Here is a 65,939-nt window from a genome sequence, read left to right on the forward strand (position 1 = left end):
TTGGTCCAATTGGATGTGTACTGAAAAGGAAAAGAAAAGAAACGTGGTCGTTAAAAGAGAGACGGAAAGAAATGAAACATGTGTATTGTGAAATGATGAAGGAAATCAAGAGAAAGAAAAAAGTTAATATCTTCCAATCTATAAACACAAGTCTTTTTCAACTATATCAGTGATTATTCATCCTACTAAACGAGTCTTAATCTCAAATTAAAAAAGTGGGGTTTACTGTGTGTTTCTGGTGTTTTAGTAGGTGTAGAGATTGGGGGTTTTGTAATTGGTGAATTTTGAGAAGAAATGACGATAAAAGAGGCTCATGCTTTGGATTAGGATGAATGATTTTCTAAGAGGTATATATACTCTAATCCTAAAATATTTCATTATTATTATTACTATCATTATCATTATTTATTATTATTATTTATTATTATTATTATTGTTGTTGTTGTTGTTGTTGTTGTGATAATAAAATGGGAATTTGGGGGTTTATATGATTTTAATGATATTTAAAATTATCTTATGTTGTTATTTAAGTATGAATGTATGAAAATAAGTGGTTTTCAAGTGAGAACATTCTCACGCTTTTTCATTTTAAGGGTCTTCTCACTAGATATATAGGGGTGAAACTAAATGAGTCAACCTAAAAAAAGTCCAAAGATAGTCCAAAAAAAGTCCATTCATTTTCTTGCCTCTCTTCAAATCTCCAATTCCATTTTCTAAATTTCGGCGACTGCAACATCTCCGGCGACGGCGACGACATCTCCGACAACTTTTCCGGCGAGAATCAGTTTCGTTTTCGGGTGGATACGGTACGGGTCAGAGGCCCTCATCCATTCTAATCTGACTGTCAAAGGATGCATATGGGAATCATATGGATTTGATGGGCGACGATCCAAGAGATGGTGGCGGTTTGATATGGTACGGGCTCCGCCCTTGCTGCCGGCGCCGGCGCCGTGGCTGGATGGTCCGAGATGATGGTGGCGACAATGGTTCGCCGGAGATGATGGTGGTGGCCAGAGATGAAGGAGGAGGGAGAAGAAAATCAATGGCCAGAGATTGCTGAATTCATTTTAAGTTCCTAATTTCCTATAGTAATTCGGGCTTAGCCTCCACTAGGCAATAGCTAGTTAACTAACTAGATACTATCCTTTCCAGAAGAAAAAAAATAAAATTAAAAGAAAGTCTGAAAAATCCAACAAGATTTTGAGTAACAACCTTTTAAACTTGTTTAAATTTGTTAACTAACTAGATATGTTCGAGCATGTTTTGTGGCTGGGTAGAAGCCTAATAGAAGTTAAACTTGAAGACTTTAAATTTGAGATGTTACCAATTATTTTTACTTAAACTCTTAAATAACTATACTATTCTATTTTATATCAATTAATTTTGCATAATCCGACTATTACTGTCACCACTACCACCATCTCTGACAATGTAGTCATTTAAAATTGATGAAAAATAAATAAAATAAAGAATAAATCATCGATATCCACAATCTAAAGTACACTAACCTAAAGTCACCCACTCTTTTTCTTTTGTTGCACAATTTTGATTCATTTTCACTCTTACCTTTCCATTTGTATAGTACTCTATTTTCCATCATATTTATTTTAATAAAAAAGTAGTTTAGGTAGGGTTATGAATGTGTATAAAAGATTGAGATAAGTTAGGTTGTTTAGGTAGAAAAAGAAAAGAAACTAACTTTTATTAAATGTTGAGTTGATGCAAGTTGTGAGTGTTGATAGTATAGGGGATTAATGAAAAGTTTTATTTTTTATTTTTAAGAAAAGTTGATGCAAGTTGTAAAGGTTGATATCATTAAGTTGAAGACCACATATATAGTTTTTTTAATAAGTTTAAACAAATGAGTTGATATTAAAAAAAAAAAAATTTAAGTTTTTTTTCCCTTGTAAAGATGTTAGGTTTTTAACAAGTTAAAGTTAGTACTTTAATGAAATGACGAAATAAAAACCTACCAAGTATTTTTATCTATTGAAGATGCTTTTATATGTGAATTTGAATGTAATGTAAGTAGTATTGGCATATTCGGGTGACCAAGAAATAGTCTATGTCGTCAAATATTCCGCAATAATGGTCCTTATCAGCTAACAGTCATTTATGTTCTATTAAGGTGTTTAACGGAAGTTACAAAAGATGCTCACATATTAAACTTTAATATTTCTAACTTTTGCCACGAAAGTTTCATTCTCTCAACTTTTTACCACTAACTTTCGTGTTTTTTTTGCTTTTCCTTTTCTAACTTTCCACACGCAAGTTTTATTTTCCTTACTTCTCACCATATAACTTTTTAATTTTTGTCAACAAAGTTTCACATTCTTAATTTTTGGCACATAGTTCAATTTCTTTTACTTTTGGCACGAAAGTTCTATTTTGTTTACTTTTTTTAACTTTTGTCACGAAACATTTTATTTACTTTTTATCACATAACTTTAATAAAGTTTTCACCCTTTTACTTTTTGCTACATCACTTTCATTTCTTTTACTTTTGCACGACAATTTTCTTTTATTTACTTTTTATATTTTTTTAAAAAAAATTTTGCACTAAAGTTTTGTTTTTGTTACTTTATATACTTTTAGAATTTTAACTTTTGTTAACAGAGTTTTATATTCTTAACTTTTTACCACATAATTTTAACTTTCTCAACTTTAGCCATAAAAGTTTCATTTTCTTTCCTTTGTATGTTTTCTGTAGCGTTATCTGTTCCGGGGCAACGACCGAGTTAAAATACTAGTTTAAAAGTGTTAAAAGAAGATTTTAGAAAAAAATTTAAAAAATTTAATCATTTTCTTTATTTTAAATATATAATAAGAATTGGATACGGTTTTGTATTCGCGTACTGAAAAGGAAAAGAAAATAAACGTGGCCGTTAAAAGAGAGACAGAAACAAATGAAACTTGTGTGTATGATGAAGGAAATCAAGAGAAAGAAAAAGATGAAGATCTTCCAATCTATAAACGCAAGTGTTTCTCAACTATATCAGTGATGAATCATTCTACTAAACGAGTCTTAATCTCAAATTAAAAAAGAGGGTTTTACTGTGCGTTTTAGTAGGCGTAGAGATTGGGGGTTTTGTAATTGGCGAATTTTTAGAAGAAATTACGATGGAAGAGGCTCATGCTTTGGATTAGGATGAATGATTTTCTAAGTGGTATATACTCTAATCCTAAAATATTTCATTATTATTATTATCATTATCATTATTATTATATTATTTTTTATTATTACAGTATTATTATTACTATTATTTATTATTATTATACTATTATTGTGATAATAAATGGGAATTTGGGGGTTTATATGATTTTAATGATATTTAAAATTATCTAATGCTGTTATTGAAGTATGAATGTGTGAAAATAAGTGGTTTTCTAGTGAGAACACTTTTATAATGCGAAACTTAAAAACTTCATTTTGATACATTATAAGTCCATAAAACTAAAAAAGATAAAATAAATCGGCGGTCCCATCTACCAAATTTGATACCTACACTACCACCACATGGAATCGTTTTTTTTGGACCAAATAAGTCCATAAAACTAAGAAAGTGTATAACTAAAAAAATGATCAAAATCACCTTTTTAAATTTATGCATCCATTTTATTGAATATGCATCCAAGATGGATGCACAAAACAAAAAACGTGATTTGTTTTTGTTTTGACGAATCAACGTGTTGTTAAACTTAAATAATGATAATTAGTTATGCACTATGTTAGTTTTATGAACTTATAATGGATCAAAATGAAGTTTTTTAGCGTTCTCATGCTTTTCATTTTAAGGGTTTTCTCACTGGATTGGAACACTATATATATATATATATATAGGGACAATCAAATAAGAACATTTATGGGAAAAGATTCATTTAAGAACCATCTGGTTTGGATAACCAGGAAAAGCTTTAAATTATAACTTGATGCTCATATTTGAACGATATATGTGAATAAATTCGTTCACATATGAACATACCAAATTATACTTTAATATTACCTATGTTTATTTGTGAATAGTTTTCACACGAACCTTATGTGAATACTTTAATACTTCAATTATGTTGGATAAAATGATCTGTTATGATGAAAACCAATATTCAGAATTTTATTAATCATAGAAAGTCATTACATCAGGTTGTCGGGCAACAAGCTGTGCCGCTACCCCTATGTTGGATAAAAATGATCTGTTATGATAAATGGACATATTAAAGAGTATATGAGACAATTAAAATAAATGGGCCTTAAATTTTAGGGTGTTACATAGAGGTTAATAGTGTTATACTCAAGTAGAATGATTTAATTTTAACAAATGGTAAAAATACCCGAGATAAATTTAGAGCTTGATAATCAACAAATTTATAAATTTTGCAGTTTTACATCCTAAATATGTATTGATGTATTCATACGTCTATGCAAAATTTCACACACACACCTGTGTGTATGTGTGGCTTTTTGACGATATTGCTTTATACTAATTGAGTGCATGACATATGAATGGTATCAGGGGTGTTTTAATTCCATATGCAAATGATATGATTATGTGGTATTTAACCGTCAATATTAGATTAATCTCCATATATTAGTTTCTGACTATTTGGTTTATTTTGTAGATGTATCTATTAGGTTCCGTTTATCTTAGATTAAGTTTTGTACTTTTTTTTTGGCAGCATTATATAGTTTTCGTAGATGAGCAGAAGATGAGCAACAGCACCCTTCCTTCGGCCTTAATCGAAAAGATTCTATGGGATTTACCGACTAAAGAGTTAGTACGGACGAGTATCCTCTCTAAGGAATGGAGGTATTTTTGGACCGAAATTCCTAAAGTTGCCTTTAGGGAGGAAGTATTTGATGATGAAGTAAAAGACCAAAATCAGTGGCCTATCGTCGAGCAGCAACCGCCAAGAAAAAGGATGAAAAAGATGAGGGGGAGATTCAAACTTTTCAATGCTATATATCAATTCCTGTTACTACATCAGGGACCAATAGTCGATTTCACCCTTTCCGTGAATTCAATCACAAGTACTCATTGTATTCAAAGTTGTCAAGAAAGAATACTGTCATGAAACTTTGCTTGAGATCTCGGTGTGACCTGCCCTTATCCATTTTCAACTTTCATCAGTTAAGAGACCTGCATCTTTCCAAATGCACGATTAACAACCCACCAACAACATTCAATGGATTTGGTAGTCTTACAACTTTATGCTTAGAGCATGTAGACATCTATAGAAAAACACTTATTCATATCTTATCCTATAATCCACTACTTAAAAGCTTCTCGATGGTAAGGTTGTTACCAGAGCACAATTAATCCTCATCGTTTTTCATTATTTATCTTATTTCTCAAAGTTGTTGCAGCTCACTACTAGTGATGAAATTTTAATGGATAATGTAGATGAAGACGAAGATGCCACCAACATTGACCTATTTAAGTACTTACCTTTGATTGAACATCTTACTCTTTGTGTAAATTTACCATGATAATATATAAATGAGTTAACTTGGAAAATTTCTTTCTTAATATTTGATACGCCTGTGGTTACAGTATTTTGGTGGAGGGGCACTCCGACAAGCGCTTGCAGCTTCATTAGTCCACCTCAAATCCGTGTATCTAGAAAGTAGGTGTTTATTGGAGGAAGATTGGTTGCGTTCTCTTGTACTTATTATTAGGAGCTCCCCGAACTTGGAGAAACTTAAGCTACAGGTACACTACATAAATCTACTTTGTATTCCATTCATATTTTGGTGATGTTCAATATCTTGTTTCTTTAAACGTATCATATATACCCGTTGTCCCATACTAAGGATTGAAAGTCTCATATTACCCAATTCACTAAAAAGCTATTAACACCAGTTCTATATTACTGGAAGTTCCCAATTGACTCGTATATATAATGCATTTTCCTTTTTATCATCTGAGGTTTAGTATTTATAAAGTCATCCAGTAACCAGTGATGGCTTAGAATTGGTGTAAAAAATAAAGAATGTATTGTTTATGTAGTGTATATATGAGTGGGAAAATACAAGTAGCATTTATTGCTGTAAATTCTGTTTTCATACATTCTTTAAAACTGAAAGCAGCAGATATGATCCTTTTAGCAGATAGTTGAATTGTTGGGTTGATATCATATTCTGAAATCTAAGGGAGGGTATGTATTATTAAATTCTCATACTAATGCCAAAATCCCCTGACACAAAAATATATCAATAGATTTTATGCAATGATGACCATGAACCCGACACTTTGACAATGCAAGAGTATTCTGATATTCGGTTGGAACATTTCATTGAATAGGAGGGTGTAAATTTTTGCGACACACAGCCTGAGTTTGAGTTTGTGAAGTTTATAATGGCCAATTCACCTGTTCTCAAGACACTCAGATTAAAGGTTTACGGTATAGATGAAGAGTTAAAGCTGCTGAGTCTGGAGCACGCCCCACATGCATCACCAATGGTTGAAATTATTGGTGATTGTTGGAGGTGGTCAATGACATAGTTGTACACTTGAACGTCATGTTGAAGTGTGTTTAAGATGCACTGGCTCAAACAATATTACATCGCTCAATTCAGTGGGTGGAAGCTGTTGAGATTCATGGTCTTTCAAGCTGCAGTGGCTCAAACCATATTCAGTCTTTTTCTTCTCTGTTGATAGCTTCCATGCAATTACTGTACTTGAAACTTCTGGGATGTTAAAGATTTAAGAAAGTCGGCTTTCTACATCTTCTTTACTTCTATGTGCTGGAGTAGATACTGTTTTGATGTGTTCAAGGTAACTGGAAACACAAGGAAAAAGGTAACTAGTCCCACAAATCCGTCTTATCAGGGTTCAGATTTCTTAATCTAGACCTTACAGCTTTCATCTTTTTATGTATTTCTTGGACCGTCATACCTCAGAGACTGCAATGTAAAATGCGTAAAAAAAGAGATTAATTTGCATAACATTAACCAACATGCAAATAAGTAAAACAATATCTGAATAAGATATTGCATCATACAATTTTAGAAAAATAACTATATATACACGTCATATAAAAGTTGCATATGTATAACTAAACTATAGCTTTGACTCATATACCATACGTCCATACTTTTAATTCATTGCTACATCTATTTGATGATATTTATTAATGAAAGTTGCCCATTTAAAAAAAAAAAAACACAACATAAGTTTTCACAACATGACTGGTATACGAATAGAAGGTGATTTATGGAACGGATATTTAACAAATGTTTTATGTAAAAACTTGAAAGTTGCATTACTTGAAAATGGGAAATACATGAAAGGAAATCGAAGATAACTATCCACTAAGAAAGTACTCTACTATCCTACACTTAAGCAAAACATGGAAGAAACAACTAAAAGCAAATAACCAAATAAAAACTTGCAGCTTAATTCCCACGTTGGTATGACCAATTCTTGACTCTTGAGCAGCATCATTGACTTGTACACCAACATATAACAATAAGCAGCAGCAGTAGATGTTGACTTTTATCAAAGCTTATATATCTCTAATTTTATTCCATAAACAACTCTCATGATCAAAAACTAAGCATGGTATTGTCGTCCAACAATATCTCCATCTCTTTGACAAAATGCTCGTTCTCACTGCATCATTGATTGGCATAAGAGTAAGAATATTTACAATTATTTTTGGTGGAAGGGTGCTAATTCTATCCAAATTCAAGCATTGATTTTCAGCTTTCATCTTTGTATGTATTTCTTATACCGTCTACTTCAGACTGCAATGTAAAATCCATTAAGATTTATTTACATATCATTAACCAACATGCAAATAAGTGGGGAATTTTTTTTTTGAAAACTAACTATTTATACACGTTACATAAAAATTGCATATGTAAAACTTTAAACTTTAGCTTTTACTCTATATCATACTTCTAATTCATTGCTACATCTATTTGATGATACTTATTAATCGTAGTTGCCATTATAAAAAAAAAAATAAAAAAAAACAAGTATTTGATGACCTCTTCATGAGATAACAGGTTTTACAAGTTGCTTTTACCTAGCTAAATACCTGTAGAATGCTAGATCTATCGCCGAAAAAAAAAAAAAGAATACCAAACACTACATTCGTAGAAGTTAGAATAGCCCAAATAAAATAAAATAAAAAAACACTTAGAAAAGTTTACTTAAATTTTTCTTTTCTCAAGTGACAGCCTATATAATTACTTGTATTATATACCTTGGATAAACTGCGTGATTATAACAAGACTCTTAATTAAGTTGTTTTTGACACCAGCCGACTAATCAAATACGAAAAGAACAGAGATCGAACACATACCTTTAAATAATAATAAATGAAAAAGAGGCGGAATTATTGAACAAGTATAATTCGACCTTTTTTTGGGATAGCGAATAAATGACACCACCTCCTCTATGTATACATATTGGAAACCCCTAACAATTATAATTACACCCGACTATTTATCAATCGACTCGTACATTATAGGAAACTTTAATAACGATTAACTCCTATAACAGAGATTCTCTTAGTACACATTGTGTAATCATTAATCCAAATGTATATTTTTATCTATTTAATTATTAGAATATATATTTTTATTTCAAAATCTAAACTTGACTAGTCAAGTTGGAAAATGTTTGACAATCAAATGTTAAGATTTAAAGATAAGTTTTAAATTTTGACCCTTGATTTTTATTCAAGGGTCAAGATCTTTCCAACTTGATAAATTGAGATAATTTAGGGAATTCCCTATTTGAATACATATTTTGTATTGCTTGAATATATTCATTTTGAGAAATGCTTAAGTAACAAACAAATATTTACTAATAAGGTTTACAAATATACGTTTACCAATGAATTAATGAGAAAGAGTGAATAAAGAAAAAGAAAAATAACTTCATTGGTGGTTATGAATGCCACCTATATTTGTAAACTTTATTAATAAATATTTGTTTGTCACTCTAACAGTCACATACTCACTTTTCTCTTATTTAAAAATCATTATCTACCATTATGACGAATGTTTTTAATGACACATATCCTACTCCTGCGAAGTGTTATTCAAAATTTTTCTAATCGACATAACATGTTGGTGGGTTAACTCGACATGAGTATAGTAGCTTTGAGCTTCGTAAGGTCTCGACCTTGGAATAAGTCCAGACAGGATGATATGTTCACATTTAAACATAACAACGATATAAAAAAGTTGAAGAATCATTTTGATTATAGTAAAAAACTACCCAAACAACCCTTAGCAGGTCACCCATTTTATTACTTTTCGAAAAAAAAAAGGTCACCCATATTATTGATTTGAGAGAATGAGTACTTAATTACAAACATAATCTCAAGTAGATCACGACATAAACACCCAACAAATCATTACCGATCGAGTATATACAAACATTTATAGTTCATTATCCTTAAACCCTAATCCCTTATTTTATAAGGTTAAAGTTAATTGTGAGAATTGAGTTTCATCATTTGGAAAAAGAAAGGTCTATTTACATTAATGTTTTAATGACCGGTACGAACCAACCGTAACTATATGTAATACCAGACACCGGTTGATCGTCCGGTATAACTAATCGAATTTTGGTGTAGTATTTTTATTAAGAAAGGTTGGAGGGTCTTTTCTACCATTTAGGTAGAAACTGGAAGCAGTCTCTCTACTTAGGTAGAGGTAAGGTCTGTCTATATCTTAACCTCCCCCATACACCGTCGAGGTATTGGGGCTCAAAACCCGCAGAAGGCGGCACTGAGCAGTTACTTACTTACTTACTTACTAGCGTCAGTTTCCGGTAATGTATGGTTTTTTAGTAGTATAGCACGGTAAAACCAATTTTTTCATCTTCTTTTAACATTTTGAATTCATTTTTATAATTATTTAATGTTATTTTTAAATTTTAAAACTTATATTTTGTTACAAAATACTTATTTAATATTTTTTTTGAGTGGATTGTAATTATATTGTGACTATTTTCAATCATTGTAACAAGTTTAATAATAATTTTATAAAACTAAAAATAAAAGTTAAAATAAAACTACCAGTACTACTAGCCAGTAAGAATTATATCGAGTATAATTTAGATTCGACTAAAATACCGGTTTTTGAAGTAGTTTTTATTTTTTTAAGGAAGACCCGGGGATGAGTTTTGTAAGAACTTAACCCACCCCCTTTATTCGTTTGGGTTTAAGAAATATAAACCCTAAACGGAGTTTCAGCAAAAAGAAGAAAAATTGAAGAAGAAGGTACTTTATGCATACTAGACCTTGCTAGAAAGTTTGGCCTGTGGATTTCAAAGGTATAAATTAATCCGCCTATCCGTTCTTTTTCAATAATTGATAGAAAAGATCTTCTGGGATTTACCGATCGACTGAAGAGATAGTACGTACGGACCAGCATCCTCTCTAAGGAATGGAGGTATTTTTGGACCAAATTCCCTAAAGTTGCATTTAGGGAGGAACTATCTGATGATGAATCAACCGATGAGTGGGAGATTTAAACTTTTCAATGCTATATACCAATTCTTGCTACTACACCAAGGACCCATAGTCGATTTCACCCTTTCCATAAAATCGGAGACATCATCCGACACACAAGTATTGATTGTATTGAAATTGATCAGATTTTACTTCATTTGTCGCGAAAGAAAAACTTCACTTGACTTCTACGTGTGAACTGCCCTTATCGATTTTCTCCTTTCATCAGTTAACAGACCGGCCTATATCTCTCCGAATGTAGCATTAAGAACCTTCCAACATTCAAGGGATTTGGTAGCCTTACAACCTTAAGCTTAGAGTATGTATTCATATATAACAAAGCACTTATGCATATCTTATCCCATAATACGCTACTTAAAAGCTTCTCGATGGTGAGTAAGTTATACGTTTAATTACCAAACTATATATTAATCCTCATTGGTTTTCATTACTAATGTTAATCATCTGACTTGTTGCAGCTCACTGGAAATGGTGATATCCTGATCATTGATGAAGAAGAAGATGAAGATGATGCCACGACCACCATCATGGACCAATTTAAGTACTTACCTTTGATTGAACATCTTACTTTTTGTGTTTGGGACATTGAGGTAATTAAATTTACCCACTTGATACGGTACAGTAATTGATTGATTCTAACTTGGAAATTTTGTTTGTTAATATATTTGTTTGGCCTATATATGGTTGAAGTGTTTTGGTAGAGGGGCAATTCCACGAGCGCCTGCAACTTCATTTGTCCACCTCAAATTCTTTTGTTTAGAAAGGATGTGTTTCCTTGACAAAGATTGGTTGCGTTTTCTTGTTCTTATGATTAGAAGCTCCCCGAATTTGGAGAAACTTAAGCTGCAGGTACACGACATGAATCTACTTTGTATTAGTTTCATATATCGACTCTTGCAGCCATTCTAAGGATGTAAAAGTATCGTATTACAACCCAATTCATCACCTAGAAAATTATTATAATCAGTTCTATACTACTAGAAATTCCAATTACCCTTTTTTTACTACTAGAAATTCCCATTTTAAAAACTCTCATTTTTAATGCATTCGCCGTTTTTTACATTCTGTTATTGGTGTACCCTGCATTTAAAAATGCACTGTAACAAAATCCTCATTTGTATTTTGTTTTTTATGTATATATAAGAGGTATAATAGCATTTATTGCTGTTAAATCTGTTTTCTTACATGTTTTAAGACTGAATCGGCAGTTATGATCCTTTTAGATTGGGTATATATTCTTATACTTATGCCAAGCCCATTGACACAAAAATTTATCGATAGATGTTATGCAAAGACATGGGTCACTGGATGTACTTTTCCAAAGATGACTTCTACACTGTGAGAATGCAAGATTATTCTGATATTCGGTTGGATCATTTGATTGAATTGGAAATTGAAGATTTTGGCAACAAGAAGCCTAACTTGGAGTTTGTGAAGCTTATATTGGCCAAATCACCTGTTCTCAAGACTGTTAGATTAATGGTTTACGATAAGGATGCAGACTTAAAGATGCTAAGGAGTCTCGTACCTGCCCCACGTGCATCACCAATGGTTGAAATCGTTGGTGTTTGCCGAAGTGGTAAAAAAAGTAGTTGAAGTTGAAACGTGTTTAAGATGCTTGTGAGATTCATTGCTGGCTTTCACACAAATATTGTCATTGAACCGTTTGGGATGTTAAAGATTTAAGAAATAGAATTTCTATAACTTGTTTATTTCTTTGTGTACAGTAGATAGTGTTTTAACCTGTTAAAAGTAACAGGAAACACAAGGGAAAAAGTAAATAGTCCTTGCAAAAGGTCTAATAAGTCTAAAGTTAATTGTGCCGTTCAAAAAAAAAAAAAAACAGAGTCTAAAGTTAATTGTTGGAATTGAGTTAATTAACTAAGTGTCATCTCATCTAATGAAAAAAGATAAATTTTTTATCCTTTTAATAGATAGAGATTTGAATTTTAAAACGGAAGACTCGGGGAGGACTCTTGTTTTTGTATATTTTTATAATAACAATATTGTTAGAATGTAACGACCTACCAATTAACTCGTCTTTAAAATTTATATAAACCATGAACAACAAAAAGAAGAGAAGAATTGAAAGAAGATATGCTTCATGCATACTAGAGAGTTGGCGGGCTGGAGATTTCAAAGGTATAAATTAATCCATATCATTTTAAGTTTTGTGTTTGGTTTATGTTGTAGATTTATCTATTCGGGTTGATAGCCCATCTGCAAAGGAAGCCTTTCAATGAAACATGTTTGGATTTTACTTCTATTAGTAGTTTCTGTTTATCTTGTATTAAGTTTTGTAGCTTTTTTGTTTTTGTTTTGCAGCATTAATTAGTAGAGATATATATTCGGAGGGAGATGAGCGGCGGCACCACCACCCTTCCTTCGGACTTGATTGAAAAGATCCTATGGGAGTTACCTACCAAAGAATTAGTACGGACGAGTATCCTTTCTAAGGAATGGAGGTACCGTTGGACCAGAATTCCTGAAATTGCATTTAAGGAGGATCTAATACAACTCGACTACTATGACTTAAATGATCATCAGCTGCCCATCATCATCAAGGAGCAACAGAAAAATATGAGATGTAGATTTTTCAATACTATAAACCAATACCTGGTACTACACCAGGGACCGATACTCGCCTTCACCCTTTCCATGGAAACCACGAGCTCATCCGCCGACGACACAAGTATTAAGCAAATTTTACTTGATTTGTCGAGAAAGAATACTGTCAAGAAACTTCGCTTGAGTCTTGTGTGTTTGTCCTCATCCATTTTCTCGTTTCATCAGTTAACACACCTACATCTCTCTCATTGTAGCATTTACAACCAGCCAGCATCATTCAACGGATTTGGTAGCCTTACTACCTTATGCTTAGAGGATATATATATCAATAACAAAGCACTTGTTGATATCTTATCACATAGTCCGCTACTTAAAAGCTTCTCGATGGTGAGTACATAGTAATTATAATTAAGTTGTTACTAGTCCTAGCTAGGTCATCGGTAGTTCTCATTACTTTCTCTAACTTGTTGCAGCACAAACGACATGATAATTGTGATAATCACAATCCCACGCCCACCATCAATGACCTGTTTAACTACTTACCTTTGATTGAACATCTTGGTTTTTGTGTTCGGGACTTTCAGGTAAATTTACTTACCCACATGATTAATTAATGTAATTGATTGGAAATTTGTTTGTTTGTTTGTTATTGATAATATCTGTTAGAATTGGCCGGCCAGTGGTTGAAGTGTATCGGTAGAGGGGAAGCCTCACTAGCACCTGCAACTCCATTTGTCCGCCTCAAATCCTTATGTTTAGAAGGAATGTGTTTCCTTGAGGAAAATTCGTTGCGTTGTCTTCTACATATGATTAGAAGCTCCCCCAACTTGGAGAAACTTAAGCTTCAGGTATGTTTTTGATTGGTTATGTATATATGATAGTTGAATTCTAAAGGATTATATACTTATGCCAAAATCCACTGACCCAAATTTATATGGATTATATAGAACATGTTATGTGGAAATCTGGTTCATTGGAACTACTATTTCGACGATGCCTTCTACCCTGTGACAATGCAAGATTATTCTCATATTCGGTTGGAACATTTGATTGAATTGGAGATTGAACATTTTTACAATAAGAAACCTAACAGGGAGTTTGTGAAGCTTATATTGGCCAAATCGCCCGTTCTCAAGACTGTCAGGTTAATGGTTCACGATAAGGATGAAGAGTTAAAGATGCTAAGGAGTCTCGTACACGCCCCACGTGCATCACCAATGGTTGAAATCATTGGTGATTATGGAGGTGGTAAAGAACGTAGTTGAGCATCGTGTTTAGATGTGTTCAAGATGCATTCACTCAAATCATTTTACATCGCTCAATCCGGTGAGCAGAAGCTATTGAGATTCATGATGTAATCTATATTGATGTTGAGTTGCTACTTATCTTTCTTTGATTTCTTGTGTTAAATCTTTTTTTTTTTTTGTCGTGCTGTCTTTCAGTGTACTTGGAACGTTTGAGGTGTTTAAGTTTTTAAGTAGAATTTCTACGACTTTTTTACTCCTTTGTGCTGAAGTAATGTAGATAGTATTATCGTTCAAGGTAACAGGAGAGTGACACTAGGAGTAAAGAAAATAGTTTGCACAAAATTAATAAATATGGTATATAAAAGAATTGGATTATTGTATATCGAAATAAAGATAAAACATGTCACCTAAATAAAGCATAGTAAGGAATATTAAAAAAAAAAATAAATAAATTACACGGATGCTAAAGTATACCTCAGCTTATTTATTGGTACAATCTTTTGAATTTCTACGACCATACCTAAAATTTTTAAATCCTACTTGTAAATAAAGATGTGTATATGTATATTTTGTTAATTACTAAAGTTTATTATTATAAAAATAATTACACTTTTGGTATGAAAATAAATAGCCCTCAAGTGGATGGAATTAACAAAAAAATTTAGGTATGGTCAAAGTAGAGATTTAGATATTTGTACCAAAAGAGTACCGATGTATTTTTCAGATACTATCCGTGTAATTTAAAAAAAAAAATTGAAGAGGAAAAGAGAAAACTTGTCAAAAAAGACTTCAGGGTTAGTTTTTTTTTTTGGAAAATTTCAGGGTTAGTTTTGTTTTTGTATATTCATATTATTAGAAAAAGATTGATCTTTTTTGACAAATAAATTTTACCTCAGACGCGTATGATGTGTGTTAATCGCATAACGAAAGGGTCTCGCACTAAGCGGATCTTAAATAGTCTTTCTCACCATACCACCTCCTTAATTAGAAAATACAACCAACCAAGGCTCGAACTCGAGACCTTGGAATAAACTCTCTGTAACATCCTGAACTATTATATTCTATTCTGTTGACTTTGACCGTTAGCCAATGTTGGTCTGTCGTTAAGGGGCGTTATACCTTTTGTGGCTAACTATGGTGATAGTAATTATTGTGTGTTATATAGATTATTGTGTGTCTATTAAGTGAAATAAGTGGTGTCATTTATGTGGTCAATGGTGTAAGTATTTCATCAGGGTTAAATGTGTGAAGTCGTTAGATGAACTTGTTATGTCATTAACTATGTCGAGGGGTCTATGTGTGAAATTAACAAAATCTAAGTCCTAGTTATATATTTACCAACCCTAAATCCTCTTACCGTAATCTTAAAATATATATAATAATTCCCCTAGCTCTGCCGTCGAAACAAAAAAGGAAGAGAGTTTATATCCTCAAATTTTGGATCCTGGCCGTAATCAAGTTGTCTCTCCTACGTGTGATCACCAAAACCAAAGTAAGGAAAAAAAAAAAAAAAAACCACAATTTGATTTGCTTTTGTATGTTGACCGTCTTTTATTTATTATTCACGTGCGAGTTGGTCTAGTTCTAATTAAGAGATGAAAGCAACAATAATTTAATTGTTAGTTTTGTGTCATTGTGTCACTAATATAATATTAGTAAATTACAGTACAAGAAGATAAAGTATAGAGCCTTGCAATATCTTTTCTATGGAATTAAAGTTATGGTCAGGTTGTTGTAGTTTACAAACCAACTAAATGAGTTAAGTCTTTTATATATTATTATGGCTTTGGTTTAATTGGTGAATTCATTTAACTGATTAAGTTGTTTCAAAGAAGAAAAAAAGAAATCGATAGTGATGAAATGATATTTTTATAATAATCTAAATGATAAATAATAATAAGTATAGCAGTAAAGAATTACATGTAGACTCTTTTCATAAGAAATTTCATGCGCCACTTTTATATGGTTATTTTTACATAATTAAATTTGGATTGTGATGTGAGTCTTCAGTTAATTAATAATTAAATACAAAAGGTTAATGATCTAGTAGTCTTGTGTCATGTACGTATCTTGGATGCATAAGTACTAGATCATAATGATCATTTATCAGATATAATATAAGTGGCTTAAAGTGTACTTTCATTTACATGTTTTAAGTAAGTTGTCATTGACGCTGCATGTTCGTTTTATTTAATCATTTAGGTATTCGGGCATTTGACGAAATAACGAGTTAAGTTGTGTATTTATCATATTCGAGGTAAGATAATTTACTTTTGACATCTGGGGACACAACAAAACTTAGTTTTAATAATTAAACTCCCCTTTTATGTTGTTTCAACTATCTCATGCATATGTTGGGTGTGAGATATATGTGGGGGTTTACAGGGTGTTGTTAAAGCATGATTGGGTAGAAATGAGTTTAATATTGTACTGTTGATATATGTAGCTTGTTGATTGTGTGGTAAATGATTTATGTGGACTTGTACACATAGTACACTAGACATGATCTAGGTTGCCATGTCACGTGCACGTTTAAGGGCCCTAAAATATTATGTAGATTTTGGTGTGATATATTTTAATATATCTTTTGGTGAAAGTCTCGAGCACTGGTGTAAGAGTTAAGTTTAACCCACATGACGTCTATTTAGGCGGAGTGTGCTATGGCGTCACTTGGAACCCCGATCAGGTTCTCTTGTGAATACAACCTGGTGTTTAGAGTATTTCGGGTGTCGTGGTTGACCACCTGGTGTTAACGGAATACTCATGGATTTGGTTATGCCTATCCATAACGACATAGATGGACCACCGTAAGATCTACCCATCAAGTCGGGTGTAGGGATCCGTATTTGGCTATTTAGCCGCCTCACACAACCTTTATATGTAGTTTATTATGGCATAACCTTTTGGTGATTTATGTAGCTTAAGCAATTATGTGGATATTGGTGATTATGGAGGATTGCTAGGCACATTATAGGATTTGATAATCCTTATTATGTAGTTTATGTTGTTTTGTTATTTGTGTCTTTATATATGCATGAGTTGATTTATTAAAGTGTTTTAATTGGCAATCCTTTCTGTTATCTTACTCAGCTTTAATAGTCGACACTTGTTTTGTGAAAATGTGTGGTGCCCTCATGTCAGGCATTGATCAGTGGCTGGTAGCTTGCTTGTGAGATGGGTAACTATTATTGGAGCTTTGGACGTTGGCTTTAGTTACCCATAGTTGCACTATTTAAGTAGACTTATTTATTTAGCCCTTTTGGCTTTTATTACGTTGACTGTCTTTGTTGAGGTTGATTGTGGATTTCATTTACATTATTGTGATTATACTGGTTGGTAACACTTTTTTTAAGACATTTATTATGTTTTATTGGTTCCGTTAGAAATCAATTGGGATTTTTAAAAGTCGCTTCCACATTTTATAAACGGTGTTATATTTAAAGTTAAAATTTTTTTAAAATCCATACTTTTATAAAAGCAGAGTGTTACACTCTCGGGGCCCACCTAAACCGCCTATATATATACCCATTCGTCCTTAACCTTAAATTATATATATTAATTATACCACCTAAACCTTGTTCGTTTTCTATAATGAGATTTCTTTTTCTCTCTTTTTTATATTCCGTTTTGCATTATAGTATTCCACAAGATGAGCAATAATACCTCCGTGGCTCTCAAGTTTCATTATATTTATCTCGAATAATTAATTAAGTTTATGGTAACGAGTTTTTTTTTAGCATTATTTAGTATATGTTCCAAGATGAGCAGCAGTAGCAGCTACAGCACCCTTCCGTGGGACATTTTAGAAAAGATCCTATGGGATTTACCTATCAAAGAGTTAGTACGGACGAGTATCCTCTCTAAGGAATGGAGGTATATTTGGACCAAATTTCCTAACTTTGCATTTAGAGAGGAACTATTTGACGACGATGATTCAACCGACGAAAATCAACTGCCTGTCATGAAGCAGCAGCAACCAAGAAAAAGGATGAATAACATGAGTGGGAGATGTAAATTTTTCAATGCTATTAACCAATTCCTGTTACTACACCAGGGTTCGACTTCACCTTTCCATGAAACCCTTGAAACCATCCGACAAATTTGTCAATCATTTTTCTGAAATTGATCAAATTTTACTTGATTTGTCACGAAAGAATACTGTCAAGAAACTTCGCTTGAGGTGTGACCACAGTATGCCCTTAACGATTTTCTCGTTTCATCAGTTAACAGACCTACATCTCGCTGATTGTAGAATTTACACCCCACCGACATTCAAAGGATTTGGTAGCCTTACAACCTTATGCTTAGAGTATGGTGGTGGTTATAATCTTCGTAGGGGAGAGTTCCGGAGAAAAAAGATAGGTATACAGAAATATAGATTGCATAAATCTTAATTTTCCATTGGAATGATCTAATTACTAAGATGTGTTCACTTATTTTCAATTTAAAAAAGGTTTTCAAATGAACATTTTCCAACTACTTACAAAATCATTCAACTACTTACAAAATCAAACAAGAACTGATGTGTCTAAAATGACAAACCAACAACAAAAAATGTTACTACAAATAATATTAGATTTGTTTACACTATTAGTTAGTGTGAACAAATTAAAAATTTTGTCATTTTTTTTATGTGTGTAAAAATATAAAAAACTAAAAGTGCGTAAAAATTAATCGTGTGGACAAATATGGTGTTACAAAGTAAATATAAAAGTTCACACTAAAAAGTGTTTAACTTTTAGAATTCCACATTTTTAAGTGTGGATTAGTTTCTATACACTTTTAGTTCTTTATATTTTTACACACATAAAAGCGCGACAATTTTTTTAATTTGTTCACGGTAACTAAAAGTGTGAACAAATACAATATTATTTGTAGTGATACTTTCACAATATTTGCATAACAAAAATTCTTCACTACACAAATTCATACTCTCACAACCATATGTCAGCTATATCAATTTTATCCAATTTTATGTAAATTGAATCACATAAAACAGTCAAAATCAAAATGAAATTACTAAACAAAATATCACTAAATTTAAAGAAGACATGAAAAACTGAAAATAGACCAAGTCCCCAACCAAATCTTCAACACTCGCAAAAACATGATAGTATATCAACCATTGTTCTCGATTTATATGCAAAACATCTCTTCCAGAATTCAATCAGGTACATCAAGGTATGGTCACTTTACAGGTGCTTCATTATCAATGATCAACGGTACAGTTTTAGAAACTTAAATGCATTAGAAACTGACATCCAATTAGTTTTTTAGAAAAGGCTTGTTAAAGGAATTTTACCACACACATTGCAAGAAAAATCAATGTGCTATACTGCTACTTGCATTTTGTCTCGATTCCAAGAAGAGTCTTACAGTAGAATAGATGAGTGAAGGCTCAGCCATTGCACCGTTTCCATAGTCTCCACAAGCAAGCCTCTTTGACACTGGGGGTATAAGAGTGATTCCAAGTTCATCAATTGTCATAAGATGCCTTTCTGTGAAAGGATTGGTCCACATATATGTGTTCATTGCTGGTGCCACGAATATTGGTTTTTCATAATCCCATGCTCGAATGATACAGGTCAGCAGGTTGTCACACAGTCCACCAGCAATCTGATTCAGCAGATTGAATGAAACTCTAATTATCATATCATACATAGAAAAGAAATCAAGATAAAAACTAGGGTTCACATATGCAATTGTCTATGTAATTAAATTAAGTTCCTCACGGGAACTAAAATGTTGATGTTATACAACGAGTGTTTGAAATGATGTTGGTGGTTATAAAAAATAGGTAGAATCTGGCTCGTCAAATGTTCTAAACTAATTATTAATAAGGGTACTTATTCAGGCAGCATTGGTTACACCGAAACTTCTAAATTAGAAGTGGTTAGGTAAAGGTATAAAAAAAATTGGATACTTATTGGTGCAGGTTGAAAGGGTTGAGGTTTGGTAGACCCAGAATACTGTTATCCAAAAAATTTAGTATATACAATTAGTATGTTAGATAAGTACAACATTCATAATACTTCAATCATAAATTAGATGCATTGAGAATAATTGTTTTAAGATGTTTTATGCATTAAGCTACACAAGGGGTAAGTCTCGATTCCTTGATCCCTATAGAGAATAAAACATAAACCAAATTAACCCATTACTATCTACATGAATTTAAACTGCCAACTAGTCTAGATGGTCAGAAATCAATCATTCGGCACCTTTTCATCTAGTTTGGTCAAATGGCACCTTAGTCGTAAGGTTTTGGCACATGGGTTCAAGATTGCTATAATTGGACTTAATATGAGATTCTTGTGGAGCTTTTTTAGCATTTATAGCATTGTGAGAACAGGTGAATGGTTGGTTGAGTTGAAATGTTCTCAAAGAAAAAGTGTAATTATCTAATCTATCTGTTGTGACTTTCAACTTAGGGAGAAATTAGACTTAAAAGAAGGTAAGGTACATGCGGTGTGTTTAATGAAAATTATTATTCATGACCTCTTTACAAATTACAACCCATTTAGTTATTATAAGTTCATGCGGGTTGTGGTCATACAGGTAAAAGAAAAGGCTTAAAAGAAACAGATCAAAAAGGTCAGAAGTCATATCTGACACACCAATGATATACAAAGCAAATACCCAATTACCCAACTGAGCTGTACCAATTACCCAACCCGCCTATTTTGCCAACTCTGACAATTTTTAATCCTTGTGGATTTGCGAAGTGACTACCATTACGGAAAAATATAAAGAGATGTAAAGAGGCCAACAATTTTAAACATAAGAACATTCATTGCCGGAAATAAAATAAGGGTATGAGTTGCAACTATATAATACCTTGCCAAGTGTATTTGCTGACAATGGGGCAATCACCATTATATCAGCCCACCTACGAAGCTCTATGTGCAGCACACTATCTCCTATCTTGGACCAAGAAGACCATTCATGTTCATCAGTATAAAGAATCACATCTTTAGGAAGTGTTGTTCGGTCAATAAAATGTAAAGCTGCTTGAGTGGCCACAGCTTTTACATCTGCCCAATCGGAGAAACAGCTGCAGAGGTTCCCAAACTTTATGGCAGCTACACTTCCACTTGCGGCAAGCAGAATTCGGGGTTTTCTAGGAGCATTACTCCCTTGCATTGCCTCCCTTGCTCCAGATTCAGCATGTGCCATAATCTGTGCAATAAACTCCTATAAAATTATTCACTAGATGTAACAATTTCGACCCATTTAAGAATGAGTCAATTCAGGGTATATTTTACCTCCAATGAGTCAAACAGGTAAAAATAACTTTATATGCTAATATGTAAAGAAGTGAAAATCAATAGAAGTGAAATTAGACATTATGACGTAAGATGGTGTACTATAACAGTGAAGAATAAGTGTGAACTAACAGTTTAAAAGGTAATACTACTCAAAGAAGTTTGGTTGTCACTTGGCTATTTTACATGTGTTTAAGCAGGTAAGTTCACTTCTTGTTACCTAGAAGTCTCAAACTCCCAATGCATAAAATTGCACCGTAAGATAAAACCTAATGTCATAAAAGTAGATCATTTAACGTATTTTGGAGCCAGGTAAGTCCTCCTCCACTGGCCTATCTGTTCTAATATAACTGAGATTACACTTAACTTCCTACATATCTTTCTGCAAGGACACTATAAACGCCTCTTCTTTACCAGCCTCTAATTTCATGCAATTCAAGTCTTCAACTGTCGGTCATGAAAAAAACGTTTAACCAAACAAGTGTACCCTAACAGTGATGTCATCTATAAAAAAGAAAAAAAGGAAAGAAAAGAAACGGCATGTGTTGACTCGGCTTTTATTAATCAACAATAGCCGATACACCAACTCCATAGCTTACTTCAACCTTAGGCAATCAAAACTCTCAATATGTTGAACACTAATCTCATATTCTAGTCTAGTAATAGAACACATGTACCTACATGTTTTTGCACCGTGTGAATCCATTGCTTTCATAGAATTGCTTTCTTGTAAAGATATTAAACTCCCAATATATATAACAGTAAGGAGATCTTATATTGCATACTTATACCATTTGTCTGACACCTAATCCTCTTACATCAAAACTTGAAAAAAAATTCAGCGTATATAATCACGCCTTCAAACACCAAGTCACGCGCTCAAGTCGATCTGATCTATCACATTTCAACGAAACTAAAAACTATTTCAATCCATCTATTCCGATTAAACTTTGAATTCTTATTAAAATGACTAAAATCTAGAGTATGAGTCAATAGGTAAAACCTCAAACTAGCTATATTTTTAACTATCTAACTATGCTATCAACAAAAAATTTATAAAACCTAGAAGTTTCTTATAAAAAAGAAAGAGAAAACGTGTTCAAATGTGAGTTTTCCAAAATAATTTTCATTAAAAACGGAAAACTCATTTTTTTAGTTTTATAAATAGTTTTCACCTCAGGAATGGACATAACAATAAAATTAACTGAACATAAAATTTACGAAATGAATTACAACTAAATAATATGCTGAAAATGAAAAAAGTATATAATACATTAACTAAAAGATAAAGTAAATTTATAATGTTTGATGTATAAAAATAATAAAAGAATTAAGAGGGATACCGTGAAAAAAGGAGTTCAGGCGTTGAATCTCCGGCGGTCTAGTGGGTCAAAATGGTGACTTGTGGTATAGAGGGAATTTAATGAAATTGATATTTCGAGTTTTTTTATTGTGTTTTGTTGAATGGCATAAATCACCCCTAATGGCATAAATCACCCCTACTATTCTCAAGAAATTAAATGGTTTTGAATTTTGATAAGCGTTTAATTTGGATATATACCATCAAATTAAGATTTTTTGTAACCGATGATACATGTGGATAAATTAAAGACTGAAATCATTAACAAAACGTCAATTTTCTTATGACTCAATAATAATCAAGTCCATATTACATCAACTAAAGAACCCTGTAAATAGCTACTAAAACCATAAAATGTGGAAACAAAAATAAATCAAAGATAATTACTAAAATGACTCGATAACTAAAAGAAGTAAATATTATTCAAATCTTTAGATATATATGCTCTTTGAAGGATATCATGTTATCTAAATGTTGCACAACAATAATAACAATACTCAATACCGACATAAGTAAAATATGAAATAGGTAAGATGTAGACAACATTATCTTACCCAAAATATAAAGACTATTTCTAGAAGAACGTTCATACATGTTTAAAAAGTACATTTTACAAATGAATATGAAACTTCATCAATAAAACATATTTTGTTGTGTAATTTTTATTTTTTTTCTTTTTTGAACGTATTGTGTGTACTCTATTAATTCGTTTTAATGAGATATTACTTGCTACTTCATTCTGTATTTAATTATACTTAATTGTTGGATATACGAGTATTGTTGAAATTCATTTGTTAGGTGTCTATTTTGTAGTTATATATATAATCTATTCTTTGTATCAACTATTGGACAAAATTGCCATAGATTGAAGAGAGTAATATTTGTCATCGTAAGATCATTTGTTAGGATTTCAAGTTCATGTTAGAGATTTAAAAATGTATCAAAAGTGGATCAAAACCCTAGATTGAACCTCAAAATCAAGATTTGAAAATGCAAATCAAACAGAAGTGATACTTTCTAAGTTATTAAGTTTCTATACAGTATATGTTATACATCTTTTATAACGAATTTAATACAAGTAGTAAATTTGTTTATAAAATATTTTACGGGTAGTTATATTCTTTGAATTCTTTATTATTTTCAAAGTTTAATATTTTATGAGATAAGAAAGTAAGGTGACATATTATCATCTTTGAATAGTCCAGGGCCTTTTTTTTGAAAATTACCAGCTCACCAAGTCGGAGTTTTTTAAAACAAAGAGCGGGACGCCTGCTAGAATAGATCTACGCCAAAGTAAAAATCGCAATAGTGCTTTTTAATGTGTAAAAGTGTAAAACACATGCTTAAAAGCAAGATTGTAAGTTCGATAATTTTTTAAAAATTTATTTTCGTTTTATTTTTTTTTAACAGACTTGACATTTAAGGAATCTTGAACCATATAATGGACCAGTCCAACACAACAATCTCGTTCATTAGAGGTTCAGGAGCGGTTACTAGTATTTTTGCACTCTAGTGAGTCGAATCCAAGATCTGTAAGAAAAACCAAAAATGCATCTACCAGTTTTTAAAGAACTTTATTTCGATGATTTTATGTTCCCTATAACTTTACGTTAATGGCCTCATAATGATTTATTGTTGGCATGTTATTGAATGGATGGCAAGTTAACACCATTAAGTGTGATTCATTGTTAGTTCATCATCGGATGACTCGTAATTGGAACCACCATTAAGTTGGCCTTTTTTTTTATTTTTTCTTTCAACTCACAAAGATTTAATAAAAAAAAAAATAGGTCTAAAACTAGTAGTTAATTAGTGATGCGTTAGAGATGTTTCAAAGGATTAGTGGTTGGTTTTGAAAGGGTATTGTGATATGATACTAACAAAGGCTAGTTTTTTTTGTTTTTTTTTTATAGTTGCAGATCGAATATCACAATGAAAGGTCTAGACTTTGTTGTCTTAATCGGGTCCATTCTACAGAGCCGTCTCTCCCAATACCTTATAAGAAGAAAAACCCTTTATTAATTTGTCTGAAAACACGACGATTAATAAAAATTAAACTCTTGTTTCCCCTAGTCTCAAACCTGAATAACAAGCCTTCATGAAAAGGCTTCATGTGCCACTGGGCTATTAAGCCAATGACTAATTGATGAACATTGATTAGTTATTGATGAAATGATGAATCATGAATATGACATTATCGTGTACTCTCTTAATTCGTTTTAATGAGATATTACTTGCTACTTCATTCTGTCTTTAATTATACTTAATTGTTAGATATATGAGTATTGTTGAAATTCATTTGTTAGGTGTCTATTTTGTAGTTATATTTATCATTTATTCTTGTATCAACTATTGGACGAAATTGCCATAGATTGAAGAGAGTAATATTTGTCATCATAAGATCATTTGTTAGGATTTCAAGTTCATGTTAGAGATTTAAATATGTATCAAAAGTGGATCAAAATAGAGGTGCAAATACCAGTTAATCGGTTCCGGTTATTTTTTTTAGTAACCGAAACCGGTTATTTTTTTTTAAAAAAAAAACCGATTTCGGTTAACTGGTACCGGTTAATAACCGGTTTGGGTTCTAAAAAACTATAACCGATGTAATCGGTTTCGGTTAATAATAACCGGTTAACCGATCCCGGTTAACCTATATCTGGTTTTTTTTAACCGGTCTCACAACAACACTTGCATACTTGAGCTGCTTAATTAATTCTTACTAATGTGAACACATTAAATGACTTGTGATAATAGTCTCTTTATATTTGATCGACTCCATCAACTCTAGCTGCTTAGAGTTGCTTGGAGCAGAAACAGAACACAGCAAACAAGCATTACAAACACAACCGAAACAGGAGCAACAAGCAAGCAAAAGCAACAACTCAACCGAAACAGGAGCAACAACAGCATTAGCTGGATCACAAACACAACAGAAAGTACAAACCGGCTTGATTTTCAAACAGAAACAGAACACAACAAGACAGAAACAGAACACAGCAAAAGCAGAAACTAAATAATATTATATATTATTAATAATATATAGGTTAACCGGTTATAGGTTATTTTTACTTTAAAAAAACCGGTTATCGGTTAACCGGTTAATAATCGATTATTGTTTTGAAATCCATGATCGGTTACTAACCTACGGTTAGTAATAACCTATAACCGGTACAGTAATAACCGGTTAGTAACCGGTTAGGTTAACCGGTTTTTTTAATAACCGGTTAGGTTAACCGGTTTTTTTGTGCACCTCTAGATCAAAACTCTAGATTGAACCTCAAAATCAAGATTTGAAAATGCAAATCAAACAGATATGATACTTTGTAAGTTCTCGTATAAGTTTCTATACAATATATGTTATACAACTTTTATGACGAATTTAATACAAGTATTAAATTTGTTATAAAATTTTACATTTTACGGATAGTTATATTCTTTAAATTCTTTATTTCTAAAGCTTAATACTTCATGAGCATAAAAAAGTAGACGTCATATTATCATCTTTAAAAAGTCCAGGGCCTTTTTTTAAAATTACCAGCTCACCAAGTCGGAGTTTTTTTTTTTTGAAACAAAGAGCGGGACGCATGCTAAAATAGATCTACGGCAAGTAAAAATCACAGTAGTGTTTTTTAATGTGTAAAACACATGCTTAAAAGCAAGATTGTAAGTTCGAAAATCTTTTTTAAACTTATTTTTGTTTTACTTTTTTTTAACAGACTTGACATTTAGGGAATATCAAACCAAATAATGGATCAGTCCAACACAACAATCCAGCTCTCTAGAGGTTCAGGAGATATTATTACGAGTAGTATTTAGGAAAAACCCACAGACTTGCACTCTTATGAGTTTAATCCAAGATATGTGAAAAAAATTAGAGATATATCTACAATGGTTTCATGTTCTCTATAACTTGTACATTAGAGGCCTCACACCGCCTCATAATGATTTATTAATGAATGACAAGTTAACACCATTAAGTATGACTCGTTGTTAGCTCATCGTCGGATGACTCGTAATTGGAATTTGGAACCACCAACGAGAAGGTGGCTTTTTTCTTTTTATTTTTTCTTTCAACTCACAAAGATCTAATAAAAAAAAAATTAGTTCTAAAACTAGTAGTCAATTAGTAATGCATTAGAGATGTTTCAATGGATTACTGGTTGGTTTTGAAAGGGTATTATGATATGATACTAACAAAGACTATGTTTTTTATTTATAGTTGTGCAACGAACATCACAATGAAGGGTCTAGACTATATTATCTTAACCGGATCCATGCTAGAGAGTCATCTCTTCCAAAATCTTATAGGAAAAAAAACTCTTTATTAATCCGTTTGAATACACAACGATTAATAAAAGTAAAACTCTAGTCTCCTCTGGTCTCAAATCTGGATAACAAGCCTTCATTCAATGGGTCAATGACTAATTGATGAACATTAATAAGACATTATGAATGATTTTAAATTTAAGATTAGAAATTTTGTACTTTACGCATAAAGAAAAAAGACAAAAAGAAAAAGAATCTAAAAGGAAACAAAAAAAAGTACGAAAAATGAATGAAAATTTACGGAAAGAAAGAAACAAACAGCCAAGCTATTCAATGAAAAGTACCACTAGGCACTAGCTCTTGATAGTGTTGACAAGACAATATTAAAAGCATAAAGAAAAACAGTGTATTACAAATTTAACAATTAACATCTAACGTCAAAGAAAGGAACCCAGTTACCCAGGTCAGGGGATAATACAAGAGAGAGAAATGTTACTGAAAAGTTAGTGCTTGAACCAAGACAATAGCTCAAAACAACAACATGACCCAATCCTTGCACGGGGTATGGGAGAGGTAAGCTGTAAACAGTCTTACCTGTACACCAAGGTAGAGACTGCTTCCATAGGGGCCTCCGGCCACAAAGGATTGCAAGACGGAAAATGAGAAATGTTTAGAAAATCATACCTGTCTGCCGAGAATCTGAAAAGAAGAAATACCTGTCTGCTGGATCCGGCTACTATGCGGGTCGAACGAGTATCAACCATGCGCCCTACCGATATCTTAGAAACATGTTTGACAATACAAATACAAATACGAAGGCTTTTAAAATGACCAACCTTTGATTCTTTTCAAGGGCCAAACCGCGCATTGCCCATCTGTACAGTATCAACTACCAGTATATAAACTGAAAAGGAGATATAAAACTCTTCCTAGCATTAAAAATAAATTAAAAAAAAAAAAGAGAGAGAATTATGTTGAAGTGTGGAAAAGAGGAAACAATAATCCCTCTTTGCAATGGGCTAAATTTGGAGTGGAATAACATGAGTCCAAATGAAGGTTCCCCCTTTTAACAGTGACTGAATAACACTGCACCTCTTTCTAATCAGCATAAATTACAAAGGGGTATTCCTTCCTAAAAAAATTAAAAGAAAGAAAAAAAAAATGAAAAACTAAAAACCTACATCATTTTGTTAATCATTAGAAATGACAGTTACAGTTTACTCTCTCAACATGTTACATTCCCTGAAACCTTATTCTCAAGTCTCGCCGACTAGCTTTTTAACTGAATGCCCGGTTTTCCTTTTATGCCGGCTAAAATCAGACACAAACCTGAATGTTTGACCACACCCATCCTCGATGCAAGCATACGGTCGAGCCCCGGTGTGAACCCTAATGTGCTCTGTTCTAGCCCAAGCCCATTTAAATGTCATTTTACATCCTTTCCATGGACATTGCAAGGGACGGTCGTCCATGTGTACACGCCTATGCTGCACTAGATACTTATGTGAAAAGAATTTCTTCTCACATCCCTCAATCGGACAAATATTCTTTTGGTGAACCATGAGTTCTTGTTTACTGTCAAAACTCATATTGCAACCCTCCATATCACAAACAAAGTCTCCTTCCTCATCATCACTTACTTCCACAGTACGAGAAGCTTTCTTCACTTTCTTGGTTTCATTCTGCTTTTTCATTTTCGTTTTCCTTTTCGGTTTTGTATCGATCGCAACTCCAAAGTCTTTAGATGGTGCTTTTATGACTCTTTTTCTTAAACGTGTGCTCGGCCCGCCACCGCTCTCTCCATCAGAATCGGTGTCAAATTGTCTTGGTATCTGATCAAGAGTAATTCTAGACAAAGGGGTTGTTTCCTTTTCTCTTCTAACTTGCTTATTTTTAAAGTTGGTCCTAGGCTGTTGTCTTAACCCATCGCTCAATGACGGCAAATCATCCTCTGATGGTGGAGGTGAAGGTGACGGGGATGGCTCTACTTTCGGAAACTTAGTCTTTACACTCATTTGCCTACTTTCTACCCTAATGTTCTTCCTTTTCCTGGAACTCTTGCTAACAACCACTTGGGTTGTTTCAATTTCATAATGCCTTTCCTGTTTTACATTAACCAGTGACATAACGGCACCACCAGTCTCATCTTGTACTTCGAGATCCCTTTCCACCAACAAAGGATGAGTTTGATTCGCCATCCATACTTTCCCGCACCATTTACCCGCTACAACAATCTTTTTCTGCCTGCCCCAAGGTTTAGGTTTTATCGACCCACTAGAAGAAATATGTCCAAATGCATTATATATCATTTGATTATATGGCATTTGTTTGCTGTAAAGAGGGGATCGGCTAAGGCTAGCACTGTAAAAGAGATTGACTCCTAATTTTACAGCCCAATCCCGGTTGCCATGGTTGACTTCTTCAGTATCAAGAGCTGATTGTATCCATATTTTGTCTTCTTCGTTACCTTCCCTGAATTCAAGATCAGTCCAGCTATGATCTGTTCCTAATTCTTTTGCCACTAATTTTGCTTCAAAATTTAAGAATGAATAATCTGCAAATGTTGGAAAAATATAACATGAAATCATGATTGCTATATGTATGAAAGCTAAAGGAATTTTTGAATACATGTAACAATGGGTATTGACCAAGTCAAAGATGTCCCAAAAGCAGAATTGTACAAAAAGAAGTGGCAATTTTAACATTAATTACTTATAAATGATAATTTGGGTTATGTTTAATTTTAACAAGTCAAAATTGCTTAAACACGTCACTTAGTAGACGGGCGCCAAAAGTCAACACAAAGCCTCCAAAATCATTTTTACAATATGGTTTTTTTAACGACTTTACGATATAATCAGGTGGATGTTATTCTTAAAAAGAACCTCTGTAATCTTACTTGATAAGCTCACGGCATCATATTTGGTTTGCTCAAAGCAAAACACTAGGGGGAATAGAACCTACAACAAACAAAATATAGATAGGACTCCAATCAAATGTCTTATGACCTCTAATTAACTACAACAATGCTACTTTTCACTTGCACTTCTCTTAAACCATAAGCTTATCTATCTACTTGTATAATCTCCAAGTAATTAGCCTTTAATAAAGCATTCCATTTGATGCATCCTTTGACAACTAACTAGAGGCCGCAAAATTAAACACATTTACTTATGATTTTATAAATGTTTAGTTTAGGTTTTATCTCCAATAGTAAAAACAAGTAAAGATTGGGCAATTTCATCCATCTTCGCGGTGATTGCAAATTACATATATGCCCGCAATATGCTTTTGGAACGTCATACTTGTACATTAAATATGTCATTCCAAGGTTTGGAAGGTTATCGATAAAATTTTGCATTAAAACTAGCCTTTAAAAGGAAACGGGTCAGAGTTTGAAGGTACTTGGGAATGACATAAAGCATGTGCCCATTATATATTTGATTAACCCTCCTATAAACCCAAGTTTTTAAAGAAACAAAAAATTGTTATTTATTTAATTTTGTCATTATGATTGACACACCATTATATAACCTATTAGAAAACTTGAATAGGGTATTTCACTTCAACACAACTCCAACCTATTCTGACCGATACATAAAAAATACGGGATTGCCTGTTTTGACCTGTAAACGCGTTACCCAACCTGCAACCCCCTACCCAGATTGTCACCTCTACAACCGACATATAAAGAAAACGAACAAAAGAAGGAAAAAAATGTACCTTGATGACAAAGGAGTAGCATATTAACACCGCCAACGGGTCGGAGGAGTTTTTCTACTTCTACAGCATGCTCAAGACAGAATATGTGCATTCTAGAAGAATCTTCATCACATGGCATGTTCATAGACAAGCTCTCAACTTGGAATATACCCTTCCCAGACTTGTGTGTATCTAATAAGCGATTTTGTTCATCACATGACAACTCTATCTCATATTCAGATCCACCCCTAGAACAATTCAAGTCCTTAAAACTTCCATTATGTTGAAGTTCATCAGAGCTATTAAAAATTTGGCAATCTTCAACTTTTATATCAGCTCTTGCATGATCATGATCATCATCGGAATCTGAAGAATCACCATAAGCTAAAGCCAAGAGGCCAAGTGAAGAGTCTGCTTTCTGGTTAACATTAGATAAAGTGATAGCCAACTTATCTATGGTTTGTACTTGGTCGGTAGACTTTGACGGACCATCAGGCAAACCACCACGAGTTTTCTTTGGCATTTTCCCTGCAGGCATACAGATACCATGAACATAGAGAGGGGAACAAACTTGACAAAAAATCTTGGTTTAAACTGAAGGTGACAAAATGGAAATTGGAAAGACAGTAGGTCGAATAACAGGTCAAAGATGTAGTTTTAGCATGTGTTTAAGCGGGCCGGTCCAACCTGCAAACACTTTTTAGCCTGCTCTGTTTTGAGTTTTACAAATAAGTAACATTTTAAATATGAAAAAGTACATAGTTAAAAAGTAAAACAAACTTTGAAATAATACATGTTGGATTGCTTTCTGCAATTTCAATACAATTTGAAGTTTGACCCACTGCAGAAACAACAGGAAAATTATAAACTTGAAAACTGGGATACCTAAAGAGGATTTGGGATCCACGACACTCGCAATTTTCTTGCCAGCAAAGGAATCTGTGGCAGCAACCAGATCATTAATGCCATTACAATCAGCAGACATGAGGTAGTTTGCAGCTGCTTCTGTTGGTTGAATGATTGCAACACATGCGTAGCACAAAATGCCACAAGTAACACAAGAGAATATACCATAATCAGCCATTTTATCACACTCACCACCCTTGTATTTCCCTTCAATGCCATTATTTTTCAATGACGGCACATTATTACGAGATGAGGAAAATTTCCTCATGGTTTTTTTGTCTAGAACTGCGTCATCAGAATCTGATTGTGCGGACTTCAAAGGAATCCGCCTGTCGATAAATTCTTCGGGAAGAACCAGAATAGCCGATCCTTTCCCAAGAATATGAAGAAGTTGATTGTTTTGCATAATGTCTAGCAGAAAACTCCTCTTTACCAATCCTTCACCCTCAACTTTCAGCTTATCTTTTAGCCGTGAACTCCGTGGTTCGGGTTTAACGCTTGTTGGTACACTGCGAGGAGTATAACAGAATTCATTAACTTATATCTATATTACCTTGTGTTCTAACTTCTAACTAAAAAATTACAGTTGGAAAATGCGCAAGTCATTCAGTTTGAACGACGAATGAAAATAGATTTGGCTTGAACAATGTTGCTTTTAGTACAGTCAGATTAGGATGAGTGTAAACCTTTTTTGGTCAATTTTGAAAACATCTAGCAGGCTGTAAGCTGCAAAAATGCAATATACTTGCTTTACCAGTTTCCGGTTTACAGTGGAGTACTATTCGTGTCAGAAATAACAGGACCAAAATAAATCCAATTCGAAGTAAATGGTTTGAAAATGCCACTAGTGTTAGTACTGAATCAAGGACCAATCCTATAGGCAGAACTTTAATAATTCAAAAGGTCAGATGGGATAGAACAGACCTTGAAGAGAATGATACTGCTAGATCATAAAGCAATTGACAATGAGACACCATGGGAGCAACATTAATCGAAGCCCTACGAATTGCAGCATCTCGTGCAACTGCCAACCAGCCAGGGGTTGCGATATTAGCTGCTTCCCCAATGTTGAAACCTAAACGGAAAAAAGAAAAAGAATTAAGGGCAAGCAATACAACTTTTTCTATTTGCATAAATCCACTCAACAATAATAAGGCTTTTTCTACACAACACAAAATTATTTTACCATGACTGAACCCTGAGTGATAAGCTCTTGGGAAAGTAACAACAAATTCTCCAGTATTTTGAACTAATCTGATGAAAAGAAAAGCTTATCAGCTTTCAACATATTTAGGGTTCTAATGTTGCAAAGAATAATTAGAGTAGTGTATAATCGTGCCAATTCGGGTATAACCAAACAGATGTATCTTAACGACACTATTAAAAGCTCACCTGCAGCAAGGAACCCCAGCCTTTACTAATACTTCTGGGGATATTATTGTTGTCTTCTCGCCAAGAGTTGCAAAATTAACTGAAAAACGCATCAGAAGTTATTCAAATGACTTCTTCTGACTACACAAACTGCTTATCAATTTTTCATTTTCACATAAACGCATCTTACAAAGAAGTCATATATACAAGTCAATGAAACCACGTATAAACTACACATCATATTACAAGTCAAAACAGAACAGAGTATGCAGTAAACCTTAAACATTTTTCAATATGGTAAGATTGTGATATATAGGAAGCAGTATGCGCTATGAATCATTAATACTCGAGAAGCCTATCTATTATCACATAAACCGTCTTACAAAAGAAGTCATATACATATATACATATACATATAAGTCAACAAAACCACATATAATCATTACGAGTAGACTACATATCTATCAAATCAAAGGGTCAAATAACATTTTTCAGCATAGTAAGATTGTGATATGCAGTACTTAATGTGGTATGAATCTTCACCTTCTTAACAGTTGAAATGCCTACCTATTATCACATAAGCTTGTCTTACAAAAGAAGTCATAAATAAGTCAACGAAAACAGGTATTGTTACCACAAAGTAAACTACCTAACATATATCACTGCGAAACAGAGCATGCACTCAACCACATTACATTTTTCAACATAGTTAAATTTTGATATGCAGAATGCAGTATGTATATTTTCCTTCTAGTTACTCGAAACGCCTATCGGTTATCAAACATCTCAAATTCTCAATTCTTCATATTCCTAAGTTAACGAAAAGTCAAAAACATATATCAATAAGATAACATAGCATACATCATAAAGACAGGCAATGCAACAGGAAACTTAAACCAAATAACTCACCAATAGGATTAATCTCACCACCATAACCATGATTCCGAATCACATCCTCAAACGCAACCGCGGCATCTTTAGGTACACCATACCAAGTTTTCCCAGCACCCATATGCATATAATTCAAACTATGAAAATCATGATCCTCAACATGCCAAGCAAACCAACTAAACAACATACTTAAATAAACCATAGGTGAAGTCACACCAGGTATTTCCTCTTTCATAAACTTCAACAAACTCCCTTTCGACCTAGAAACCGTCCTCATATTCCACTCTGTATCCCCTACACTTAACCCTTCACCCACATTGTCCTTTTTACCCAACTTTTTCCCTGACCCATTTCCACTTTTTCGATCAAATGCTGATCCGGGCATATCGTTCGCATACTCAACCGTTATCGGTTTATCCACCTGGGCTTTCCAGTACATGGTCTCAACTTCCAAACCCACTGACCCTTTCTTCAAATTCCCACCCGGGCCAACTCCCGGGCCAGTTGACCCAGATACCTTTTTCAAGTAACATTTCTCAAAAGCCTTCGCTTTCGCCTCAAATTGCGACACATTATACACTTCACCACTCTGCCAAACTGGTTTCTGAACTGGGTAATGATGCTTACGTGGACAGAACCCAATCTGCTGCTGCCTAGTGGTAAATGTGGGTAAAGAATCCGGGTTTCGGGCCGATAAAGATCTGTTTAAGTTATTAATTATGTTTTTTTTAGGGGCAGAGGAAACAGGGGGTATGATTTTACAAATACCATATTTTGAAGCTTCTTCTTCAATTTTAAAAATATATGATATTGGATCTTGAAATTCTGATAAAGTTGGATGGTATTCTGGGGCTAAAGGTAAAGACTTTAGCCATGGAAATACTTCTTCACTCATTTTCTTGGAAAAAATATATATTTTTTAGGGTTTTGGGGCAGATCTAAGAATGGTTCATGGTGAAGTGGGGAAAGATTAAAGGGTATGAGATTCCTCTGTTTTTTGTGTTTTGTTTATTAGGGAGGTGGGTGTTTATCTTTTGATATGTAACTATAGATTGTATGTATAGATTTGGATGTGTGTGTGTGGGTGTGTATAGTGTTAAATGCTCTGTTTTTTTGGGGTTGTGAGAGAGGTTTTTGACAGAGGAAAATTGGTGAAAATCTAGGGGCAGGGGAAATGGGTATGAGAGGTTTTTTGGGAAGATGAAAAAAAGAAATGAAAAAGGTTGATTTTTAATTTAAGTGATTCTTAATAGAAATATTTTATTTTCAAACTATAATTAACAAAAATTCTGAGATAAACAATGAAAATTATCTCTTTTAATGAAAAAATAATTAAAAAATGATGATGGTATGACAATGGTCTTGTATATTTCTTTGGTATTAGTTGTGATGGAAAGTGGGAAAAAGAAAAAAACAAATGATAGTGATTTTTGTAACTATGAGGTTGGAGAAATGACAAATTAAGTATAGATTTTCTAGGATGTGACTAGTTATTTTTCAGTGCATCATAGTAGTATGAACCTTAAAATAGCAATATATTGTTTCTAATGTTTCACTTTAGTACTTGCAATCTTGCATCTAGGATTTGTGTCACTCACTTAAATTATAATGATGAAAATGATGTGTCATGGTAATAATGAAGAAGGATGGAACAAAAATGAAGATGGTGTCTATCTCCAATGAGGTGCTTTTGGATGCCCTCCAATGGGGTGCTCTTGGATGCCTTTAGGTGCTCTTAGATATTTTTTGACGTTGAATCCAAAACTAAGAATTTTTTAATGGATACCCTTACCTAAGAGCATGCCCTTACTTGTTTTTACCTAATATATATTTGTTTTTAGTGGAGGTAAAATGACATGTAAGGATATGTAAGAATGTTTGTATGTTGGAGTTAAAATTATAAGATTTGAAGGATTTGTAAGAATATATAAGGATATGATGTAGCAGCTCAAGGACGCATAAGGACGTCCTTAGCATTGGAGATAGTCTTAGTCATTTATTTACTCGTGTGAGTTAACGTTTTGACATTCTTAGATATCATGTTTCATTTTTATGTCTGGGTCACCAAAAATACTTAAAAAGTTATTACATATGTTTTGCTTGAAATATATAATTTATTTCATCGGTTGTATGAAATTTATACATGTGACAGCAAATTTTTGATAATTTTAGAAGAATGACGTTGATAGGTTTCTAAATAAAAGCACATATTAGCTTGATTAACGTCATCAATACATACACACTAATTTCTAATTTCATAAAACATGATCACGTTGATAGAGTACGAGTGATAACTAACTTCACTTTCAGGTAAACATCCTATATATTATTAATATCTTTTAATATTTTTCATAAAACATGTCGATTCTACAAAATTAATATCTTTTAAGATTTTTCATCCTATATATTATTTTCTTTCAAGGCATTTTCAACAAAAAGGAAAACATCCATAAAAGGTACAAACTATGTAATGCAACTATTTCATCTGGAAAAAAAAAAAGACTATAATTGGAAATGATACGTAGTTATAAATGACGTGCTTGCTACAACTCAATTGAACAATTCCTTCTATATGATCGGCATATTGAACAATTCCTTCTATATGATCGACATATCAAGGGAACTAGCAGTTGATTCTAGCTAACCACTTCAATCACAACCATGGCTTTTCAGAGGTTCTACCCGACTTACCACAACTTTTTATCAATAATTAGTTATAATAATTTATACGGAAATAGAAAGCAAACAGACAACAGATTATGCCGCTAATCTTTTTTGTATAGCAGGTCCTGATTTGGTTGAGGATTTTCCGTGTTATGAAGATGGAACATAGACGCATAGCAACGAAAAAGAGGAAAATCATCAAATAGTTTATAAGTTAAGTAGAGTAAAATAAATCCTAATACCATGTTTTATGGGTCACGGCGACTACATATAACAAGATTAAATGTAGATAATCTTACCTTAACAAGATTGATTTCAGGTTTATAGGTAATCATTGTGATCTAGTTAAATCACATTTTTGCAATGGATATAGAGTAGTGGCTTGCTCACTTGTTTGTTAGTCCAAATAGTTAATAGGTAGTTAAGCACTTAAGCCCCATTTTTGCTATGGATATTGGATATTCGGATATAGACTAGTGGCTTGCTCAGTTGTTTGTTAGTCCAAATGAAGTCGTAGCTCATGTGGGCCTTTTAATGTAAGGATATGCCTCCCAAGTCCCAATCCAACTATTTAATTGGCCCATCAAATAGTCGACCCATTTGAAAGCACGAAATAATGCCTTTTGATTCGCGTTTAGTTTCAAATAAAATAAATTGATAAAAATATGTTATTGTTTGCGATTTTCCACTGCACCTTTAACCAATCAGACTTTGAATATGTTGTTGTTGAGATGATGAGTAAACTTAGTATATAGTGAGTGATATAATTAAAATAAAAATAATAAATTTCATAACACATGGATTTTTACTTTTATAATTACAAATATATAAAGCAATTCCTCTGTCTAAATTTTAAGTTTCAACATTTACTTTCTCTAAATATCCTTTTATCTATTTTATATTTACCTAAAATAGTTATAATACCCTTTCTCTCTCCTTAAATTTCAACCAATCATTTTTTTCTCTCTCATATAAATAATTTATTCCTCCAATTCATTTTAAATCTTTTATCTCAAAGACAGTACATCGATAAATTATAAAAAATATACGGGTGTTCTTAAAATTTCATGTTCTTTCATTAGAGATGTCATTCGATATAATTTCGACGAATTTTTAAATATGAGGGCGGAACCCGTACGGTTAAGGCATTTGGCTATCACACTCTATGACTATCACACTTTATGACCTATCACTCATACCATCTCACCGTCGCAACGCGCAGGTACTTACTCTCGTAACTACAAATGAACTTATCATGATTTTCCTTTTAAATCATGTATTGCTTTTCGTGATCATGAAATTAACTAGATTTAAGTTTCATGTATGCACACGAAGACTAGATAAATAACTTTATAATATTTTAAATTGTATTGTATGTGTACTATTATATAAACAGAATAATTATTCTTCCTAAAGAAAAGCATAGTAACATTTTACTCTTCGATTTTATCATAATATATACGAGTATGTTTTTATTTTGTATTTAAGGAGTTATTATTTGTTGGGGTGAGCAGATTCAAAAATGAATACCATCTTTAATTTTTGTAATTATTTTTTCGTTTTTGGTTGAATTTTTTCAACCGGATAGCTTTCATTAATAAATTTATTGTTACGACAAAAAATTCACGTTATATAAACCAGACAAAGCAAATGATATGGAATTAAAATCAATTTTAATTAAACACAAGTTGTATGTAGTATTTTGAGTGTTTTGCCTTTCGTTAAAGACCCATCCGTTTAACTCTTGACGACACCCATACGGCGAGGTGGGGTTAGGGCCCTTTTGTTTCTCACTTGACGTTTGACCCACCCAATTGCTACTACAAAACTTAGATTTGGGGAAGGTTGTGGAGTTAGGACCACTCACACTTGTGTGTATAATATAGTTATCATTTTATATATAAAAGTTGCTTTACTATATTTCTTTCTTTTTTTCCTTTTTGTTAAGGTGTGAATCGAATATCATAACAGGGAGTCTAGATTATCTTGTTTTAACTGGATACATGCTATAAAACCTTTTACCCAATATCTAGTAGATGAAGAAGTCCCTAATAGTTCGCTCAAAGGCACTACAACATGTTACTCCCTTTGTCTCATATGAAGTGTCATAGTTTGACTTTTTAAGTCTTTTTTTTCAACTTTGGCCGTAAATATTTTTGTTTGTATTATATAAAAATTGATATAAGATATATAAAGATTGAGTTTTAAATGTATTTTTCATTGATATAACTTTCATCAACTAATATAAAACACAAATAAAGATATTTACGATCAAAGTCAAAAGAAAAAACTTAACCAATCAAAATAAGACAATTAAAATGAGACGGAGAGAGTATAAGAAAACTTCCCCCTTATACTTAAACCTATGTCTCGCTAAATCCAAGTAAGCTATTAAGTTATATTCATAAGTAATTTATATATTATTATAACCTAGAAGGTAATAATTAGTATAATATAATATGTTGATATCCGATTAATTATCATTCACTCTCTATAAATCTTAACTATCTCCATAAGGATTAAAGCTAGTTTTAACTATGAATTATACCTTTTAAAAAGAGAAAAAAAAAACTATGATATATTTTATTAAAAAACAATTTATTGGAAATATGAAATACTGTTTGTGATTAACATTTAACAGAGTGTTTGATAGATGAATAACTTATATCAAAAAATATAAATGGGTCAAATACCGTATTTGACGGTATATGTGGGAGGATCTTTTAAGTTAACTATGTGTCTATGTCAGACATGTATATACATCATTTAACGTTAAAACTCTCCTTATAATATTTTAAGAACTAAACAAAATTATGTATATCAATATTATAGTGTATCTTAGGTTAATTTATATAATTTAAACATATTAATTTGTACAATTTTTCTAAACGAGATAGGTACCTGCGCAATGCGGCGGTGACGACAACGGGCAGTGCTAGTGGCGGTGGTGTTAACGATGTGATTATTAATCTTAAAGTAATAGATGTAAATGGTAATGTAGTTATATTATGGTTAAGAGATATATATTTTGTAAATAACTTTATTAAAAATATAATAGAGATATTAGGTGAAAATATTTAAGTTAATTAATAAATGAGATAGATAGTTTGGAAAATTATGGGTGTAAAATATTTTAAGAATATATTGGATAGATTTAGTGTGTGAGTTAAGAATGTGTTGAAAATTAAGGTTAGTTTGTTTATTAATATAGTATAGATATAGATTTAGGAATAAAGGGTTTGGTGGTAGTGTAAACTAAAAGGGTAAAATAGAGATTTTTAAAGATAGAGTGTTTAATTTGAGAGGGCTAGTTTGTTTATATAGAGAGTATAGATAGGACCGTCAAATTTTAAAATAAATTAGCTTAACCTATATTACATAATTTCTAGAGTTTTTTTTACCTAGGAAAATATTATTTTGAGAAAGTAAATTGTAAATATGTTTTAGGGAATTGTTAGGTAGAAAAGTACAATTTAAGTAAAGTATTTATTAACCATTGAAATTGTGGACAATTGTGTTTATTAATACTGTATTAGGATTATACTAATATCATATATATCCTTCCTAAAACATGAAATATCATATTTACCCAAACATTGCTTTAAGACCATTGTATATCATGTATTGAAAACTTGTGATTTGGATATATATATATATATATATATATATATATGATATTTAAGGGGTTTAGAAAGGGGATACTTGATATTTGCCCAAATCCATATATAGAAGCATGGTCGTATGGAGTTCTAAATTTCAAAAGCAGGTTGATGCGCAATCCGACATGAAATGATTTCATTTTGTTCCTTGGATCCTGATACTTTTCTATGTTTCAACAAGCTAAACGCATTTTCGCATTCTAACTTATTGTATTCTACAAGTTGAGTTGTGTCATTATATATTAGAGGTATTAGGACTACTTAGGATTATATATTGGTAGTAATTAATTAATATTATGCGTAGTGGTCGATATCGTTTTTAATAGCATGTTTTAACTTTCGATAGTAATAACTTTTTAAACTTATAATAAAAATACCTAAGGTAATTTAACGGTTATCAGTTTGAATATCTTTATAAGAGGTTTTAGTTTGAATTATGTTGTGTACAATCTTAGATGCGGCTAGAGAAAGGTTAAAAAAGATCACGAGATATCTCAATTGATAAAAAGGAAAAATAATAAAGAAACTCAATTAAACCAATATTTATAGTTATCAACACTATAAAAAACACACATTGTGCGAGTGTACATATTGCAGCCTCACAAAACCTCAACAATCAAACAAGTCTTAAACATTGTAATCACCATGTGAAAGTCCATTATTACAGATGTCATGTACCTATAAGTATGAAGTCAAGGGACCAACAACAACAATGTCGATCAGATAATATATCCCCTACTCTATCTATCTGTACATGTACATATATACATCGATGACGTGAAATAATTAGGAATGGAATTGAAACCGATTGTTAATATTGTATGTATATTTTTATAAGGATTTCTAGAAGCTAGGAAAAGAAGTTTAAAACACCTATCATATATTCATATGATTGGCAAGTAAGAATAATTTTTGTTGTTTGACTTTTGGTTGGTAAACAAGCTTGACTAGTGCAGGCTTACTCAAAAGGAAGGCAGGCAGGGCGAAGTGTGTCAAAATAGAACACATGCAATCATAACACCTTCCACTTACATTCCATATACAAGAATCTTAATTTAATTTTAATTGACATCATCGCGCTCGTACGCCATCACAAACCCTGCGTGTACCCCATCACGCCAACACCATTCCCCCTCTTTTCCCGACCTTGGTTTTTAGTTTCATGCTTAACTATGATTTTCAGTTATACCGTTTTGGAAGGTTATATACTTATATTAATTCTATATATTTTATATAAATATAAATATACATATATAATGGTAATTACTTGGCAATGTTCATTGAAGTTTGGGTTCAATTAACATAGGTGTACACTATCATATGTCATTTACAATTATATTTTTTGGATTGGGATTTTCTAAAATTGATCTAACTTTATAGTAAAGTTAGTTCAAACTTAATTCAATATTAAAGTTGAATCAACTTTAACCATTAGATTAAATTCAATGGTCAAGATTTAAACATCAAAATTTAATATTAACCATTGGATTTAATCTATTTGTTAAAGTTAATCTAACTTTACCAACTTTAGAGAATTCTACTTTTTAATTTTTACTTTTTTTTATATAATAAACTAACTATTTGTTTATGGTTGTATATACATATCAATATATAACCATTAGGTAATAGCCTAGTGGCCACCAGACACCACTTTTAAGGAGAGGTCTTGAGTTCGAGTCTTGCCAAAGGCAAACTTGAGACAATCAAGGGATTATTAAGTGGTTAAGGTTCACCTGGACACTAGCCTAGCTGGAGGATTAATGGATACCAAATGGTATATAGGATCAAAAAGTTCCTATCCAATTACTTTTTTTTTTTTACATATCAATATATCATGTGCCATATCCTTAGAAAAGTGATTCGTATATTTTACTGACTATTTCATATATCCCATTTTACAAAGGGAAGTGATATATCTACATTATTTTTTAGCCATCTATAACAATTATACATGTTTTAAAAACACAGTGTACGACTGTTCAATATATATATTGTTGTAGATGGCAAAAAGTAGTTAGTTTTTCACATAAAGTGATATCTACATTACTTTAACATTGTTGTAGAATTACAAACAAAAGTGTGAATTAATTTATAACACATAATTTTTTTACATTCTCATGTGTGAAGAAAATAACTGTTACAAATTAACTTTCACACTCTTAAGTGTGAACAATTGATATATTTTTATACAACTGAAAGTGTGAACTTTTAATTTCCACATGTATAAGTGTGTAAATGTTATGAATTTTTGAATTTCTTCACACTTTTAAATGTAATTTATTTTCTATACATTTTTAAATGTGATTAAATTAACAAAAATTTTCACACTTTTTTAAAGTATGAAAAAATAAGTGTCAGAAAATGACTTATTTGTTGTAGTGAGAGCTTTTCATGAACATTTTCGGTTAGTTTCGGATAATTTTGGATATTAAAAAAACAAATTATTGAAGTTTTTTTTTTGAAAAATAAGGTTTTCGAATTGCAAAATATCTGAAATTTTCAAAAATCATTATCTTGAATTCGAAGTTGCGGATATCGGACTTTTTAGATAAAGTCATCTTGGACTTTGGATTTATCGGACAACGGGTTAGGATATGGAGAGTTTTGAACACACCTTAGATACGAGTGTCAAGGTTAATGGATGATCAATTGTTATGTGAGAATTGGTTATTTGATTAGAATTTAGAATTTACTAATGTGTGGACTTAAATAATTTAACATTTAAATTTACTTCATAATATTTATATTTCTACTAGTCGATAAGGATATCGTCATCTCAAACATCATACAATTTGTTCCAAAATGATTATTGATATATCATCTCGGTGATTGTACAAATTTGTCACCTTATCTTTGTCTTCTATATCATCTAGGCAATATAATATTAAAACGAAATAATAATGATACTATATTGTTAAATTTTACTTTTTCCCTTTTCGTTTACTTAACTTTCTTTGATGGACGGTGGACTAATAAAACACATATGTTCATCGTAGACTAGTACTATTCGTATCTCGCAATAATTATAAAACAACCCTCAAAATTTATTTTTAAAAAAGCCATAACCCTTTGTTGAGTCCCAGTATTAATTGTAAATTTAATAATGACAAATCTGACCTATAAACACTTAGTAGTCTTTTGGTTCTTATAATCTGATCTGGGTCAGACTAAGCTGACATAGCTTGCGATCTTGCGATCTGTAACTGACCAAGATCAGGCTTCATGTTTTGTAATGTTATATCTTATGGAAGTAAGTGTTATTCAAGCTGCATCAACATTGTTAAAGCATTCAATTCAAGTCGAAAAGGAGGATTGAAGATAGAGGACCAAGCTGATAGTGGAAGGCAGCTTAGGACTAGTAGTCAGTTTGGAACACTTAGGCAGATTGGTGTGTTGACAAACAACCCAATTTGTGTCAGACAATCAAGTGAAAATAACAACCTGGATTAAAGATAAGGATAAATGACGTGACTAGGACCTAAGATCCAGGTTGGTGGTTAGAAATACATATGTGTGTCCATACTCTTATTGGACGATGAAGAATGTGCAGTTGTACGTGGGGGACCACAAGTACGATGAAGGCACGATTGATTATTCCTTGATCGTCCAACAATAGAAGAATACGTGGCTGAATTGGATACCAAGAGAAGAAGGAGCTTTCGACTATAAAAGCTACATTCCTTGTATGCATATGCGTGACACTCTTTTGAATCATTCTTCACATAAAGTTTTCTCTGCTCTTACACACAGCTTAGTCTGTAAGAAGTCAGCTTGGGCTGCTTCTTTTAAGCGAGAACTTTTCTGATTGTTTGTCATTTCAAAGGGTTGTTTAGATATTTATAGGTTATCTTTATTCCGCAACAACAATGTAATTCTTTGTACAAATTTTATCTTAATAAAGGATTACATTTGAAAACCACAATCTGTGTTCAAAAATGTTTATTTACTGCTTTATTGTTTTATTGATTCATATTATCTACATTGCTTATATTAATATTTGAGTCATTAAAACTATTTATAAAAAGTTAGTTAAGGAAAAATAAAAAGTTGTATTCACCCCCCTCTACAACTGTTTTTGTTCATTATACTTTGGTATATTGATACATTTATGGGACACAATACCCTTAAATGAAAATCAAAATTGAATAATAACCCTTAGATTGTTTTGCTTACATCACTTATTTTTTTAAAATTCATTCTCTAAATTCACTAACTTACTAAATACTAAATTACATTACATACCTTATAAGTCATTTAACATTTAATTGATATAAAATTGTTTCTTATTTATGAATGTGCTATATTATCTATCGATTAATTAGATATGACTAAAGGAAACTTGGATATTTATTTTATTTAATATTTTTTTTGGTGCTTAATTGTCATTATTTTTAATGCTTCATTTTAATAAATAAAATATTATTTTATTTTGATAACAAGATTATATTTCGCATAATACGCGGTTAAACATATATAATTAATAAATTATTAATGTTTCATGATATCATAAATTGATAAATCGTAAATAAAAAGTATTGAAAAACAATAATGCTATATGTGTTTTCATATAATTAAATAAGTTAAAATATATGTAAAAAAAAAATAAAGATTAATGATGTAGATATACGTTATATGATAAAACATATATAAAGTCATAATTCGATAAAAAAAAAAAGGAAAAAAAATGAGTTTAAAAAAATATAAAGTTTAGGATTATATTCCATGGGATGAGTTATCTTGAGAACCCACATATAAAAAAAAAACATGAGAACAATTTTGTACCACACATTTTCACATCTTTTCTTTCTCTTCAACTAAAATGTGAAAATTCATTCAAATCATTCAAAATATTTTATCTCACAAACCGTAAATCGTTTAATGAAAAAAAATATGGGTGGTATTAAAATTTCGTCCTCTTTCACTAGAGATGCGACTCAATATACTTTTGACGACTTTTTAAACTTTATTTTGTTTTCGGTACTTACACATAACCTACACATGTGCAGGTTAAATTAAAATTGTATTCGGAACAAGTTTCGTCCTTAATGAAATTCAAAAAGGGTAGCTGGTGGGGGTGATAGGTCATTAAGGGTGATAAGTCATAGTGTGATAGGTCATCGAGGGTGATAGCCTAGGGGGTGATCGGTGATGGGTGATCTACCTAACGGGCTCCGCCCTTAATTAGCTACTATGGCTCCGCCATGGATTGTTGGGTTCCGCCCTTGACCTTCATTGTTGTGTACATATAGTCACTAATCTACATGTGAAAACAAAGATCCTACACATGTGTAAGTACACAAGTACAAAGGGGAAAAAATAAAAATTTAAAAGTCGTGAAAAGTATCTCGAGTTGCATCTCTAATGAAAGGGGACAATTTTAAGAATACTCATATTTTTTTTTCATCTAACGATTTACGGGTTGTGAGATAAAGTATTTTGAATGATATGGATGAATTTTCATTTTTTTATTGAAGAAAGAGAAAAGGATGGATAATGTGTGATCCAAAATGGTTCTCGCGTTCTTTTTTTAAGAGTTCTTTAATAACTCTTCCTCTATATTCCATAATTATATCATTAAATCAATTATTTTCTATAATTATAAAATATAGGAAATTACTCTCCATAATTAATGACTATATTTAAATTTGTTAAATTAATATTAAATCAAAAAAATAAAAGTTATAGAAGGTATATAATATCAACATTTCAATCTAATGGTTCTAATTAAATGTTGAGTTTCATCTAAGGGTCTAAACTTCTCCATTTTGGAATTAAGGTTTATATTTTATATATATTTAGAGGTGATGCATAATTTTTATGTTCATGATTTATCATATATATTATCCGCATATATATATATTTATCTTAATGAAACGTTAACTTTCTGTTATTACCAAAAGTTTGAGTTTATAAAAGTTTGTGTATGTTTCAGAATATTTTTTTAGTAATTTGAATACCTTTATTTATTTATTTTTAGATAGTTTATGATTTTTATTTATTTGTCTGATATTTGATTTTAACATACATATGAAAGAACATAACATATAATTTTGTACAAGTATATGTCAAATTTTTAATGTGTTTATAAATTATGATTTAATTGGATCATTATGTTTATTATAGTTATTGTTTATAGTACATTTTAGACTTTTCAAGTGACTAGGAGTATGACATATAATGCAAAAGAACTAAATGTGTTGCAAGTTTTTATTGGTTCATAGATAATCATATAAATATTTGATACATTTTTGTCGATAGTGATACATGTACATAATATTATAAAACATTGAAATGTTATTAGTTAGATATATTCATCCGTGTATTATGCGAGATAATGATTTAGTATAAATATATATAATATTAAATATAATTTGTTTTATTGATGTATGGATGCATTTGTTAACCTATGTTATTCATATATTAACATATCAAATGATAATCTAAAAACTCTTATGATTCTTTCGAATCTAATAGTTTTCATATGAAACTTCTTTTTGTCGGAGTGAATGTAAACTACCATAAACGATGTTAACTATACCAACATATTCTATAAATTATTTTCTTACAATTGTCCACATATACCATTTGAATCGCAGTCCTTTTACATGAAAAATGATACGAGTAATTGGTTAGTCCTTATATAGAATTATATCACATGTGATCATGTGATAATTGACAAATTAAATACGGAGTAAATAATTAATTCTAGAAGTCAAAATTTTCAAGATGGAATTTTAAGAAAATATAAACTTCAGTATTCACAAATCACAAATGTTAAAGTACCAGTCAAAACGATTTGCTTAACGTAATTGCTTAAATTCGAACCTTCCAAGCCGATTAAATATGAATAGAAATTTCAGACTAGTATGCAAATCATTGTTGATGTATGTACACTTATTGTTATAAAACAACATATAACATATAACTTTATATATAAAAAACGAGCCTTTTAACTCTAACATAGGACTTAATTAATATTTATCTAATTATATATATATATTGCTGGTAGAGCAGAGAGAAAAAAATAAAGTTGAACTTTTGATTTGAACCATTGAAATTAGTTTTACAAATCAATCTGGGCTCTTGAAATTAAAAATCTAGATATGGTAACTAATTAATTATACTAAATGTGTATTTTATATATATATGGTAACATGTTTAAGATTTATTTCGTCTTTTTCCTATCTCTCATTTGGCAACGTTTTAATGATTTTTTCCCCTCATTTTAAACCCATTTTCAAACATGTCGCTTTTTATAATAATAAAAAGTAGCTTAATATTTGAGTGACCAGGTTAAACGAATAATTATGTAACTTACAATATACGAAAGTTGCATTGGGGTTAGTTTATCATTATGAGTTAGAAAATAAAGTTTAAAAAATTAAATTCAACAAAAAAATAAAAACATTTTTAAATTGGTTGGTATAAAAATGTTGTTATTTCCAACCATTTTTAAAATGGGTTGTCAATGTCATTACACAACCATTCATTTCTATTCAGTTTTCACGTACTCTTTATTTTCATTCATTCACTCTCAACCATATGATGGTTGTTCTCGACGGGAAGGTCTTGTCGGAGATGGTGGCTGACAGGATGGGAAGTTTGATGTAGATCTTGATAATTAGACAAAGATGAGAATACCACATCTTAGCTATAAAATACCATCACGAGCATAATGATATCAAAAGTGTATTTGTCTGTTTGTTTGTTTAGGTGAAAAAAAAGAGGAGGGTGAATCTAGCTATGATTAGTGGTAATATTTTGTTATTCAAATGGAAGAGGTAAATTATGTGGCCTATATTTATTTTTCTTTTATATAGATAAAATACAATGTAACGTTTAGAAATGTACTTAATATGATGTTTTAGTCATCTATAATGTATTTTAAAAGTTTATAGCAAGTTATTATATAATTTAAAATTTTGTATGAAAGAGTAAATAACTTTATATAGAACAACAATTAAAATAAATATAAGTATAATTATCTTTGGTTCGAGTTAATGAGTTCGGGATCGGTATATAATTATAATTATAATTTAATATTTCTCAACAAAAACCTGTAACTCTGTCAGTTTGTTAACAGAAACCCAAGCACCAACCAACAAAATTAAAGTTTACGAGTTAAATGGTTTGGTGGGTTGATTTCAGGTGATATGGTTGGTGGTTGGCATATTGATTTCAAGTAAATGAGTTGTGAGTTGTCTGATCAAATGAGTTGATGGGTCGATTTATTTTAATTTTTTTATATAATTTAAAAATATTTTTGGATTGACGAGTTGATCTATTAATCCAAAAGGTCAACCCGATCACGACCCAAAAACTCAAGTTGATAGATTACCGGGTCGAGATTTCACAACCTTAACCCAGTTTTTCCAGATTAGTTTCAAGTCGAATTTCATGTAAAGTCGAGTACATATATAACCGACTTCATATATGTTATACCCAAAAAAGTACAAGATTCTTTATCTTAACATATTATCGTTTTCATAATAAACTTTAATATAATATACTATAAGACGTATATTTTTCACAATGTGTGATATATTACTAATAAACTTAGTTGATAACCCGGTCACCGACCGGGTATTAATCTAGTTGTTTCATAGACAATGGGTAAATTACAATGAACAACTAACATTGTAAAACTATAATAATAAAAAGAATACGATAAAGACATGGCGTCTAACATCGCAAGCAAAAATCTTCATTATTACTTTTTATCAATAAAAAATCACACTTCATTATTGTGATTTTTTTGACAATAACAAACAACCTTATTTATATGACATGGATGATCATAATTCTTGTGTAAATTTTTATATTATAAATACAAATATAGTAGCCATCAGATACACCCATTTTTCTCCGATGATTCCCTTGCTTTCTCTTTAATAAAGTCGTCATTGTCACACATGTAATATCACCACTTAAATATCTGGTTGATCATGCAATTATGCACTACACAACTCATCTCCAAACATTTGACATGTTATATGATGAAATTTGATGTATTCTTTTGTCTTCATTGTTGAAGAGCAATAAATTTGGTCACTGCATACAATTATGTTTATTTTGATAATATTACTTTATATATCATGAGTCATGACATTGCCTCAGTATACAAATTGAAGTGACCCTTTTTATTGATTGGGTAATATACCTGACAAATGGAAACCATTTAATAACTATTTTTATAACCTAGGTTGTTACGAATAAAAAATTGGGGTTTGTTAAATACAACACTTAGGATTTTGTTTAAGGTGCATAAACTGTTTGTACATTTACCATGAAAATCAGAGGGCGGACTTTTAATATGGAATGTATAAATTTTTTATACACGTTGAATACAACCCTTAGCATTTCCTTAAAAAATTTGGGATTTCAATATCATAAATTAAGTCACGAGTGTGATATTTACCATTAAAGTAAAAATCTAAGTATTAAACTAAAAAGTTAGTTATGTTATCCAATTAAACGTATCAGAAATTACAAAAGTACAGTATAAAAAGAATTCACACTGTTAATTAAAATTGGTCGACAATGTATCACCTTCACTGAAATAGTTTCGAAGTGACTTTGACAAGAACATAGGATGAATGAATACCTTGAAACATACCTTAAAAAATATCTAAAATAATAAAATATCTTAATAGTAAAATATCTACAAAAATCAAATAAAATAATCACTATATTATTTCCTTTTAAACAAAATTTATAACCACATGTTATTTAAATCCAAAATGGTCTACGTGTATCACAAGTTGTCACCCACTTGGAAAGATTAGAGCAAAGTTCATTTGCCACGTGGATGGTCAATCACTAAACAGTTACACGTCAGCCTTAAGTGTCTCCCCAAAGGTCGTATATTCCAAATGGCCCTTTTATTTCCTGACAAGGTGGTTTATCCTTTTTGCCAGCTCGGTAGTACTAATCCATAGGGGTATACAGTAGTTGGATATTCATAACACAAGTTGTTTGTCGATTTTAATAATGATATTTCTTTTCTCGTATAAAAAATGCCGATTAAATTAATCTAGCACATCTTTTCTCCAAAAGAATGGATATCGAAGAATTGAAGTACTAAATTACTTGACAAAAATTTATAAGTCACCCATCATCGCAAATATTGCATAACATGCTTTTACATGTCTATTGACACAAGTTAAAGTAGACGGAATTTTTTTTTGAAAATATAGAAATTATGTACATTAATCTAGCACATTTTTTCTCCAAAAGAATGAATTTGAAGTTCTAAATTATTTTATCATTAGTTTTGATAAGAATCTTGATACATTAAATGTATATAATATAAGTTTATAAATTTTTTTTATAAAGCTATCACATAAGATATGAGTAACAATATCTATAATCCCTTATAAAACAAATTAATTATCTATTTTTAATAAATTCAGTATTTTTTTCAATATCTCCAAAATATCCTTAAGTAATCTTAACAAATATATGTAGAATGGTTAGTTTCGCCGTATGTTATGAAAATATTTTCAACAGCCTATCTTGCCTTTACGATATTTCACTATGCATAAATCATTGCCGCTGCAACGCGCGGACACTCTTCTGATATGTTTAAACATAAACATGTATAATAAATAAGATATATTTGATACATTAAATCAATATTCTTTTTCTTTATTTTTTTGTTTTGAATTTGAAGATGTGATATGATGATCAATGTTATATATTCATTTATCGATTATCGATATGGATTCTTTAATTTTATCATTTTAGAAAATACAGTAGTTTACGCTTCCATTCTTAACCTGAGAGTGAGGAAAAAAATAAAAAAAATTCGCCGTATTCATTTCAGTTATAGTGCGTGATGGACACGTGACATCAGTGCGGTTGGTCCCAAAAAACCAATTTAAGAATTTAACATCGTGCACCACACATTGACTAAAATCGCCTATAAATACATGAAACATTCTCATTTGCAAACCACAAAACGATTTTGAACAAAAATTCTCTCTAAAACAACCACTCTCACCCAAAAAGTAAAACTTTTCATTTCCTATCTTCAATATATTTTTTCTATAAAAAAACATGTGTAGAAGACCAATTACACCTCCGGACCATCACCAATCACACCGTGATTCCGATCAATCACCCGTTACAACCAGTGTCTATATTTTAACTTCCCGGGGTCGAAAAATCCCGGTCCATGCTAATATTCTGGTAATTAAATTGCGATATATGTTCATGTGACATAAAAAAATAATATGAAGTATATATTTTATGTATATGTACAATATTTTACTACGTGTTAACTACAATCTTATAAAAATTCTGTTTAGTAAAATCTTATTGTTTAAATGTCATTAATTTTTGCAGGAATCAGCTTCATCAGTATTCGAAAACATGATTAATAGACCTTTGAAACAACAGAACTCTGACAGGATCATTAAGATCCTCGGAGTTCCGTGTGAAGCTGTTGAGGTCTTCATTAAATTTCTATATTCCAATAGGTAGGTGTCCGAACACTTGTCCCACTCTGCGAAAATGTCATAAAATGGTTTCAAGAAAAAACAAATTCTGAAATGTCTATCTTGATTAATTTAAGTGTTTGTAAAGATAATTATAACTTAATTTGACTAGTCAAACCTTAGAATTTACCAATTTCCCGGTAACATGGATGATGTGACAAAAAGATATTTTTGACACGTATCCATGAGATAAAAGTAGATTTTAACATGTCAAACAAAGTTATAACTATTCAAATAGATTTAAAAAACATGAAAAAACATGGATGGACATTTTGGAAAATTTATACTCCGTACTTTTTTTCTAGTACTTAATTTATTTTTAAGTCTTGTAAGTTCTTAATTTAGACGAAATTTGGTTTGGTGTAACAGATGTGATGAAAAAGATATGGAAAAGTTTGGGATGCATTTGTTGACATTGGCCCATGTATATTTGGTACAAAAGCTAAAAATGAGATGTGTTAAAGATTTGATCGGACGGTTGACAATAGAGAACGTGGTGGATGTGTTACAACTTGCTAGGATGTGTGATGCACCTGATCTTTACCTGAAATGTGTGATAATGATTTCGAAAAGGTTTAAATCTGTTGAGGCAACTGAAGGGTGGAAGTTTCTTCAAGAAAATGACCCGTTTCTCGAACTCGAAATCCTTAAGTACATCGATGATGTCGAAGAGGTACTTAATCTTTATTTTTCTTGTTTATGTAATTATTTGATTATTACGTTGGTTTTATCATTTCTTATGAGCTATAAGATAATAAAATTTGTATATACTAGTAAAATAGTTGTTGATAAATGAATTTGAAATGAATGTGCAGAGGAGAAAAAGTACGAGGAAGAATTTGCAAGAACAAAGTTTGTATTTCAAGCTAAGTGAAGCAATGGATTGTTTAGAACACATATGTACGGAAGGATGTACAAGTGTAGGACCATATGATAAGGAATTAATGAAGAAGAAAGCACCTTGCAACAAATTCTCTACATGTGAAGGCCTCCAACACTCTATTCGACATTTCGCAAATTGTAAGACAAGAGTTAATGGAGGTTGTGTTCGGTGTAAACGAATGTGGCAGCTCTTTAAACTCCATTCTTCGATATGTGAATTATCCGGTTCGGCTTGTAAAGTCCCCCTTTGCAGGTAACTATTTTGTTTAAAATGCGCCTTTTGAGCACCTGGATTGCGTTTTGAACAGATTATTTGTTATTAGTTTCTAGACGCAATACCAATTGGATTTACTATTTTTTGATCTAGATAGTCATTTTTTCTGATTTTGATTGTTATTTTGTGTTTGTTGATATATAGGCAATTCAAGACAAAAGGGCAACAATTTAAAAACAAGAAGGAAGAAGCAAGATGGGAATTGCTAGTGAGAAAAGTTGTAGCAGCCAAAGCTGTTTCTTCATTACCATTATTACCCAAGAGAATATTAGAAGTAGATCAACAACCAAGATCATTATTTAGAGAAGCCATGAATTTTCAAGTTAGTGTAGCTTGTTAAAGATGGCAACTTTTTTTTGGATCCCAATTAGTAGATTCTTTCTTTCTTTATGTGTTTTTTTCTATACTTTTGGTTAGATGATTGGGTTTGTTAAATAGGAAAGTGTTGAATAGTGTTGTTTGTATATGTAGCAGTGTGGTCTCTAGTTTTTTGTTTGTTTCTTAGGTGGGTTGGTGATAATGCTGAAGAGAATGATGGTGTGTGGTGTGGGATGAGTTAAAAAGATAGCCAGGCATATTTGTAATTGAGAAAAAGTTTAAGCTTTTTCTAGCTTTCATATTATAAAGAGAGTATTTTGTGAATTTTTGTTTTGTTACCTTGTGAGTATCATTTTAGATTATAGCTTTATTGTGTCTTTTGGTTTTCAAACGTTACCAAGTCACTAGACTTGACCAACAAAAATAGTAACAACCTATCAGTAGTAATCACTTGAGTATATATACTAAAAGTACGGCTCATGGGTTGAAAGAGTTTAATAGTAGCAAAATCATAGTTACATAAAAAGGGGTTATTAACTTATTATCCAATCGTCTTATAATATAATCGATTTCTCATTCTTCCTAGAATACCAAAAGTAAGAATAGCATAAACGAGCCAAAGTGTCCAACCATTTGGAAATCGACATCCATACCTTGATAGCAATCGCCATCATGCTTAAAATCAATCTTACTTTTTCAAGTTATTCGGAGAAATGAAGTTTTTTGGCTTAGATATAATATTATAATGTATATACTCTTAATTTGTTTTTATTTCTCAGATCTTTTTAATATGTTGTTTAATTTTGAATATTTCGAACTCGATTTTTTGTAAGACATTGAAGACATCTTACCACTAAATCATATTGGAAATGGTTTCTCAATATGTGAGAAAAGTAAAAAATGTTAGTTATAATGTGGAATGTGGATCCATTCGTAGATAGTATTTAAGTTTTGTGAGACATGATATGATGTGCAAGAAAGTAGATAACGTATTAATAAAATAACAAAATGACTTAGCTTTCTAATGTTTATTTATTCACACTTTCTTGTGAAATTTTAATATTATCATTGAGCCTATCTTGTTTAAAATGAGCCTTTTGAGCATCCTGAATTGTGTCTTGTTATTACTAGTTTCAAGACACAATACCAATTGGACTAACATATATAACTACATTTTCTTTTAATCTAGATAGTCATTTTTACTGATTTTGATTGTAAAGTGTGTTGATAGGCAATTCAAGACAAAGGCCAACAATTTAAGAACAAAAAGGAAAAAGCAAGATGGGAATTGCTAGCAAGAAAAATGGTAGCAGCCTAAGCCATTTCTTCATTACCATTAGAGAGAAGCCATTAGAACTCAATCAACAACCAAGATCATCATTTGATTTTAGGGAAAGCCACCAAGGTTCGAATCTCACTTCCTACATTTATAGGAGTGGATTATTATTTGTGGGGGGGGGGGGGGGGTGTTCGAGAGTCCTGGGTTTTATCGCATGCGTGGTTCATGCATCGCATATTGTCCAATTGGATGTCACTGTGGTGTCTCGAATGCTAACTGCTAATTACTAACTACTGTTAAAAAAAAACCAAGATCATCATTTAGAGAAGTCATGAATTTTCAAGTTAGTGTAGCTTGTAAAAGATGCCTTTTTTTTTATCCCCATTAGTAGTAGATTCTTTTGTTCTTTATGTATTTTCTTACTTTTTCTTAGATTATTGGTTTAGTTAACTAGGAAAGTGTTAAATAGTGTTGTTTGTAAATGTAGCATGTGGGGTTTGAGAGTTTGTGTTTGTTTGTTAGGTTGGTTGGTGATAATGGTGAAGAGAATGATGTTGTGGGCTTGTGGTATGGTATGGGGTGGATTAAAAAGATAGTCAGGCATTGTAATTGGGAAAAAGTTTGAGCTTTTTCTGGCTTTCATATTGTAAGGAAAGTATCATGTGAATTTTTATTTGTCACTCTACTGTATATCATTTTAGTTGATAATTTTTTGTGTTCGGAAGCTTTTGGATTTTCAAAGTCACTAGACTTGACCAACAGCTAGCCAATGATGCATGTTTAATGTGTCAGCCATGAGTCCATGAGTCCATGACCATGAGGTAGAGTTTCGAGCCACATCTGAGTTTTTGTGAAGTTTTTCATAGAATTGATATAACTGAATCTGGATTTTAGGTTTTCATACGATTAGGTTGGGCAAACTGATGGCCTTTTGATTTTAGGTTATCCGGAAAAAAAAAAAAAGTTGAATTTTTGTATTTGTTGGCGTTAAAAGAAAAATTAGACTTTACCAACAATTAATAACAACCTATCAAATTCATCACGCATAGAATATTAAGTAATGATGATTTAAAGCCAAATGATGATTATAAAATGAAATACAATGCCTGATGACCGAAAATTGCTCAAATGTACCCACAAAGTGGATTTCTAGTTGATTATAAAAAACTGAAAAAGTTGGAGCCTTTGATAAAGGAAATATACTTGTTCAAGTTATCACAAAAAAATTGGAGCCTCTGATTTTACGAGTAATATATACGCGCGTAGTCCTGATCAGTTCTTTTAAAACCTTTATAACATGATTATCCCTAGATATTTCTAGCTCGATTTCTACTTAGACATATAGGTTCATCTTACCACTAAACCATATTAGAAATGGTTTCTCATTATTTGGGAGTCTTGAGTTTCAATCGGCCATGTGTGATTCAAGCTTCACATACTATTCAGTAGGATATTGTTGTGGTGTCTCGAATGCTAATTACTAATTAGTTATTAAAAAAAATAAAAGAAAGTATGTGACATAGATCGGATATGATGTGCAAGAAAGTAGATAACGTATCAATAAAATAACCAAATGACTTGGCTTTCTGATGTTTCTTTTTTCACACTTTTCTGTGCTATTATAATAATGAACCAAGGTTAATTGGATTCGATAAATCTTAATGGTATCAATAGTTTAAGATGGATGATGACTTGTGCCAATATTTTATATAATTAGTTTTGTTGTTTATTCTATCCATTGGGTATATACTTTTATTATATCCACTTGGATCGAGTCTCTTACGTGAAGAATCGGAGAAATTTTTGCTTGAAAATGTGTTAATATTGATACTTTTGACCAATGGTTTGATGTTGGATATTTTAGTGTAATTGTATTAACTCGTTTGAAGGTGTGAAGTGCACGTCTATCTGAATTTATTGTCACCTTAGCTTCCAAAGAGCGACATCCCCTTATTTTCGCTCTTTATTTGTTCATTCCAATTTAGTATGCTCTCAAACACCAAACACATAAAAATCTCATTCTCTGATTGTATCCTACCGAGTAGTTTGAGTGAACAGTCAAATTGACTCAATTTAAAAGTGATCACGTGCCTTAAAAAGATTTTATTCTATCTGTTATAGTTTGTTCAAATTCTTTTTTCCCCAACATTCGAGAGGGGTTAACATGTCCAATTATTCTATAAGTGATATATAGGACTATAGTCTATAGGAGTAGTTATGTTTACATGGATTATGACTTTGCGATTATTTAGGACAATAATTATCAAACTTGATTGAATAGTTAACATAAATGTTGTTATATAAAGTAACTTTTTTTTTTGTTTGAATGGTGAATTTCGCTTGAAACTTCATGTCGCGATTCGACAGCGAGAGGTACGTTGTTTTAACCGGGTTTGCTCTAGAGAGCTCCCTCAAAGTAGAAATTACTATTTCAAATACCCAATGGGGAAAACCCCCTATGAATCTGCCTGAATGCACGACGATTAATAGGGGTAACCCTGCGATCTCAGACTTGAACCTGGGTATACTCAAGTCAAGCCCTCATAGAAGGACTATCTATATCTCAAAATTGGTGGAATGAAGATTTGAACCTGAAACCTATAGGTCAGGAGAACTCTAAACCACTACACCAACTTATCATTGATTAAAGTAACTTTTCTATAGCTTCAAACACCTCTATATATATCAGGGAGAGTTACTTATGAAATTTATTTCAAACAAACCATTTGAGAAGAACACGGCCAATTCAAATGGAAAAAATGATTAGCAAACAGATCAATATTAGTGTGGGACAAGTTGTTCCAGAACAGTTTCTGGCTTTTTATTACGAGTAGTTACGACCAACAATGATACCAATTTATTGATTGAGTCACCCGGTTCCACATATTCGATCCCTATTAACCCCTAGGAGCGGCTGTTCTTTATAATCCACAAACGCTTGAAGTGACGGGTACACGATTAAAACAACCGACTATCACGACCTTAACCCCTTAGTTGGTGATTGGGTGTTGCTATTCCAAAGTTACCGTCCTAAAAAAATAATTTAGTTAAGATCATTTTGGGCTCGGCTTTTAAATACAGTTTTTAAGTTGGGTCTTGCTCACAGGCTCGAAGGCCCCATTGGCTTCTGTTGAGTGTTGGGCTGTTGGCTACCAAGCCTACCATATTCTTTACCAATTTTTCGTGTAATTCTAAAAGCTTATGGTCGTTTGGTTGTAGAAAATGTTTTATGGTTTTTTATTTTTTAGAAAATGAGAAGGGTTTTTGTTTTCTAAAAAATAAATAAAAATTTTGAAAACATGTTCTAATTAGAAAGAAAACAAGTTAGAGATGTAAGAGGTAGGGGAGAGGGAAATGGAAAATAAAAAACAAGGAAAAGATGTTTTCAAATATTTTATTGAAAAGTGAAAAACATTGTTTTTTATTTTTTTGGAAAATATTCTTAGTAACTATGATTAGAACACGTTTTTTGTTTTCCATGTTTTTTTTGGAAAACAAAATGGAAAACAAGGATTATTTTCCACAACCAAACGCACCCTTAATGATTTTTATTTCCTTTTAAACATTATAATAATCAAAAATAACATTATGGTTATTATTTTTATCATCAAGATATAATTATATAGCCCCCAATAAAACAAAGTTTTGAGCTTTTCAAGAACAAAAAAAAAAATCTCTTATTATAAATTAAATGGTTGCATTTCTTTGCATTTAATTTAATCATATCGAATATATGCACAACTATTATGTTTTTGTTAAATCAATGCATGAAGATCAAGTTTTCAAGTATATATATCGTAGGAGTTGTAAGTACATTATAAACGTGAAGGGGTCGGTAAGGATTTGGTAGTTGCGAATTTTTGGTGTTTATAGAACATTTGGTATGTGTGAAATTATATTATACTTGTAACAAACATGACCAAAAAGTTATTTAAATACTATTGAAATTATCTTATTATTCACTATACATATAAATATGACCAAAAGAGTACGATGATTAAGTCAAAACAAACGTTGTTATGTGAAAACAAAAAGCATTCACTTGAAAACTCAAAACGAGTAGTTGTTAATCCTTTTGTTGAATGCTGTAGACGAGTTAACTAGTCTACTTCTATATGTGATATGGTCATTTAATATTTAGTCTACTTCTATGCTTTTGGTAGCTTAACTAGACCGATTCACACATGGTAATGGACTTCAGTTATTAATTAACTTGGGCCTTTATGCTTTGAGTTTTCATTTATAAAGGATTATAAATGTTACAAATTAACATGACACGTGAATTTGACCAGTAATATCAAAATGTATTTTTTTTCTTTTATTTCTTTTTTGCATTTTCATTTGTAGATCATGAATTTGTAAAAGTTTGTTTGTATTTTATTTGTTACTTTAGCGAGTATGGTGGTGACCAAACCAGTACCGGTTAGTCACTGGGCGTAACACCATTCCGATCCACCTGTACGTAATAGGCGGGGAGCGAGATGGGAAGATCGGTGCCCAGGTAGCTCACCACCTTTTTTTTTTTAATTTGAGTGAGGAGAGGTGAGAGGGGGTGGTAAGATATTTTGTGCAAGTGGAGAAAAGACGGGGAGGAGTAAAAAAGGTGGGGAGATCCTCCCCCACCCCTTACATATCTCCAATTCTAATCACACCATTAGGTACATTATTTATCAATCATATTCTTACGAAACTTTTAATTTCATCTTCAACAGAACATATATCTCTAAGTTTAGTCAATTCAATTCACATCAACCCTATGTCCCTACTTATCACACATAACATATACATATGCAAATAGTGTAATAATAGATGCACCAAAATACATATGAAAAACTTTGACCCCACACACACACTCAAACAAAAACACACACACACACATATATATATATATATATATATGGGAAAAAGGAATATAAGGTTGTCTCACATCTAATCTTAAGTATGAAACTTCTCACATACTAATATTTTATTATTTCTTGTTTAATGAATAAATGCATGGCCCCCATGATTTTTGTGGATTAAAAAAAAATATGTGAGTGTTCCACACCAGATACCCGACAGTCTTATATTTTCATCCTCATATATATATATATATATATGAAAGTCCTTAAAATGAGAACCTCTATTTTTATAAGAACTTTAAGAACCTTTTTTTTAACTGAGTTTGTAAAAAGGTAATTTTGTACATATATAATAAGCGTTATTATATATATAAATCGTTAAAAACAGAAGTAGCTCAATGATTTTCTCCATCATCAGTTACATTATGCACCAAATTTCCCTCACTTTCCTCAGGCACGTTCTTTCTATATATCCATTCTGATATGCTCACAACTAAAAACACAAAAAGTTATATTCCATTCTCAAAACATTATGAACGACAGTAATGGAGAAAGTCAAATAAATGATACAGATTGTGATGTAATCATGGTAAATGGCAGTGATGGGGAAACGAACAACATGATGATAGTTATATGCTACATGCCAACTTTTTGGTTGAGATATATCGTACACTTATGCACAAAAATCAAATGCCACTGATATATGAACAATTTGATCACATATGATCACAACTACCGACGTATGAACAAACCACATTCACTTTCCAACAAGGTAATCACATATGAACAAAGTATTCACATACTAACAAAGGACTCCCCACAAAATTTGATCACATATGATCAAAGCTACCCACGTATGAACAAACCACTTTTACTTTCCAATAAGGTAATCACATATGTTTGTAGTCTCAATCACAGATGATTCGATCTTAGGCGAACGAGGTTACCCAGAGTATTCACATACGAACAAAGGACTCCCCTCATACTTCTTGATCAGATTTGAACAACATTTACAACACCGTAATCGTATATGAACAAGGTAATAGCATTCGAACAATATAATCACATATGAACAACGATGTAACATATGAACGAAGTACTAAATCCCAGTGTTCACATGTGCCCAATATTACTAATTTCCGATGTGCACCTATGACAATAATATGGTGTTCACGAGTTTTAGGGCGGCTGGATTGATTTTGAAAACAATAGTAGCTAATTTTAAGGAATCACATAATTAATCAGTAGATACTAACTGATATTGTATTTTAATTGATTTAGAAATTACTTGTCAATTGTCATTCATACCCTCACACACGTTGCAAACCATTCCAGCGGTTTAGTTTTTTCTGATTAATTACAAGATTGCCATTAATGATTTTAAACCTTTGATCAATTAAATCTAATGGTTTAAAATGGTTCTTAAAGTTCCTACAAAATTAAGACCCATATATATATATATATATATATGGTAAATTTATTTTGAAAACCTTTTTTTTGTGAGAACCTTTGATAACTTTTCAAATCAAGGCCAACCGATGATTGTTCTTTACATGAAAATTGTTTTTTGACTGTTTTCTGAATAACTTATGTGTAATTTTGAAGTTTATAATTATGTGGAGGCATGGATTATCATCTGCTATACAATTATGTGGAGATTTGGATTCTTGATCACATGTACACGAATATCACATGTATGCAAGTCGATCACATGTAATCATAGCAATATTCGTGCACATGTGATCAAGAATCCAAATCTCCACATAATTGTATAACGAATGATAATCCATGCCTCCACACAATTATAAATTTCAAAATTACACATAAGTTATTCAAAAAACAATCAAAAAACAATTTTCATGTAAAAAATAATCATCGGTTGGGCTTGATTTGAAAAGTTCTCGCAAAAAAAAATTTCTCAAAAGCCTACTTGCCGATTTTGTCTATAAATACCTGGCATCGATGTTTATAAAAAAATGTATGTTATTTGGTGGTGGTTTGGGGTAATTGTGTTTGTATGAAAAACGAGGTAGAAAATAAAAATAAAATAAAATAACTTATGATCTTTTAGCTTTGTAAATTGATATATTTTTATAAAAATTTGGATAATAATGTTATTTTCTTTTTATTGGGCTGGTTTGGGTTGGGTTCTCCGGAAAAGCTTCTGACGCCACCACCCGCAAAAGTCTTTCTTCCCCAAATATTTAAAAGAAACCCAAAATATTTCTTCCACCGGTTGTCGATGGTGTTAACAATACTTTCAATCGACGTGTTCCTCCTTTTCCACCGGTTTCGGTTGCAACACCACCGTTTTCTTCAGGCCAAAGTTTTGAAATCAAAAAGTTCTGATACCAATTGTTGCCCATGATTGTTTGACTCTCACAACAATACCAAAACTTTACTGAAATAATATTCTATTCGTATTAATGAGATAACAAATCTTTTTTACGTGACACTTGTATTTATAAATATAGGTTCACATACAAACCATTGTGACTGTTCATTATCAGTTATGCCCATATTCATAACTAACTTCCCATTCGGTTGTGTAACTTTATTCTTGATACACTAATTAGCCCTTAATTAGGCTATACAGATATTACATGTGACTAAACACATAATATCAACATGAAGATGAATGATAAAGTTAAGGCTGGCTTGACTTTTTCTTGACACTTGAATGAATTCAAAATTCCTTGGAACGCCGAATATCTATTTTGGGCAGGCCTTCAGATGGATTATTAGCTTGCACGGGTTTATGTTCAGGTGTTTGAGCTTGCGGGCATATATCAGCATTCGGTGTGTCACCATCCTTGTGAGGAATAGCAGCACCCCTATTGATCCCACAAAGTCCCTCTGGTTGCGCAATGCCACGTTGGAATCTGACGTATCCTTTCTCTCCCCATCCTTCTCCCCATGAGTTCTTTACGATCCAGTACTTCCCTTCTGGACACTCGTCATATCCTACAATTGTCATGGCGTGATTATTGTTGATTCCACATGGGCCCGTGTAAATCCCCTGTAGGTAACAAATACGTACAATCATGAAATGAACGGTTTTTGAATATTGAAATTTAGGGGTTTTGTGTTGTACTGTATGTGATTAATTAGTACCTCTTTATACATAAAGAAGTTTTCAGTCGTTTCCATGGCAATAGATACAGGCTGGTGTGCAACGGCTTTCATCAATTGTTCTTCGGTTCCATCTGTATACTCTTGTCCACTAAGTGTTACCGAGTGATGGCCAAACTGTACGGACATACGTATTCAATGATAACAATATTAATTAACAAACATGTGCTAGCTAGCTAGGCCTTTCCTTTTGATAAACCGCCGTGTCAAAATAGACAAATTAAATAATTTAGACTAATCAGGACCTTTGATTTGTCGCACGGGTTATGTTTTTCTGTATATGGATAGCTCTCTTCGGTAGCTAGACCTCCATGCTCCACTATGAATTTAAAGGCAGGTTCCATGAGCCCTCCATCACATCCAGCCGAGGCAGAATCACAGTCCACAAGTTGTTGTTCTGACAACTCAATTAGTTGGCCCGTTTTGATTGCGTTTATGCTTTCCACTGCTGATACTGCTGAAAACGCCCAACAACTTCCTATAATAGAAAGGAAACAATTAGTTCAAGATATAATAATTGAAATATGAGACAAAATAACTATATTAACCTTATTAACCAACTTGATCTATCTAGCTAGCTAAAACATAACCCATTTTGACCCAACTATATTTCAATGAGTCAAAATTGTTCCCTATCCGCACACGGTCAAAATGGCACACATTTATTTGTCTAGTAAAAGGAAAAAACGTGTTACCACATTGGCCTTGAGACTTAACCGGAGTGACTACGTTGCGTTCTCTCCAGTCGATCTTTGGTGGGAGATTTGTAGCATCTTTATATTTGAAACTAGTAAGATTGTTTTTCATCGGCCCTTGGAGTGCCATAAAATGGCCAATCTTTGAGTCAGCATATTTGATCTTCATCTCATGTGCAGTCAAGTCAGCAAACTTGTTCAACTCCAACTTATAAGGCATGTTCATCTTGTTTGTCTTGTGAACGTGTTGCACGTTGTACTTGAACACGTTGAACCGCTCTTGGCTTTTTTGCTGCACTTTATGGTGGCTCCTCCACCTATCATACATCCCTTTCAATCCCTCCTCTGATTCAAGCTCTTTCTCATGGTAATCGAAGCTCTCTGCAACGCCTAAAATCAAAGCCAACAAAAGTGAAAGTAATAAAAACTTGTTTATTTCCATTTCTTGAAATATGTAGCTATTGATATTGTATTGTATATAACTATGGGTATAACATAATTAACTCTTGCAGAATGAGGTGAAAAGATATTGACAATGTGAGAATACTATTGTAAATAGTGTCTTTTGGGGTCTAAAAACAGAAAGTACAATTCTTGCTGCTTGTTTTTTGGATCTGACTTAATTGGTGTTCGATGGTTATGGTAATATGAATGTCAATGTGGCCATGATGATATATGGTAGTGAGAATTTTTTGGGTTAGATAATTATTTTCTAATAATTCTTTTACAACTTCAATAGTTTCATAAACGTTACATACGAAAGTTTTTCGATAGGATATAGGCCGTTTCCGGTTTCACCCAACATTAAAAAAGACAGATCAAGGATTGAAGTTTGTATCTAATTTCATATATATCCTAAAACAAAGAGAATAGTCATACATATAGGTCATTAGGATTCAAAATCATGTGTTTTTTAGTCTAGTTATGGTAGCAAAATGAACAAGTATAATAAGGGATAAGTGACCCAAAATGTAACTAAGTATAGCCAAATGTCTATTGTAGAAACCAACTATCAGTTTTGGATATTGTATGGAAGTAACTTAGTAAAAGAGTCTAAAACATTAAAAAGTGACTTGTTCCATCATTAGCCGGTAAATACTCTATTTTCTTTTAATTATTTCCGACGTTGAATTTGTGAACTGGCAAATAACAACAAAAACTAACTTACATATAAAAACAAACGTTGGATCAGTTTCTCATTTCACACACTTTTACACACACACATACTTTTACACACACACGACAATTCCAAACCAAATCCACACATACAACATATATACAAAATCCAAAGTTCGTCTTCGATCGATGTCTATTTAACTCTTCCACTGCTATATCAAGGCATGTCCTTTATTTATCTACAAGTAATTCATGTTTTGTAGCATGTATAGAAAGGGGGAAAACCGAAAACCCTAATTTTTCATTTTTTCAATTTTTTTTAATTTTATTGCAATTGCTTTCTATGTTAGAATATGCAAGATTCAATTTCTCATATATTCTTTGACCGCAAATACTAAGTATCTTTGGGAAGGTTGTTAAAAGTAAGTGTCATCTCTTGAATACTCCTAACAGTTAATAAAATGTGATAGCTTGGTTCATTGTACAGGAATGCAAGATGAATAAAGGGGTATCATACATAGGATAAATATTGTTGTATTGCTTCTTGTGTATATTTGCTACGAGAGAGGCGGAATAGAATGCAATTCAAAATTGTTGAGTTGTGTAAAAGAAAGCAAGTAGACCCGATTCTTACAGTTATCAGATACAGGAGTACGAGATTACAGGTTCAGTCACCACCAGCTCACATATTCCACGTCGGAAATAATTAAAAAGAAAAGAGAGTATTTACCGGCTAATGATGGAACAAGTCACTTTTTAATGTTTTAGACTCTTTTACCAAGTTACTTCCATACAATATTTAAAACTGATAGTTGGTTCCTTCAATAGACATTTGGCCATACTTAGTTACATTTCCATGCACTTAAGTATTTACCGGATAATGATGGAACATGTCACTTTTTAATGTTTTAGACTCTTTTACCAAGTTACTTTCATACAATATCCAAAACTAATAGTTGGTTCCTACAATAAACATTTGACCATACTTAATTATATTTTGAGGCACTTATCCCGTATAATAATGTAAACAAGATCAATTTGTCAAGTCAGATCATATAAGTCCAATCGTGACCATCCATTAATACAACAGAAGTCACCTATGGCGAGGACTTGTGTCCTTGGTCAAAATGTTCCCGCTTTAGGTCTTTAGTAAGGACTTGTCTTCACAATAGATAACTCCTTTTTTTAGCTTGTAGCGATGACATGTTTGATTATAAAAAATGAAAAAAAGCGCTATAATTTATTGGGATTAGTTTCTTGGAATGTAACTATCTTTGACCAAATGTCTATAGTAGGAAATAACTAAAGTTGTGTGTATTGTATGTAAGCAACTCGAAAAAATGTTTATTGTATGTAAGAAAACATACGTGACAACCATCTACAGGTGCCACTTGTCAGATTTTAATTGGTTGAAACAAAGTTCTTACATACAATAAACATTTTTTCGAGTTGCTTACATACAATACACACAACTTTAGTTATTTCCTACTATAGACATTTGTTCAAAGTTT

At 31.8% G+C, this 65,939-nt stretch overlaps 6 protein-coding genes and 1 pseudogene across 6 annotated transcripts; 4 read left to right on the forward strand and 3 right to left on the reverse strand.

Moving 5' to 3' along the window:
- Nucleotides 1-4,704: 4,704 nt before the first annotated feature.
- LOC122608797 (F-box/FBD/LRR-repeat protein At4g00160-like) lies at nt 4,705-6,500 on the forward strand. Its single transcript, XM_043781880.1, has 4 exons — nt 4,705-4,863; nt 5,363-5,470; nt 5,550-5,708; nt 6,300-6,500. The coding sequence occupies exons 1-4, from the start codon at nt 4,705-4,707 to the stop codon at nt 6,498-6,500; spliced, it is 627 nt and encodes a 208-aa protein (XP_043637815.1).
- A 3,976-nt stretch (nt 6,501-10,476) lies between these two features.
- Nucleotides 10,477-12,734, forward strand: LOC122608798 (annotated as a pseudogene).
- A 115-nt stretch (nt 12,735-12,849) lies between these two features.
- Nucleotides 12,850-14,324, forward strand: LOC122608800 (F-box/FBD/LRR-repeat protein At1g13570-like). The gene is made up of 4 exons (XM_043781881.1): nt 12,850-13,446; nt 13,533-13,643; nt 13,740-13,907; nt 14,007-14,324. Exons 1-4 carry the CDS (start codon nt 12,850-12,852, stop codon nt 14,322-14,324), a joined length of 1,194 nt encoding a protein of 397 aa, XP_043637816.1.
- Nucleotides 14,325-19,403: 5,079 nt separating this feature from the next.
- On the reverse strand, nt 19,404-23,014 carry LOC122607809 (phosphopantothenoylcysteine decarboxylase-like). Its single transcript, XM_043780860.1, has 3 exons — nt 22,915-23,014; nt 21,144-21,485; nt 19,404-19,922 (listed from the first exon to the last, which is right to left on the reverse strand). The coding sequence occupies exons 2-3, from the start codon at nt 21,480-21,482 to the stop codon at nt 19,629-19,631; spliced, it is 633 nt and encodes a 210-aa protein (XP_043636795.1). The 5' UTR covers nt 21,483-21,485; nt 22,915-23,014; the 3' UTR covers nt 19,404-19,628.
- A 5,160-nt stretch (nt 23,015-28,174) lies between these two features.
- Nucleotides 28,175-35,223, reverse strand: LOC122608116 (lysine-specific demethylase REF6). The gene is made up of 7 exons (XM_043781207.1): nt 34,089-35,223; nt 33,201-33,279; nt 32,995-33,062; nt 32,733-32,883; nt 31,788-32,317; nt 30,924-31,430; nt 28,175-29,754 (listed from the first exon to the last, which is right to left on the reverse strand). Exons 1-7 carry the CDS (start codon nt 34,963-34,965, stop codon nt 28,457-28,459), a joined length of 3,510 nt encoding a protein of 1,169 aa, XP_043637142.1. The 5' UTR covers nt 34,966-35,223; the 3' UTR covers nt 28,175-28,456.
- Nucleotides 35,224-51,361: 16,138 nt separating this feature from the next.
- Nucleotides 51,362-53,689, forward strand: LOC122606881 (BTB/POZ and TAZ domain-containing protein 1-like). The gene is made up of 5 exons (XM_043779763.1): nt 51,362-51,583; nt 51,740-51,873; nt 52,261-52,564; nt 52,707-53,026; nt 53,192-53,689. Exons 1-5 carry the CDS (start codon nt 51,452-51,454, stop codon nt 53,385-53,387), a joined length of 1,086 nt encoding a protein of 361 aa, XP_043635698.1. The 5' UTR covers nt 51,362-51,451; the 3' UTR covers nt 53,388-53,689.
- An 8,482-nt stretch (nt 53,690-62,171) lies between these two features.
- LOC122608801 (vignain-like) lies at nt 62,172-63,798 on the reverse strand. The gene is made up of 4 exons (XM_043781882.1): nt 63,313-63,798; nt 62,863-63,095; nt 62,600-62,734; nt 62,172-62,504 (listed from the first exon to the last, which is right to left on the reverse strand). The coding sequence occupies exons 1-4, from the start codon at nt 63,752-63,754 to the stop codon at nt 62,172-62,174; spliced, it is 1,143 nt and encodes a 380-aa protein (XP_043637817.1). The 5' UTR covers nt 63,755-63,798.
- Between the last annotated feature and the right edge of the window lie 2,141 nt (nt 63,799-65,939).

This window comes from Erigeron canadensis, chromosome 7 (assembly GCF_010389155.1).
Source record: "Erigeron canadensis isolate Cc75 chromosome 7, C_canadensis_v1, whole genome shotgun sequence".
Lineage (NCBI taxonomy): Eukaryota > Viridiplantae > Streptophyta > Magnoliopsida > Asterales > Asteraceae > Erigeron > Erigeron canadensis.

Excerpts from the sequence above, each read along its gene's own strand:
- LOC122606881 (XM_043779763.1), top strand. The coding sequence starts at position 51,452 with ATGTGTAGAAGACCAATTACACCTCCGGACCATCACCAATCACACCGT. Across the intron at positions 51,584-51,739 it reads CGGTCCATGCTAATATTCTG|GAATCAGCTTCATCAGTATT; the intron begins GTAATTAAATTG and ends TAATTTTTGCAG. Across the intron at positions 52,565-52,706 it reads ACATCGATGATGTCGAAGAG|AGGAGAAAAAGTACGAGGAA; the intron begins GTACTTAATCTT and ends ATGAATGTGCAG.
- LOC122608801 (XM_043781882.1), bottom strand. The coding sequence starts at position 63,754 with ATGGAAATAAACAAGTTTTTATTACTTTCACTTTTGTTGGCTTTGATT. Across the intron at positions 63,096-63,312 it reads TAAGTCTCAAGGCCAATGTG|GAAGTTGTTGGGCGTTTTCA; the intron begins GTAACACGTTTT and ends TTTCTATTATAG. Across the intron at positions 62,505-62,599 it reads ACTTCTTTATGTATAAAGAG|GGGATTTACACGGGCCCATG; the intron begins GTACTAATTAAT and ends TGTTACCTACAG.
- LOC122607809 (XM_043780860.1), bottom strand. The coding sequence starts at position 21,482 with ATGGCACATGCTGAATCTGGAGCAAGGGAGGCAATGCAAGGGAGTAAT. Across the intron at positions 19,923-21,143 it reads CAGCAAATACACTTGGCAAG|ATTGCTGGTGGACTGTGTGA; the intron begins GTATTATATAGT and ends CTGCTGAATCAG.
- LOC122608116 (XM_043781207.1), bottom strand. The coding sequence starts at position 34,965 with ATGAGTGAAGAAGTATTTCCATGGCTAAAGTCTTTACCTTTAGCCCCA. Across the intron at positions 33,280-34,088 it reads TGGTGAGATTAATCCTATTG|TTAATTTTGCAACTCTTGGC; the intron begins GTGAGTTATTTG and ends TGCGTTTTTCAG. Across the intron at positions 32,884-32,994 it reads TCACTCAGGGTTCAGTCATG|GTTTCAACATTGGGGAAGCA; the intron begins GTAAAATAATTT and ends TTTTCCGTTTAG.
- LOC122608797 (XM_043781880.1), top strand. The coding sequence starts at position 4,705 with ATGAGCAACAGCACCCTTCCTTCGGCCTTAATCGAAAAGATTCTATGG. Across the intron at positions 4,864-5,362 it reads AGGAAGTATTTGATGATGAA|CTCACTACTAGTGATGAAAT; the intron begins GTAAAAGACCAA and ends AAGTTGTTGCAG. Across the intron at positions 5,471-5,549 it reads TTGAACATCTTACTCTTTGT|TATTTTGGTGGAGGGGCACT; the intron begins GTAAATTTACCA and ends CTGTGGTTACAG.
- LOC122608800 (XM_043781881.1), top strand. The coding sequence starts at position 12,850 with ATGAGCGGCGGCACCACCACCCTTCCTTCGGACTTGATTGAAAAGATC. Across the intron at positions 13,644-13,739 it reads TTTGTGTTCGGGACTTTCAG|TGGTTGAAGTGTATCGGTAG; the intron begins GTAAATTTACTT and ends TTGGCCGGCCAG. Across the intron at positions 13,908-14,006 it reads TGGAGAAACTTAAGCTTCAG|AACATGTTATGTGGAAATCT; the intron begins GTATGTTTTTGA and ends TGGATTATATAG.